Source organism: Loxodonta africana, chromosome X, assembly GCF_030014295.1.
Source record: "Loxodonta africana isolate mLoxAfr1 chromosome X, mLoxAfr1.hap2, whole genome shotgun sequence".
Lineage (NCBI taxonomy): Eukaryota > Metazoa > Chordata > Mammalia > Proboscidea > Elephantidae > Loxodonta > Loxodonta africana.
The window spans coordinates 142,439,660-142,511,748 of record NC_087369.1 but is presented as its reverse complement, the minus strand read 5'-3'; the positions used below and the strand labels follow the sequence as shown (position 1 = coordinate 142,511,748).

At 38.0% G+C, this 72,089-nt stretch overlaps 1 protein-coding gene across 8 annotated transcripts; it reads left to right on the top strand.

Moving 5' to 3' along the window:
* The first annotated feature begins 24,081 nt into the window (after positions 1–24,081).
* CUL4B (cullin 4B) lies at positions 24,082–64,802 on the top strand. Of its 8 annotated transcripts, none has more exons than XM_064277544.1 (21): positions 24,082–24,214; positions 34,435–34,980; positions 37,128–37,243; positions 45,620–45,723; positions 46,341–46,410; positions 47,404–47,477; positions 48,370–48,532; positions 48,680–48,769; positions 49,067–49,149; positions 51,441–51,508; positions 52,497–52,615; positions 54,133–54,325; positions 55,284–55,388; positions 55,859–55,969; positions 56,398–56,483; positions 57,557–57,664; positions 58,515–58,628; positions 59,354–59,459; positions 60,531–60,703; positions 62,281–62,433; positions 64,638–64,802. In XM_064277544.1, the coding sequence occupies exons 1-21, from the start codon at positions 24,097–24,099 to the stop codon at positions 64,731–64,733; spliced, it is 2,796 nt and encodes a 931-aa protein (XP_064133614.1). In that variant the 5' UTR covers positions 24,082–24,096; the 3' UTR covers positions 64,734–64,802. The 8 variants fall into 8 exon arrangements, with proteins under 8 accessions (XP_064133614.1, XP_064133613.1, XP_064133616.1 ...); XM_064277543.1 differs by having other exon boundaries at positions 56,398–56,489; XM_003414767.4 differs by lacking the exon at positions 24,082–24,214 and adding an exon at positions 33,628–33,705.
* The last annotated feature ends 7,287 nt before the right edge of the window (positions 64,803–72,089 follow it).

Below are 72,089 nucleotides of genomic sequence, written 5' to 3'. Positions count from 1 at the left end.
GTAATAACCATATACTCCACTTAAAAAAAAATTGCCTTCGAGTCGATTCCAACTCATAGCGACCCTGCAGGATAGAGTAGAACTGCCCCATAGAGTTTCCAAGGAGCACCTGGTGGATTCGAATTGCCGACATTTTGGTTAGCAGCCCTAGCTCTTAACCACTACTACACCTATATTCTACTAGCAATTAAAATTGACTTGGACCTAGAAATTAATAATACCTAGACGAATTTCCTAATTTCTTGAGCTTTTCGTTTGAGAAACCTACTAATTTTATACTTATTAAAAAGCATTATTCTGAAATTTTGCAATGGTATAAAATAATAAAAACCAAAACCAAACCGTTGCCGTCAAGTGGATTGTGACCCTACAGGACAGAGCAGAACTGGCCCCATCAAGTTTCCAAGGAGCGCCTGGTGGATTCGAACTGCTGGCCTTTTGGTTAGCAGCACTTAACCACTACACCACCAGGGTTTCCATAAAATAATAGCTAACTTTTAATTCTATAAAAATTACACATACTCTGAATTATGACAAATCTTACATGCGTGGAATGGATATGAAGTTACAAGTACATACATATTTTAATCTACTTTCACACATTCTGATAATTCCAGAAACCAAACCTGAATTATGACAAATGCCAAATTAGGTTATTAGTATTAATGAGATATTCAGTACCTTCACAAGCACCTTCATTCATAACTCACCTACACAGGTACAGAAGTAGAGTCTACTTTTCACTGCAATGCATTTCTGGATATTGTGTTGTAAATGGTTTTATCATAAAGTGGATTCTGTTTTTCCAAGGTTATGATTGAGGATTTGCACCTTACAAAGGATTCATCTTCACATAAATCACTGCTACAACAAACAGGATGTCATAAAAGAAAAAGTACCTCAAAATAAACCTCTTCAAAAATTAAAATAATAAACTCCATTTATTCTTGCAATAAAATATTTATTAAGGACCTTTGTTTTAGTCACACATGTTCTCTGTCCTATGATTTGTGCATAAATGTTCTGTGCAATTTATTTTACAAGAGTCTTCAATGTACATGCAGCACCTGACACAGAAAACCTATTTGACTAAAATAAGTAATCTAGCTATAATACGCATTAGAGGTTTATTTGAACAATTGTGGTTACCTTCTTAGAATGTTGAAAGGGTTTTTATAGAGTCATCTTGATATGGGGCTCTAACTAAAATGCCGCCCAAGGAAGTATGCAGTAAGACTTTCTTTTCTTCATAAACTTCTTTGAGCATGGCACCAAAACCCTTGAGAGCATCAAGGAAAGGAAAGGTTTCATTAAGAGCTAAGCCCTAGCTTTGAACACTGGAGGAGCTGCTTTCACTAAAAAAAAAAAAAAATTGGGCCACTGCCAGACACCTGCTGGGCCTCACATATCTCAGAATCCACAGTCTGTGAAGCCTTCCCTTAGGGTCACGTTTCCCACAAACTCCCTCTCAGCCTTGGACCTGATAGCCTGCTACAGCCTCGCCTTATTGTCTCCCACAAGGGCAAGACATACCTAAGACTTGCGCCCCCCACACCCACCACCAATCACTCTGCAGAGCACAGGTGAGAGAACGCATTGGCGCTGTGTTATGGATTGAATCCTAATACACAAAAAAATATGTGTTGGAATCCTACCTGTAGACGTAATCCTGTTTGGAAAAAAGGTTTTCTCTGTTAGGCTAACGAGGCCATGTCAGTGTAGAGTGTGTGCTATACCTAATCATTTTTGCGTTATTAAAAAGAGCAAATTAGACACAGATGGATGCATATACTGGGAAAGACAGATGCCACCTGAGGATTGCCAAGAATCAAGGAATTCCTGGGGCTACCAACAAGAAAGGAATCAACACAGCTGTCCCTGAAAAAACTAAAAACAGAACTACCATTATTGTTGTGTGCTGTCAAGTTGATTCCAAATTATAGCGACCCTATAGGACGGAGTAGAAGTGCCCCATGGGGTTTCCAAGGGCCAGCTGGTGGATTTGAACTGCCAGCCTTTGGGTGAGCAGCCTGAGCTCTTAACCACTTCACCACCAGGGCTCCAGAACTACCATTATGATCCAGCAATTCCACTCTTAGGTATATACCCAAAAGACTTGAAAGCAGAGACTCAAGAAGAGACTTGTACACCAGTGTTCACTGCAGCACTATTCACAATAGCCAAAAGATGGAAACAACCTAAATGCCCATCAACAGATGAATGGATAAACATAACGTGGCACATACACACAATGGAATACTACTCAGCCAGCAGGAGGAATGAAGTCTTGATACATGCTACAGTATGGATGGAGCTTGAAGACATTATGCTGAGTGAAATAAGCCAATCACAAAAGCACAACTATTGTATGACCTCACTTATATAAAAAGAAAAGTCAAATGTATAGAGACTAAAGTTTATTGGTGGTTACCAGGGGCAGGAGGGAGGGCGAAAGGGGGTAACAGTGATGGAAAAATCGCATTGTTCAAGGGTAGTTGCACAGCCGATTATTCTAATTGCTGTCAATAAGTAGTAAACCTGTAAAAAGTTCAATAGGCAAAAGTGCAATAGATATTGTCTCAGTTAACTAGTGCTGCTATTACAGAAATGCCACGAGTAGATTTAACAAATAGAAGTTTATTCTCTCAGAGTTTAAGAGGCTAGAAGTCTGAATTCAGGGTGCCAGCTCCAGGGGAAGGCTTTTTCTGTTGGCCCTGGGGTAAGGTCCTTGTCATCAATCTTCCCCTGGTCTAGAAGCTTCTCAGTGCAGGAACCCTGGGTCCAAAGGACATGCTCCACTCCCAGCGCTCCTTCCTTGGTGGCATGAGGCCCCACTCCTCTCTGCTCACTTCTCTCTTTTACATCTCAAAAAGAGATTGGCTTAAGATCCAACCTAATCTTATAGATTGAGGCCTGCCCTATTAATATAACTGCCTCTAATCCTGCCTCATTAACATCGTAGAGGTAGGATTTACAACACATAGGAAAATCACATCAGATGACAAAATGATGGACAATCACACAATACTGGGAATTATGGCCTAGCCAAGTTGACACATTTTTGGGGGACACAATCAATCCAGAACAGATATTTTTACAACAACGACAAAAAAAAAAAAAAAGAGTAGCTGCTGAAGCTGCTTATATACAACAAAACACCTCATGGGATTAGGTTTCTTGGTTTGGAGGTTTAGGGTCATGGTTTCATGGGACATCCCAGCTCATTGGCCTAATAACGTGTTTAGTGCTTCTGTTCTACCTCCCAGTTCATTGTGGAGTGCCAGAAGTCTTAAAAGTTTGCAAGTACCACCCAAGGCACAACAATTGCTCTCTATTCACCTGGAGCAACAAAGGAAGAAGGGCAGTCAGGAATAAGAGGAAGATGTGGAATGTGAGGCTAATTGCCTCCATGAACAACTACCTCCTCTGTCAGGAGACCAGAAGAACTAGATGTTGCTCAGGTACCATTACTGAACATTTCGATCAAAGGTTCCATAGAAGAATTGTGATCAAAAGATGGAAAATTCAAAACAGAATGTCAAAATGTCGTTGACTCCAGACTTCCTTTTGGATGAACCCCTGAGACTATTACCTTGAGATGTTCTTTAAAAGTTAAACCAAAAATCCCCTGAAGCCTTCTTTAAACCAAACAATGGTTTAGCTTCTTAATTAGTAAAGAATGTCTGCTTTAAGCATTTTACTCTTTTAAAGAACTTATCTATATGGGATAAAATTGACAACAGGAACTGGAAAGGATAGGAAGCTTAGGGGCAGTGAGTTTGTTAATGGGGGAGGAACAACTTGGAAAAGGAGGGTGAGGATGGTTGTACAACTTGAAGTATGTAATCAATGGCACTGAATTGTACATGTAGAAATTATTGGTGTATGTTTTGCTGTATATATTCTTAACAAAAAATAAAACATTAAAAATATTTGCAGAAATGTGAGACAATGACACTCTTCTTATTAGTTTTTTGTTTTGGAAATATTTTTCATAAAAATGTGTCAGGTTAACATGTAATAATTTCATTATTATTTTATAGTGAACAGATTTTTAATTTCTAATACAGTAAATGTTATTAGGTATAACCCACATAAACAAAAGCTCTTTGGGGGTTTCAGTAACTTTTAAGTGCTACTGAAGAGAAAGCCGAGATAAAAATGTTTGCAAACCATTGTTATAGATGAACCACTTGTGCTACTATCTAAAGCCTATGCTTCCACTTGTGGACCAGATCCCCTCCTACCTCAGCTACTTCAGGTCATGGCTTCACCACTTATCACCTATCTCACTAGCATTATACTTTTTTGTTGTTTTTTTTTTTCCTCTTCACTGAATCACTTCCATCAGCGTACAAAAGTGCTGTTACTTCTCCACCTTAACAAAACTCTTGATCCAACTTCCTTCTCGAGCTGCATTTACGTACTCCCATTGCATCGAAACTCCTGGAAAGACAAATGCTCACTGTTTCAAATGTCTCTTCTCCTATTCTCTCTTGAAGTCACTTCAGTTAGGCTTTTGCCCCAACCACTCCACCGAAACTGCTCTTGTCAAGGTCCTCAATGACTTTCAGATGGTGGCTAAGTTTTCTCTCCCATCAGGTGGGGTAGGAGTCATATAAGTTCTCATCTTCACCTGTCTGCAGCACTTTACATACTTGATCACTTCTTCCTGGAAACACTTTTTTGTATTCTCTTCTTTTGATGTTTCTCCTACCTCATTGGCTGCTCCTTCTCAGACTCCTTTGCTGATTCCTTCTTTTCTCCCAGAGTTCTATCCTTAGTCGTCTTTTCTGTCCACACTTCCCCCCACCTCTTGGTGATCTAGTCTCAGAGCTTAGAATACCATCTATGTGCAATGACACCCACATTTATATCTCCAGCCTGGACTTCTCAAACTGCAGATTTGTATATTCAACTGCCTACTTGACTTCTCTGCTTGGATATCTAAGAGACATCTCAAACTCAACATGTCCAAAACTATGCTTCTAGTCACTCCCCTACACACACAACAAAACCTATCTTACCCATTGTCTTCCGTTGCTGACAACTCCATCTTTTCACTTGCTCACTCCCCAAAACTTGGAGATTTCTTTTACTCTTTTTTTTTCTCTCACACTCCACATCCAAGCCATCAGCAAATCCTACTGAGTTTTTTCTTCAAAATATATCCAAAATTCGAACACTTCTCACCACACTCACAGCTCCTGTCTTGATTCAAGCCCTCATTATCTCTTGCCTGGATATTATTTGAATAGCCTCCTAGCTGGTCTTCTACCTATACCCCTTACCCCAATCTATTCTCAACACAAGCCAGATTTTCCTGTTAAAAATGTCAGTCTCTTCTCCACTCAAACCTCTCCAGTGACTCCCCATCTCATTCTCAGTAAAACAAATATTCATACAACTTACAAGGTTTTTAATTATCTGGATTCCTGTTACCTCTTTGACTTCACTTCCTACTTACTCTTCCCTGCTTTCTCTGACTCCTTCTCCAGCCACACTTACCTCCTTGCTATTTTTCCAACACCCCAGAAATGCTCACACCTTAGGGTATTTGCACTGGCTGCATCTTGACTCCAAACTGGCTTCCTAATTTGCCTCCTTGCTTCCACCCTTATCCCTGCCCCCCCCACCCTGTTACCATTGAGTCAATTCTGACTCACAGTGCCCCTATATGACAGAGGAGAACTGCCCCATATGGTTTCCAAGGCTGTAATCTTTAAGGAAGCAGACTGCCACATCATTCTACAGAGCAGCTGATGGGTTCTAACCTCCGACCTTTCAGTTAGCAGCTAAGCGCTTAACCCCTACACCACCAGGGCTCCTCTGCCCTCACTTACAGCCTATTTTTCACACAGCAGCTAGAGCGAACCTTTTAAAACATAAGTCAGATCACGTAACTCTCCTGCTCAAAACATCCAGTGGCTTCCTATCTCACTTATAATAAGATCCAAAGTCCTTACCACAGCCGAAAGGCCCTACGTGATCTTGGCCCTGCCCACCTCTCCACCTCATCCCCTACCATTCTCCCCTTCCCTCACTCTGTTGCAGCCACACTGCCTTCTTGTTATTCTACAAGCATGGGCCCTTGCTCATCTGAGCCTTATTATGTAGTTTTTGTTAGCCCTTAGGTGAATAGAATTAAATTAATCATCGTTGATTCACAGCACATTATCGTTATCAATCCAAGCATAGCTGGGATTTTTTTTTAGCAAAACATACCAATTCAACAATTTCTATATGTACAATTCAGTGACATTAGTTACATTCTTCACCTTTCCCAATATCCTCTTCCGAATTGTTTCACCACCATCAACACAAACTCACTGCCCCCTCTGCTGCTCATCTAACCTTTCCACTTGCTGTTGTCAAGTTGATCTCATACAGATAATTATTTAAAAGAACACAATGCTCGTGGACATTCTTTTCTAATTAAGCTAAACTACCGTTTGGTTTAAAGATGACTATAGGGTTGCTCTGAGTTGGAATCAACTCCACAGCAAGAGTTTGGGTTTTGTTTTTGTTTTTTAAGGGGAGAGTTTCGGTTTAAGGTTTAAAGATTTCCTCAGGGTAATAGATTCCGGGGTTATCCAGCCTCAATGACTCCAGGCATAGCTCATTTTTAGTTAATTGTTAATAATGTAACCAATAACCAAATCTAACTGTATGGTGCCCTGCCCCATTCCTCTGTCTCCCCCACCCAGGGGAACCATCATCCTGAATCCCGTGCTCATCATTCTGAGGCATTCCTTTTTATACAGTTTTATTGTGTGTGTGTATTTCCAAAAAATAATATACTTTCATTATAATTTATTTTAACTTTATAAAAAGGGTATCAGGCTATATGTACTCTTTTGGGATCCATTTTCCCCCTTAATATTTAATTTTTAAGACTTGCCCATATATATTTGCATGTTGCTATATTTTATAACATTTCAGGATCTTAACACTTTGTTCCCTCTGCCTAGAATGTGCTTCCTTTAGATAGTCACGTGACTCCCTCTCTCGCTTTACTCATGCTATAACTCAAATGTCATGTCCTCAGAGAGGTCTTTCCTAGTACTATCTGAAATAGTACTCTCTAGCCATTTACCTTCTTACATCTCACAACTATACTGAATATTCTCTCTTTGCCTTTTCAATCTATTCTACCCCTTTCCACCCTACTCTCTGTCCTGGCAGACCGCCCTTTATGGTCTGCAGCAATAGCTTCTTTGCCTTCTGGGTTCCCCATTGGATTTTGCCTATGAGAGATGCCGTTAAGAGATAGGAGGGCCTTGTGTGTTTTTATTGGCTTTATTCCTAAGTACAATATTGTTCTTGTTGCTATTATGAATGGGATCTTTTATGTATCACCTTTTAAATTTTGCTACTGCTGGCATATAAGAAATCTACTGATTTTTTAAGTTGTTGTAAAATAAATATAACAAAAAGTTTGCCATTTTAACCATAAAAATGGTAAAATTCAGTGACATTAATTACATTCACAATGTTGTGCTACCATCACCACTATCCACTTTCAAAATTTTACATCATCGCAAACGGAAACTCGGTACCCCTTCGGCAATAATTACTCCCATTCTGTCCTCCCCCCAGCTGCAGGTAACCATAATAAACTTTTGTCTCTATACATTTGCCTATTCTAGATATTTCGTATAAGTGAGATCACACAATGTTTGTCCTTTTGTATTTGACTCATTCAGAATAATGGTTTCAAGGTTCATTCATGTATCAGAATTTCATTTATTTTTATGGCTGAATAATATTCCTTTGTATATATATACCGAGGAGCCCTCGCGGTGCAGTGATTAAGTGCTTGGCTGCTAACTGAAAGGTCAGTTGTTGGAACCCACCAGCCACTCCGTGAGAGAAAGGTGTAGGGGTTTGTTTCAGTAAAGATTACAGCCTTAGAAACCCTATGGAACAGTTCTGCTCAGTCCTAGAGGGCCGTTATGACTCGGAATTGACTTGACAGCAACGTTTTTTGTTTGTTTTGTTTTTTAATGTATATACCACATTTTGTTTATCCACTCATCTGTTGACAGACACTTGGGTTGTTTCCACCCTTTGGCTATTGTTAATAATGCTGCAATGAACATTGGCGTACACATATTTGAGTCCTTTTTTTCAAGTCTCTTGGGAATATACCTAGGAGTGAAATTGCTGGGTCATATGATAATTCCATGTTTAACTTTTTAAGGAACTGCCAAGCTGTTTTCCATGGTAGTTGCTCCATTTTACATACCCCTCAGCAATGCACAAGGGTTCACGCAGCTCCACATCCTCACCAACACTTGTTAGCTTCCGTTTTTCTGATAATAGCCACCCTAGTGGCTGGGCACAGGACCCTGGGTGGCACAAACAGCTTGTGTTCAACTACTAACCTAAAGGTTGGAGGTTTGAACCCACCCAGCTGTGCCATGGAAAAAAGGCCTGGCAATCTGCTTCCATGAAGATAATAGCCAAGAAAATCCTATGGAGCACATGCACTCTGTAACACATGGGGTCAACATGATTTGGAATTGATTCAATGGCAACAGATTTGGTTGTGGTTTAGTGGCTGGGTGTGAGGAGTCCCTGAGTAGTACAAATGGTTAACGTGCTGGGCTGTTAACCAAAAGGTTTGAGTCCACCAGAGGCTCCTTGGAAGAAAGGCCTGACGATCTACTTGCAAAAAATCAGCCATCGAAAACATTATGGAGCACAGTTCTTTTCTGACACACAGGGGTTGCCATGAGTCAGAATTGACTCAAAGAGCAACTGGTGGCAGTGGGTGTGAGGTGGTATCTCATTGTGATTTTGATTTGTAATTTTTAATGACTAATGATGTTGAGCATATTTCATGTACTTATCGGCCATTTGTATACCTTCTTTTGAGAAATGTCTGTTCAAGTCTTTTACCCATTTTTTAATTGCATTGTCTTTTTTGTTATTGAATTGTAGAAGTTCTTTATATATTCTGGGTATTAAACACTTATCCAATATAGGGTTCCCAAATATTTTCACTCATTCTGTAGGTTGTCTCTTCACTATCTTGATAAAGTCCCTTGATGTAAAAATTTTTTCTTTTGTTGCTCATACTTTTGGTATTTAAGACCCCATTGTCAAAAACAAGGTCTTGAATTTTCACCCATTCATTTTCTTTTAAGAGTCTTTGGTTTTAGTTCTTATATTTAGGTCAAATATCCATTTTGAGCCAATTTTTTTATATGATGTGAGGTATGGGTCCAACTTCATTGCATATGGAGATTCAGTTGTCCCAGCATCATATGTTGAGGAGACTATTCTTTCCCCCATTGAATGGACTTGGCACCCTTGATGAAATCAGTTGGCCATAGATGTACAAGTTTATTTCTAAACTCTCAATTCTATCCTGTTGGTCTATGTCTATCCTTATACCAGTACCACACTGTTTTGATCACTGTAGCATAATATGTTTTGAAATTAGGAAGTGTGAGTCTTCCTACATCATTCTTTAGGAAACCTCTTGATTTTTGTATGCTTATCTTGTCCCCAGCGGCTTTATTGCATCTAATAGTTTTTCAGTAAATTTTCTTAATTTTCCCAGGTAAGTAATTATATATTCTGTGAATATAATCTTTGTTTCTTTGTTTGTAATCTTTTCTGGTGGGAATATAAAATGGTGCAACCTCCTTGGAAAAGTCTGACAGTTCCTCATCATGCTAAACATAGAGTTACCATAAGAACCCAAAACCAAACCCACTGCTGTCGAGTCAATTCCAACTCATAGCAACCCTACAGGACGGAGTAGAAATGCCCCATAGGGTTTCCAAGGAACCAGACTGCCACACCTTTCTCCCACAGAGTGGCTGCTGAGTTCGAACCACCCACCTTTTGGTTAGCAGCCGAGCGCTTTAACCACTGTGCCACCAAGGCTCCTGGAAGTTACTATATGACCTAGAAATTCCACTCCTAGGTGTATACCCAAGAGAATTGAAGACGTATGTCCATACAAAAACTTGAACACAAGTGTTAATAGCAGCATTACACAAAACCAACCCACTGCCGTCAGGTCGATTCCAACTCAGAGTGACCCTATACACATAATAGCCAAAAAAAATGTAAACAACCCTGTCTTCATTATTTAGTGCTGCTATAGCAGAACTACCACAAGTAGGTGGCTTTAACAAACAGAAGTTTATTCTCTCACAGTCTAGGAGGATAGAAGTCTGAATTCAGGGTGCTAGCTCCAGGGGAAGGCTTTCTGTCTCTGTTGGCTCTAGGGGAACGTCCTTGTCATCAGTCATCCCCAGTCAAGGAGATTCTCAGCTCAGGTACTGAGTCCAGTGCAGCTTTGTTTGCTGGTCTGAGACCCTACTCCTCTCTGCTCACTTCTTTTACATTTCAAAAGAAATTGACTCAAAATACAACCTAATCCTGTAAATTAAGTCCTGCCTCATTAATATAACTGACTGTAATCGTGCCTTATTAACATCATAGAGGTTAGAATTTACAACATATGGGAAAATCTCATCAGATCACAAAATGGTGGACAATGACACAATACTGGGAATCATGGCTTAGCTAAGTTGACACACATTTTGGGGGACACAATTCAATCCATACCAAACCCAAATGTCATTAACTGATGACTGGATCAACAACTGTGGAATATTATTCAGCCATAAAAGAATGAAGTACTCATACATGGCTACAATATGGATGAACCATGAAAACATTATGCTCAATGAAAGAAGCCCAACAGAAAAGGATACGTATCGTATGGTTCCATTTGTATGAACTGTCCAGGACAGGCAAATCCACAGAGGTAGAAAGTAGATTAGTAGTAGCCCAGGTTTGGGGGGAGGGGAAGATAGGGAGTGAGAGCTAATAGGTACGGTGTTTTTTTTTCAGTGATGAAAATGTTCTAAAATTAGAAAATGGTGATGGTTGCATAACTTTGTGAATATACTAAAACCATTTAATTTTATACTTTAAAGGGGTGAATTTTTTATCTCAACAAAGTTATTAAAAAAAAAAACTATCCTGTCTAAGGAATTTTAACCAAAAAAAAATCTAAATGTATTTTTTTTTTTTTTTTTTTGCTTTAACCACTTCAACTACCGCGCCACCAGGACTCCATGTACAGTGAAACCTGTGAGAGTGGGAACTAGACGGGAGTGCCTTGTTTTTCTTGGTCTTGAAAGTTTTTGCCTTTGACAGTGTGCAGTCTTAAACCACTTTTCTGTCACTCATTTTAGTGAAGAATTTTTTTTCCTTCTCTGACAGGTTTCTGCCTTTCACAGGTTTTATTGTATAATCAACCTTTTTAAACAGTGTTATGATTGTCCGTAAGTGTTATTTACATAATCTATTGTTCCTGGGGGAAACTCTGGTGGCGTAGTGGTTAAGTGCTAAGGCTGCTAACCAAAAGGTGGGCAGTTTGAATCTGCCAGGCGCTCCTTTGAAACCCTATGGGGCAGTTCTACTCTGTCCTATAGGGTCGCTATGAGTCAGAATCGACACAACGGCACTGGGTTTGGTTTTTTTTGGTTTATTGTTCCTGGGAGAAATATGTAACCTCAAATGGGCCTGAACGTCTGCCCAGCAATCCTAATACATATCTCTTGTCAAGTCATTCTTAACTGTTTCTCCACTTTTCTCAAACTTCTGCCAACTTACCACCACCACCACCACCACCACTGTGTTCAGCCAATGACTTCGCCTCCTACTTTATACATAAAATAGAAGGGAAGATGGGATTGCCCTCATAACTTGCAACACATTCACCCCCATCCCATCCCACTTCACTTTTCTCATTCTTATAGCAACAGAGGAACTGATCCTCCTTCTGAGATTAATATCTCCATCTGCCCTTTGGAAACCATAAATCCACTGCTGTTGAGTTGGTTCTGACTTATGGTAATTTTTAGTAGAACTGTGCTCCATAGGTTTTCAATGGTTGAACTTTTGGAAGTAGATCACTAGGCCTTTCTTCTGAGGCACCTCTGCGTGTGTTCGAACTACCATCATTTCAGGTAGCAGCTGGGGGCATTAAGCATTTGGAACACCCAGGAACTCCATACCCTTCCACTTTCTCAGATACCTTTACCTTATGAATGATCCCTTTTCTCTCTTGATTTTTCAGTCTCTTTCTCTCAAATCCTTTCCATTAACTTGCTAACATTCTTAAGTCTCTCAAAGCTCCCTCTAGCTATTTCTGTCCTCTGCTTCAAAGTGAAACTTCTCAAAGGCCTGCCTATACCTATCTTTCTTTCCTCACTTCTCAAGCCTCTCCAATCTTCCTTCTACCTCTGTCCCTCTAACAGCTTTTGCTATGGTCAATGTGGTAGGTTAAAGATGACCATAAACATTTTGCTATTTCTCCCATCTAGGTGAAGTCTCATTTCCCTTTCCTTCAATCTGGTCTGGTCTTAGTGATTTACTTAACAAAAGAAGGTAGTAGAAGTGACATTCTGGAGTTTAGAAGGCTAGGTCATAAGGAGATAGGCAGCTTCTACCTGGTTCTCTTGGATCCTTAAAGCATTATGTAAGTCTGACTACCCTGAGTCTGCCGTCCTGTGAGGAGACCCAAGTTAGCCACATAGAGAGGCTGTGTGGAGAAAGAGATGCCCAACCCACCCCCACTATTCCAGTCCCTAGCCATTCAAGGCATCCCAGCTGAAGTTCCAGACATCATGAACCAGAAATGAACCACACCCAATGTGCTCTGTCTGAATTCCTGACCCAAATAATTGTGAGATATGATAGTAATAAATTATTATTTTAAGCCATTAAGTTTTGGGATAGTGTATTATACAGAAATAGATAACTGAAACAGTAAAAAAAAATGACTTCCATGTTGTTAAATCCAATAGACATGTTTTCATCCTTATCCCGCTTGACCTGTCAGCAGCACTTGCCATAGGTAACCATTCCCTCTTTCCAAAACATTCTCCCCCTTGGCTTACCTGACACATCACTGTCCTTGCTTTCCTCATATCTCTCTGTCTGCTCCTTTATTCAGCTACTAGATGTTAACATTCAACTCAGTTATAGACGTCTTCTCACTTTATAGTTTCTCCTTAGGTGATCTCACCCATACCTTGGGCTTCAGTTACCACCTCTGCTCATATATTTCACAAAATTGTATCTCCAGGTTTTCTTGAGCTCTAAACATTTTTATTCAAATGCCTACTATACATCTCCTCTTAGATATTTCAGAAGCACCTCAAATTTAACATGTTCAAAACCAAACTCTTTTCTTCCTCACCCCGCATCCTCAAAACAAAAACCAAAACCTGGTCCTCTTGCAGTGTTTCCTATCTTAGTGAATGGCACACTCATTCATCCACTTGCACAAGCCAAAAATCAGGGAGTCATCTTTGCTACTTCCTCTCTCTCATCTCGATGTCCAACCCATCCTGAAGCTCTATCAACTTTACCTACTAATTATCTATTAAAACTCTTTTTTTTCTCTCAATCGCTACCACTCTCAATACCTCTGTCTAAGATAATTTTCTTTTCTCACCAGTAATAGCCTAGTTTATCTCCCTGATTTGACTGTTGCCCCCTCTGATAATTTTTTACAGTCAGAGTGATCTTTTTCAAAACCCAAATATGTTTGTTTAAACTTTTGATGGTTCCTTTTGTTCTTAGGATAGGGACATAAATCATTAATATAGCCTCAGGAGCCCTCATCTCTTAAAACTCTCCTTGTTTTCTGAGCTCCAGACACACTTTTGTCCCTCATATGCACTGGGCTTCCCCCTGCCACAGGGCCTTTGCACATGCTTTTACCTCTTCATCCAGTGCACTTTTCAGATCTCTGAGGGGGTTTTACCTCCTCAGGCGCCCTTCCTAACTCTTATAGTTCTGTGTGTGTTCCATATGTTTCTATAATGATTTCAAACCTCGTAAGGTGTAAGTCATTATTATGCTTTCAAAATACATATGTATAAGCACTCGTAATATGAACTTAGAAATAGAAATTTGTCTGCCTTTGTGAGGCTCTCTAACATTATAAGTCATTAGAAACCTGTAATTCATAAGAAAGTTATTTTGAAAATTTCTGAACTTAGAAATATGTGACATGTAAAGAACCTTTAAGTTCACTTTGACCTGACTTGCTGTGACACAAGAAAACATAACATAATCTCTAAACAACCTCTGAAATCTCTAACCTTAAAGAAAAGATGCATCATTCAGCTACTCTCTGACCCTGGAGAAAAGACATAAACACACCAGTCTCTGACGTTGCACTGGCCCTTGTCATGTGAAGCCAAGGTGACAGATTCACATATAAACCCTAAATTTCTGCTCACTCACTGAGAGAAGGCAGAGATGGAATTGAGATTCTGTCCACCACCGCCGACCTTGGACCCTAGCTACGAGGGACCTCCACCAAGTTCCAGCCATGGTTAAGCCTTCCTCCTAAAGGTAAAAGCCTGAACTCTAAAGATTTGGACTCTAACCATTGAACTAACATTGTAATTGTTATTTCTGATTCTCTGGTTCTAAATGAATGTTGTGAGGTCTTACTTGCGTACCTTGCGATGACTACCTTGAAATAAACAAAACGAGTTTATGCATGATAAACCTAAGTATCAATTAATTTTCTAAGATAAAATCCTATACAACAGTGTACCTGTCCTTCAGAGTACTCATCATAATCATAATTTTATATGTGTTTGAAAGAATATTTGAATAATATCTATCTACAAGAACGACTCGATGGCACTAGTTGTTTTTTTTTTTTTTACCTGACTAGACTGTAAGTTTCATGTGGCAGGCACCGAGTCTGATTTGCTCCACTCTGTGCCCACAGTGCCTGGCATGTGCTGGGTATTGAATATATATTTGATGGAGGAAGGGAGGGGAGAAGGCAGAAAAGGCTGAGGAGAGAAGGGAAAGGAAGAGAAGAGAATCTCTTACTGTGATTGATTATTTGTAAATTTTCTCCTAATATTCCTAAGAGTCTTCGCCTTATAGATCTAATTCATGCTGTTAATGTCCATAAAGGTCCATGACTGTCCCCTGTTCTTGGTGGCATGTACCTTTTATCAGTACGAAATATTCCTTTGTATTTTTTAATATTTTGGTTTTGAATTTTATTTTTGTCTGATTCAAATATTATTGCTGTTTGCTAGCATTTGGACAACTCAAAGTTCTACTGTTTCTTTGCTCACCACCACTTCTATTCACATATTTCTCTTTCTGGGATTCATTTTCCATTTTGCTGTAGTACATACTTGAGTAATTCAAAGAAGCTCTGAACATGTCTGAATTGTGTTCTGAATATATCTGAAAATTAAGATCAGAAAATTTGAATTCTATTCTTTGTATTATTCCACCCAGTCATCCCCACTGAGGGTCACTTGTTCTATTTATTCATCTTGGTCTCTTTTAGGCTGTAGATTTCCTCCAAATATTTCTGGTGATCCTTCGTTCTCTAAGGGATACAGATTGATTAGGAAGGATAACTTTCCTGGCTTTCCTCTGCATTTATATTAGTCTGTGTCCCTGACTGGCCTGTCTCCTGAGTAGGAAGGTTCTATGTAAGTAAATTGAGTGCGTTGACCTGGCAGGCTTCACTTTAAGGTGGGTGGGTACAGGGAACCCTGGTGGTACAGTAGTTAAGAGTGCACCTGGTAACTGAAAGGTCAGGGGTTTGAACTCACCAGCTGCTCTGTGGGAGAAAGATGTGGCAGTCTGCTTCCATAAAGATTACAGCCTTGGAAACCCTATGAGCAGTTCTGCTCTAACCTATAGGGTCACTATGAGCCAGAGTTGACTCCATGGCCATGGGTTTGGTTAACTGGGGGGGGGTTAAGGGGAGACAGAAGGGGTATCCTCTCTATCTCCCTGCAAATTGACAACATCATTTTACTCTTAGAGTGGAGAACTTTAGAGTATTTCTCTCCTAGTCAAAGCTGCCTTTCCTTTTTTGCTTTTCTCTATATTTTGTAGAATTTCAGATTATACCTAGGTCTGTTCTACTTTTTTCTAGGATTTTACACTGACACTAGCAAGCTTTTAGAAGTAAATAGCTCACTTTTTTTACTGTGAAATTCTAAGTTTTAGCCTTTGAATGTGTTGGGGGAAGGAGGAGCAGGGCCTTTCATGCAAATGTCCTCCTTTTCTGAATGCGATTTTTTAATTAACTGGAAGCTCCCCTCCTTTGCATTTATTAATTCTGAGATTTTCTTTTCTCTGAATTTGCTTCAGTAATTTTCTCTTGCATATTTTGGACTGGACTCTTCCTCATTTCTTATCAATATGATTCTATCTGATTTCTATCCTCAAGGGCTCTTCACAATTTCTGGACTTCTTATGGTACACCTTCCTTTAATCCTATCAGTCTTCTTGTTTTTTTAAAAAAAAATTTTTTTATTGTGTTTTCAGTGAAAGTTTACACAGCAAATTAGGCTCCTATTTATTGTTCCTTTTTAGCATTGCTATTCTGATGTTTTAAGGGATTTGGGGGTTGGGTGGGGTGCTGCCATCTTGATCTAATCTGACTAAAGTATCTTTCTTATGTCAATTTGCCTGGGCTCACTCTGAGAGGCAAGGGGAAAGGGCATTTACCAGTGCCAGCTTCTGACCACTCAGGACTTCTGATAAAGGCCCATTACAAACAAACAGAAAACCAAAGCCTGTTGCCATTGGGTCAATTCTGACTCGTGGCAATCCCATGTGTTACAGAGTAGAACTGCTCCTTAGGGTTTTCTTGGCTGTTTTTACAAAAGCAGATCACCAGGCCTTTCTTCCACAGCACCACTGGGTGGGTTCAAACTGCCAACCGTTCAATTAACAGCCAAGCGCAAACCATTTATGCCACCCAGGGACCTAAAGGCCCATTAAACCAAAAACTGGGTTTAAAAATCTGGTATCAGTGCATCTGAGAGAGCCAGGGCTGCAGCTAGCACATAAGGCCCCTTAGGGATAATTAGAAAACGGCAGTATGCTCAGAGCAAAAAAAAAAAAAATGGCAAAAAAAAAAATTTCCTTGGGGTGGATTAATCAGATAAAAAAAAAAAGCACCTCTTAAATAGACCGTTTTTACAAAGTTTGTGTTTCTCCACTGACAGTGGCATCCGTGGATTAAGGCACAAGGCTTGGTTGACTAGTGGAGTATGGGCTAGATTTCATCCTTTCACTCAGACCCCTTCAGTCGTGTACCCTTGTACAGGGCACATCCTGCAGAACCATACATAGCAAATGGTGCCAATGATAATGCCCAGAGACAAGGCCTCTGCCCTCTGGAGCATCTCCTAATTCCACACACAGGGCTGAGGGATCAGCGTTAAGCTCAGAGAGGCTTTGGTAAAGCAAGCCTCCAATGACAGTAGCCTTTGCTCCCTACCACCCAGGGCAACAAGAGACAGGCCATGCTGAGCCCTTGCAGAGCCAACATGGCACAGCAGCCCAGTTTTGAACAACCAGGAAACTCTGCTTTTGGAGACTAGGTTCTGCTAACAGAGCCACCCTTAATGTTAAGAGGAGAGGTCTTTAATAAAAATGCCACCAACAGTCCTCAGAGACCAGCAGTTGCCACAAAGCCTCTATCAACCATGCTAGAGCCCCACCACCCTCTCTCACCCACCCACCTGGCCCATGAGCACATTCACTAGAAGTAATTCTCTACTTCTGCTAGAATTAATCTTCTTGGAAACCCTGCAGGGACCTAGAGGTTCCTGGGTGGTACAAATGGTTTGCACTCATCTACTAACCTAAAGGGGGGTGGTTTGATCCCACCCAGTGGCACCATGGAAGAAAGGCTTGGCAATATGGTTCCATAAAGATTATAACCAAGAAAACCCTATGGAGCAGTTCTACTCTAACACATGGGGTCACCATGAATCAGAATCAACTCAACAGCAACAGGTTTGGTATATATATATATTTGACAGCATATATGAATACTCGACAACAATGGGTTCGGTATATATACATGTATACCAGAGCCATTGCTGTCGAGTATTTATATATATGTTGTGGAATATATATATATACCAAATCCATTGCCATCAAGTATTTATATATACTGTCGAGTATATATATATATATATGAAACCAAAGCCAAACCCATTGCCATCAAGTTGATTCCAACTCATAGCGACCCTATAGGGCAAAGTAGAACTGCTCCATAGCGTTTCCAAGGAGCAGCCAGTAGATTCAAATTGCTGACCTTTTGGTTAGCACCCTGAGTTCTTAACCACTGTGCCACCAGGGCCCCATACGTATATGTATATATATAGAGAGAGAGAGAGCCCTGGTGGCGTAGCAGATGAGAACTTGACTGCTAACCAGAAGGTCAGCTGTTCAAATGCACCAGTCGTTTTGGGAAACCCTATAGGGCAGTTCGACTGTCCTCTAGGGTTGCTATGAGTTGAAATTGACTCCATGGCAACGGGTGTTTACATATACATATTCATATACATATACATGAGTCTGAATCAACAGCACTGGGCTTTTTTTGGGTTATACATATACATTCACACACATATACATATACACATCTATATATATATAAAATAAATGAGAGTCCCCCGAATGCTTTTTTCCTAAGATCAGGAACAAGTCAAAGATGTCTACTCTCACTTTCTTATTTAACATAATGTTGAAAGTTCTAGGTAGTGTAATACGGTAAGAAAAGGAAATAAAAGTCATACAGATTGAAAACTAAGAAATAAAACTGTCCCTATTTGAAGATGACATAACATAATGCTGAAAGTTCTAGGTAGTGTAATACGGTAAGAAAAGGAAATAAAAGTCATGCAGATTGAAAAGTAAGAAATAAAACTGTCCCTATTTGAAGATGACATGATTGTCTATGCGGAAAATCCCACGCGGTGTACATGACTTGTATGCTGAAAACCCCAAAACACAGGTGAAAAAATTAAATATCTAAATAAATGAAGAAACATACCATATTTATGAACTGTAAGATTCACCACAGTAAAGATGTCAACATTCCCCAATTCCTGGCAAAGTCCCAGAAAGACTTTTTTTTTTTTTTTAGATATAAAGAAGATTTTTTATAAAATTTATATGGAAAGGCAAAGGAACTAGAATAGCTGAAACAATTTTGAAAAAGAAGAATAAAATGGAAGGAATCGGTCTACCCAATTTCAAAGCTTATTGTATAGCCACCTTAATCAAGACTGTGTGCTATTGGCAGAAAGATAGACAGGTAGGTCAAAAGAACAGATTACAGAACCCAGAAATAGACTGACAGAAATATACTCAATAGATTTTTGACAAAGCAATTCAGTGGGGGAAATATAATCTTTTCAACATATGGTGCTGGAGCAATTAAGCAAAAAAAATTGAACCTCAACCTAGGCCTCATATTCTATACAAAAATTAACTCAAAATGGATTAAGATTTTAAATGTAAAACTATAAAACATTTAGGAAAAAAATTAGGAGAAAATCTTTGGGCTTTAGGGCTTGGTGAGTAGTTCTTAGACTTGACACCAAAAGCATGATCTATAACAGGAAAAATTGATAAATTGGTGTCTTAATTTCTTAGAGCTGCTGTAACAGAAGTACCACAAGTAGGTAACTTTAAAGAACAAGAATTTCTTTTCTCGCAGTTTAGGAGGCTAGAAGTCTGAAATCAGGGCACTAGTTCTAGGGGAAACCTCTCTGCAGCTCTGGGAAAAGATATTTGTCTCAGCTTCTGTAATCCTGGCATTCCTTGGGTCCTTGTCTATCTCCCCTTGGTGCCTATCTTTCCCCCATTTGTGCTTTCTTTTTTGTCTAATCTGCTCTTTTTATATCTCAAAAGTGATTAGGTTTTTGAATTGTAAACTTTCACTTAAAGCACAATAAATAAAGGAAAAAAAAGTGATTAGGCTTAAGACACACCCTACAGGGATATGGCCTTATTAAGATAACAAAGAAAACCCTATTCCCAAATGGGATTACATCCCCCATAGGGGTTAGGATTCTCTAGGGAGTAAGGGAAGACACTGCCTCTATGTCTTCCATCCCAGCGGCCTAAACGGAGGCCTTGGGCCCGGAACATTCTCTGATAAAGAGGCTGGGAATTGGGTCTCTCTCACCCAGTCCCTTCTCCTTATCAGAAAAGCCTTCCTCCCTCTTCTGGGCACACAGTAACTTTCTCTGTCTCTTACTCATGTGCGGACACCATATGGCACCTGGCCAATGCCACTTCTATATCTGTTCTTGGCAGAGAGGGAACAGGGTCTCTCAGTCTGCAGTACAGGAGGGATGTGCACAGAGCAATGCCCTGTGAGGCAGTGAGGAGCAACTCGCTGACTGTGAGAGACCGGTGCCCACAACTGAAGCTGATCTCACTCTGTCTCTTCTTTTGTGAGTAAAACATTATCCCATGCACCCACAGAGCATGTGGTTTGTGTTTTTTGTTAGCAACCTCAAATTCTGCTACCACAGATTCCAACACATAGGGCTGGGGTGGGGGGAGGTGGGCACAATTCAACCCACAATAAGTGGACTACATCAAAACTTTAAAAAAATTTTTCTGTGGAAGACTTTGTTAAGAGGATGAAAAGACTAGCCACAGACTTTTTGTTGTTGTTAGGTGCCTTGAATCAGTTCTGACTCATAGTGACCCTATAGGACAGAGTAGAACTTCCCCATAGGGCTTCCAGGGTGGATTTGAACTGCTGACCTTTTGGTTAGCAGCCAAGCTCTTAACCACCACCAAGGCTAGGAGAAAATATTTCCAAACCATACATCTCACAAAGAACAAGTAAACAAAAAAAAGTAATCAATTCCATTAGAAAATGGGCAAAAGACATGAAGAGACATTTCACTGAAGAAGACATACAGAAGGCAAATAAGCACCTGAAAAGATGTTCAACATCGTCAGTCATTAGGGAAATGCAGATTAAAACCACAAGGAATTATCACTATATAGCAATCAGAATGGCTAAAATAAAAAAAGTAGTGGGAGCTCCAAATGCTGGCTAGGATGTAGACAAACTGGATCACTCATACACTAATGGTAGGAATGTAAAATGGTGTTACTTTGGAGAAGAGTATAACAAAAAAAAAAATAAAAACTAAACAAGCAAATTACCATTGTTGTTGTTAGTTGTCATTATGTTGATTCTGACTCATGGTGACCCCATGTGTGTCAGAGTAGAACTACTCCATAGAGTTTTCAAGGCTGTGACCTTTCAAAAGCAGATTGCCAGGCTTCCTCTGGGTAGGTTGGAACCGCCCGCCAACCTATTAGCTATACACAAAAACCTATAGTTGAGTGCTAAACTATTTTCACCATTGTTCTCCTGGGTGTTTATCCCAAAGAAATGAAAAGTTAGGTTCACACAAAGTCTGTACTTGAATGGTCAAAGAAAGCAGTTTTATTCGTAATAACCAAAAACTGGAATCAGCCTAGATCTTTTTCAACAGGTGGTTAAACTAATTGTACACCATCATGGAAGATGAGTTAGCAATAAAAAGGAACAAACTATTGACACATACGACCTCTTGGATGAATCTACAAAGAATTATGCTGAGTGAAAAAAGTCAATTCCCAAAAGTTACATACTGTATGATTCCATTTATATAACATTTTTAAATGATAAAATTATAGATAGGAAGAACAGATTAGTGGTTGCTAGAGGTTAAAGAAGACAGGGTCAGAAGGGAAGTGAGCATGGCTATAAAAGAGCAATATGAGAGATCCTTGCAGTGATGGAAGTGTTCTATATTTTGACTGCAGAAAAGTCAATATCCTGGTTGTGATATTATACTATAGCTTTGCAAGGTGTTACTAATGTGAGAAACTGGTTAAAAAAAAGGTTAAAGGGTACGGGAAATCTCTATTATTTCTTACAACTGCATGTGAATCTACAGTTCTCTCAAAATAAAAAATTAATTCAATTTTAAAAATTAAATAAAAACTTGTAAGTCAACTCAAGCCCATTCATAAAACTCCATTAATCTTGGGTCATATATTGCAATGAAAACTGAATTTGCCTCCTTAGATATGAATTGGGGACATCTATTTTTTTATTATGTTATTAATTGCAAGGCATTTTTATCATTTATCTACTGAGATTTTTTAAAAAGATGGCTACTACCTTGATTCATTTTTATGAGCGTAATTCCTCTTTATTATGATTATTTGTATGTTATCTTCCTATGCTGGGCCAAATGTATTTTTTTTTAATGTTCTGCCTTCTACGTGAGAATGCAACTTTTGATCGAACCATCCTGTTATTCTGGAAAAAACAAATTATTGACAAGCCATTTCATAATGTAAATGCAACACAATATCAGCGCCAACCCAATTGAATGCACTGAAGTAACTTGATTGCAAATATTTTAGACGGAGAATTTAAGTGGTCAGACGATAAGTTAAACTGCATGTGTGTGATTATCAGAGCCGTCTCAGACTCCTGTGTCAGTTTTTTTTTTTTTTTTTTGAAGAAATGGTTATTATTTTCCCAGTACCTGATTAGAAAGACCCGTATAGGGTCCCTGTGAGTCAGGATCAACTCAATGGGCAACGGGTTTGATTTTGTTTTTTCGGTGCCTGTATATTACTGTTTGTTCAAAATGGAGTTAAGTATGCTATCGTTCAAGCACACAGTTGCAGAAAATGAGGACAAACGAGAGGACTGCAGGAAGCACATGCTCACCCTCACCTCGAGGGCTGGGGAGAGTGTAGAAAGTAACTGGGCTAGTATTGTCACAGAACCACCTTGGTTGGCTGAACTGTCAATATATGAAATATTATATTTCATATATAGTATTATTAAAGTATTATTATTAAACAGCAAATAACCCGGACTTTGGGAAATGTATTGATACCGGATCTTCTTGAGATTTTGTTTTTGTTTTTGACTCCGATCAGGTCCTTGTTGGTCGTTGGGTTGTCCCTGAAGGGATTGGTCAGATCTGCTGTCAATCATCGTGGAACCCTTTAAATACACAGGAACTCAACCCTTGGCGGGCAGGACTTAGGTTGAAGAAGGTGAGAGCTGCTGGTCTGTTTGGAAAACGCCCTCTTCCGAGCCTTCGGAACCCTCTGCTTTTGTGAGATCAGACTTTACATAGAGCAACAACAGCAAACGTATCCAGTTGGTCCTCCTGTGATTGTGAGCTAAGCGTTCGCTTAGAGATTGTGAAAGGCGGAGAGGGTATTCTTTTTTTTTTTTTTTAATTTTTATTGTGCTTTAAGTGAAAGTTTACAAATCAAGTCAGACTCTCATACAAAAATTTATAAATACCTTGCCATATACTCCTAATTGCTCTCCCCCTAATGAGACAGCACACTCCTTCCCGGGGAGGGTATTCTTTGGGAACCTATCGTAGGTGGACCTAGTCTTGGCCCTAGAGACTAAACGAAGCCACGTCTTGAGGTTATTTTTAGTTATTCTTTGTTTTACTTCCTTTCGTTATTCCCAAACATTCAATAGAGATACGTTAAAAGTTATAACCTAAAAGTCTTTACTCACCTGGGATGTGGAAAATTGAGGGAAAAGCCTGCTACAGTCGTGGTCGTCTGAGGGGAAAGCTCAAGCCAGCAAAGCGGTGATCACACGAGGGTCTTCAGCAACTGAGACAATAGCATTGTAGGCTCATGAAGAGTCCAAAATAGAAGAATATTAGCGACCTGGTTTTGATCATCTGTGAGATAGTACTTGGGAAATAGCTGGAGTGTGCTTTGATGGAAGTCTCATTTTTGGTGTTTCTCCATTGGGGGCTCAAACCAATGTAATTTGGGGATTTAAAAGGAGATATCAGACTAACAGTTTAAGATGTTAGTTTGAACAAACATGTACCCCCACCCGTAGATTTAAATGAAAGAAGAGAAAAAAAAAGTAGAGCCATAACTACAAGGGATACCAGGGAAACATGTGACTTCTTGTTAGGTGCCGTCCAGTCGTTTCTGACTCATAGCGACCCTATAGGACAGAATAGAACTGCCCCATAGGGTTTTCAAGGAACGGCTGGTGGAGTCAAACTGCGGAGCTTTTGGTTAGCAGCAGAGCTCTTAATGGCCATGCTAACAGGGCTCCACAAACCTGTGACTCCAGTCAGACCAAAATTCTGAGGGATTTTCCTGAAGATATGAAACAAATAGGATAAAATTGGTTGAGAAACCAGTTAATGAGCCCATAACGCCATGCAGATATGGGAGATGACTGCTTTAAAAGAGAAATCTCTGTTTTCTAGACAGACGATGTCACAGTCATCTGACTCAGGGAGTGGGAGTGATGATGGGACAATCCCAGAAGACAATGGTGAGTAAACAAACTAGTGAAACTTAAGAGTTAAGTCTAAATAATTGCTAACAATGTGTCTGTGAAGCTTGAGGAAATTATTAAATTATTCCTAAGAAGATCAAGCATAATGAAGCAATAAAAAATTAATAACAAAGTGGAAATAAGTTCCCCTTGAGAGAATTGGGATCAGGAGATGGTGGTCAAGAGGGTACTTCTGCTTTTGCTTTGTTGTTGTTTTACAGTGAGAATGAATTCTCATAATATTTTGGCAAAAACGTTACAGTTTGATCATATTTAGTGTTGCTGAGGGTGTGGGACAATCAATGGTCATTCTGAAGGTGCAAGGGGATATTGGTACAGCATTTCTGAAGAGTAATATGGCAATTTATCAAAATTTTAGGTATACCTTCCCCTTGACCCAATTCTACTTCTTCAAATATATCCTCAGAAATATTTCACATGTGCACAAAGTTTTATGTTACAGTATGTTCATTGCAACATGTTTGTAGTAACAAAATAATAGAAATCACCCAATGTCCAAAAATAGGAGAATAGTTAAATAAAATGTGGTACATCTTTACTGTGAAATAGTAGGCAGCCCTTATAAAGGATCTGTGTACAACACTGTCATGAGTAGATCTTCAATGTATTAGGTGAAAAAAGCAAATTGTAGAACTATATGTATAGTATGATGCCATTTATGTTTAAAAATACCAAAGGTTCCTATTTGTATATGTACAAGTATATACAGTATAAATGTACATAAATGCTGAGGAAGAGTAGGCACCAAACTAAACAGTGAAGGGACACTTCCCCTTTTTTTATCCTAGATTCTTCTATATTGTTTATTATTTTCACAGGAAGAATGTATTTGAATCATTTCTATAAGTAAATAAAACGGAAAGATAACCGTTAATAGAAGCACACAATGTGTAGAACTTTCCAACCACTAAGAGTTGAAAAATGGAACAAAAGAAATTCAGTCAGTCCAGCAAAAGTAAGGGAAGGGGAAAAAGAAACAACAATGAAGTGTGATAATTACAATTTTTTTTAAAGTGACAGGAATGTGTACATTCACATATAGAGTAAAACCTATGAAAGCCAGAACCTTTGTGAGGCAGAAACCTGTAAGAGAAAGAAAACTAAAATATTTTCCACTGAAACAAGTGTTAGAAAAGTGGTAAGACTGCACCCTGTTAAAGGTGGAAAACTTAAAAGACTTGGAAAAACAAGGTAGTCTTGTCAAGTTCTAGCTCTCACAGGTTTCACTGCAGTATGCTGTGCTGCCTTGGAAAAACAGTGAGGTAGATTTATATATACTGACAGGAAGGATATCCAAAGGATAAATAAAATAGTCATGGAACAATTCATACAGTATGATCCTTTAAAAAAAAATCTGTTGGTAAATATATAGAAAAAGATCTTTAATCAGCAAACTGTTAACTAAGGTTACCTTTGGGGAGTGGGTTTAGTTTGGGGAGCAGGGAATGAGGGTAGATGTCACCTTTTCTTGTAGTCAAAGATCGTTGAGGCCCAGACATTAGAATCATATTTGAGTGGTCTTTCTAAATGGAAACTCTGTATACATCAGATCACATTACTCCCTCCCTTGCTTGAAGCCCTTTAGTGGTTACCCATGACCTGATGGATAAAATCCAAACTGGAGCATGGTATACAATGGATGTCATGACCTGAACTCTGCCTGCCTCTGTCTTCATCTTCCATCCTTCCCCCACAGGCTGACTGCACATCAGTCACGCAGCATGGTAATACTTGCATTTGCTTGAATGGGCCATGGTCTTTCTCGTACCTACCAAGTTAGTGGCAGGTCTCCAGATCTCAGCATCCTGATACTACAAATTAAGTTCAGATTTCCTGCAATATGCAAACTACAACAATCCTAAACCCCCATTTTAGGGACCATGGAAAGTGTATTCCACGAGGTCAGAGGGTAATTTCCTCCCACCGCCAAGTAGTTTCAGGGAATCCACAAGATAGGGTTAAATGTTCCAAAAATTGGCCCTAGTTCTCATTTGCCATCTCTGCCAGCTATTCTCTAAACTGCCGTGCTCTAGAGTTCTACAGGTCACCACCTTCCATCTTTAAACTTTTTATTATGTAATGTTTAATACATACAAAAGAATATGTGTGACATGTAATTTATGGAGCATAAAAATAAAACAAACTTCCGTGAACCTAACATCCACCTTTAGAACTAAAACATTACCAGTGCATTTGAATCTACCTATTCTTCTTTCCTAAACTTTTATCCTCTCTCCCCCGCAGAGCAAACCCCTATTCTGAATTTTGTGTTTATTATTTCCGTTCTATATATTTTAATAGTTTTACATTATATATCCTTAAGTTTTCCTTATTTTTAAACTTTAAAATATACCACAATTTATTTAGCCATTCCCCTCTGAAAGAATGTTCTCTTAACATCATTTACAGGCTACAGGCTGTAGACTAGGAACAGAAAATCGTTAGCATGTTTTAAATCACTTCCTTCTTTGAGCCACCACTAAAATATTCTCCATATCTCTGGTTTTAACACTTAGTATATTCTAGTGCAAGGATCAGTGATTTTTTTTTTTTTCTGTAAAGGACTAGATAGGAAATATTTTAGGCTTTATGGGCTATGTAGTCTTTGTTGAATCCACTGAACTACTGTTTTTGCCCAAAAGCAGCCATAGAAAATATGTAAAGGAATGAACATGGTAGTGTTATAATAAAACTTATTTACAAAAACAGACAGGTGGCTGAATTTGGTTCACGGGCTGTAGTTTGCCCATCCCTGTTCTTCAAGCCCTGGTGGCACAGTGGTTAAGAGTTACGGATGGGCTGCTAACCAAAAGGTCGGCAATTTGAATCCACCAGCTGCTCCTCGGAAACCCTATGCTGCAGCTCTTCTCTGTCCTATAGGGTCGTGATCTGAATTCCTTTTGCCCAGTATTGCGGTTGTATATGTATCTGTATTCTCTCTTCAGCCCATGGCTTATTTCCCATGCCTCATTCCCCCACCCCTTTTGTGGTTCTCAGCTCTTACATTTAAGGATGAGCCCAACCTGTAGGATCAATTCCCGAACCAGTCTGGCCCAAGAAGTGTTATCAGTAGCCACAGCTCCAGTCACAAGTAGGGTATAAGAGTAAGGTTTGGTTCTAAGAGGCCTCAGAGATGCTGTGCCAGATTTGAGCCTGGGATTCCGCCTTGATTTCCGAGAGCTTAGCTCTCCGGAGTTTCTGATTAGAACTGTTGTTATGCTCTGGAAATTAGTTTCCTTACAACTTCCCAAATATGTCCCATTCTCTCTCACTTTCAGATTTAAAAGTCTTCCTTCTTTGTCCCCCCTGCTCCCTCCCACTCCCCTTGTCTGGCTTATTCCCACTCACCCTTCATGTTTAGATTGAATTACTTTCTGTGGAAGCTATTCTTAGCTCCTTACCCCCATTCTTTCTCCACTCCCCTCACTTTCTTATGCTGGGCCAGGTGTCCTTCCTCTGTGTTCCCATTGCAGTCGTCTCTATCATGCTGTCCTATAATTGTCTGACTCACCCACTAGGCCAATTCAGAACTTTTTGCGGGCAAGGGTTGTCTTTGTACTCAGTGACTGGATCATAATGGATCCTCAGGCAAGGTTTGTTTAGTATTTTCCTGGATTTGGCCAGGAGAAGGAACCGGTTTCTACTTCCTGTATAGATAAGCCACTGGTTGAGGGTCCAGCCTGGGAGTGGACAGATTCTCTAAAACCAAATTACCAGTGTCTCCTTGAACATACATTGCTTGCTACTGTGTCCTACCTGCTTGATGATAGCCTGAATGGCATCCAAACCTGGTCTCCTTTTGGGCACTGCGATTTAGCTTGTCTCAATAAAGGAGTTTGTTTTTTTTTCTCCTGGTGAGTGTGGCTCTGACTGCCTCTTCCTCACTTGCCTACTACTTGAGACTATTTTATGGCATGTCTCCTTACTAAATCGTATACCATTTTGTAGTACTGTATTTATAGTTGGGGAAACCCTGGTGGTGTAGTGGTTAAGAGCTATGGCTGCCAACCTAAGGGTCCGGGTGCTCCTTGAAAACCCTATGGGGCAGTTCTACTCTGTACTGTAGGGTCACTATGAGTCAGAATCCACTCGATGGCAGTGGGTTTTTTTTTTTTTTGTAGCTGGAGAAGAACTGGGTTTAAGTTCAGTGTACTATTGACTTTGGCAAGGCATTTAAACCTTCCCTGAGCCAGTTTCTCATCTGTAAAATGGGGATGGCCCCTGACCTACTTCGCAGTGTGGTTATGAGGATAAAATAAGATTCTGTGTGAAAGTGCTTTGCAAAACTGTAAAATTAACTGCAAATGGAAGTTTATACATTTTATTAGTTCCATATTCCCTTATGACATCTAGCACCATGCTTTGCCCAAAGTATTTGCTCAATATATTTTTGTTGAATGACTAAAAGAAATAGTAATTGGTAGGAAGAAAGGACATTTAATAGAATCAAGAAAAATCGATGATTTGGCAATAGAAACATCCCTATGGTGAGTGATAATTCCTAAGTTGGGCATTTATGGATAGTTCAAAACCTACATTCTCAATGTCTGCTCTTTGATTTGCTTATAAAAAAATATTTAAATTTTAACATGATTTTGGCATCTGGGGTAAACCATCAAAATTGACTAGATCTTAAATAGGCAATTTTCACAAAGAAGCATTGGCCCGAGGCAGTACAGTGAGGTCAGCAAATTGTACTCAGAATTCTTTCTTTTGTTGGGAACTTTTTTTTTTTTTTTACCTTCCCCCATGCAGTGCTTTCATCTAAATGTTTACCCCCAGGCACTTAAGACTTTTGTGTTATACTACCCGCCCTCCCCGCCCCCCAAGCATTCACCTTAAAGGATTAGGAACTAAGTTTTCTCCGGCTAGTTTACATTTGAAAAAAATTCCCTAGGGAGTGAAGCAATGTTTATTCAAAGGAGTGAGTAAATAATTGTGAAATTTCAGGCATCAAAGGGCTTAGAAGGAATAGCAGCCCAATTCAAATGATAATACATGCATACCTCACTTACAAACTGTGGTCTCTCAACCTTGTATGTATATAGGACCTGGGGGACTTCTTAAAAATAGTAACTAAGGCCTTACAGAGCTTCTGATTTACAGTTGGACTAGCTTTGGACCTGGGCGAAGGTTTTTTTTTTTTTTTTTTTTTTAACTCCTCAGATGATTCTAATGTCCAGTCAGAGTTGGGAACAGCTAATTTAAATCTAAGCTGGCCCTGTTGTTGCGAAAAAGAAAAGCTGAATGACCTTAGAAGATTAAACATTAAGGAGGGCTAGGGTGGGAGGGGGACTGTGAGACCAAAACCAAACGAAACCCAGTGCTGTCGGGTCGATTCCAACTCACAGCAGCCCTGTAGGACAGAGTAGAACTTCCCCATGTGGTTTCCAAAGGGGTGGCTGGTGGATTCTTACTGTGGACCTTTTGGTTAGCAGCCAGACACTTAACCACTAGCACCACCAGGGCTCCAATAAAGTAAACCAAACCAAACCTGTTGCCCTCAAGTCGATTCTGACTCATAGTGACCCTATAGGACAAAGTAGAACTGCCCCATATGGTTTCCAAGTAGCACCTGGTGGATTCGAACTGTGGACCTTTTGGTTAGCAGCCTTAGCTCTTAACCATTGGCCACCAGGTTTCCCGATAAAGTAAACAGAAGGTTAAAATAGTCCCAGTAACTCCATAGTAAGCAAGTGCTATGCCAGCACCAAAGGAACCCTGGTGGCGCAGTGGTTAAGCGCTCAGCTGCTAACCTAAAGGTTGGTGGTTTGAACCCACCAGCCACTCCCTGGGAGAAAGATGTGGATTACAGCCTTGGAAACCCTATGGGGCAGTTCTACTCTGACCTATAGGGTTGATATGAGTCCTTTGATTCTGATTAGGCAACAAGGTTTTTTGTTCTGTGTTTTTTGTAATGCCGGTGCACCAAAGAGAGATGTAATCAGTGGCTGGTCCTACTGCCATTCCCCAAACCCCAGGGAAAACAACTTGCCCCTAACTTCTAGTCCTTAAATCTGTCTTCCAGATGGTTCACAGCTATGACACTAGACAAAATCTCTGAGCTAAGGGACAGAGTCCTCAAATGGCTGATGTACCCGAGTCAGTCAGTCTTCAGTTTGAGATAATTTTACATAGAAGATAAATGATTTTGTTATGTATTTACATTTTCCTTAGCACCTTAAACACCTAGGTTCAGCATTTATTAAGTTCTTTGCTTTTATAAATCAACTCCAGGATGGGAAAATGATGAATTCACATCATGTAGTTGGTTCCTCTTTGCTTGAGCTTTTGCCTCCTGTGTCATCCCATAGCAACCTGTTGCTATTGATTGCATAACAAAGCCCTTATTATGATAGAATCTTTATTTTACTATCTCAGCACTGCCTGGCTTGCCTTTTCTGTATTTCCTTGCTTCAAAGACAGTCCTTCAAAAAAGTGCATAGAGAAAATGGACTGCCTTTTGTCCAGTGGTTCTCTTTTCTTGATACATTTTTAAACAATGCTTGTTTCGGAAGCATCTTCAGTATTCTCCTGAGCAAGCAATCTCTTCTTTTTAAGGAAAATCCTATCCATTGGATAACAAGGATTTCAGGAATGTTTATCTACTAGCAAGCCCCTGCTATGTCTGGAGAGGACCTAAAACCAAGCCCCTGGGGGAGTCCCTGTGATCAGAAAAGGAAAACAGGTCACACTCTGCCTTTTTAGGGATATTCCTACAGAAATAGGGGGATGGACGTTGGAAATTAGTCCCCTGTCTTTGTTTCTATTTATTCCTTTATACATTTACCTTCATAAATAGCTAGATTGATTTATTTACTTGGTTAAAATAAGGCCAATAATAACTGCATGTCATCTGGCATCATTGTAAAGTTTAATTAATGTTTCTAAGGTATGAGTTGAACTCACAAGATGAAAGATCTATATATGGAATATGTGTTAAGTGCCCAATCTAGTTTAGTCTGAGGATGGCTATAATTGTATGGTGCCCTATATCACACGTCTTGATTATTGTGGCTGCAGTGAGTTCAACCTCAAAAAATGTATTTTAATGCTGAGAATGTTTAACATTGGTTGGAAAATGTTTGGGTGTATGATACAAGTGTATAGGATATATGTTTATGTTTTAGCTAGGCCCAATTGATTCTTGATGTAACAGATGTTTTACAAAGCAACTTATTTTTAAATTGGCCCAAGGGTCCAAGAAGAAATAAAGGTCTGGTTCTCACACATCATATAGTAATATCTAAGCTGGTTTTTGCCACAAAATGTAAATGTTGAGTAAAGAAGCATTATTAAAATTAGGAAACCATGGTGGCATAGTGGTTAAGTGCTATGGCTGCTAACCAAAAGGTCAGCAGTTCGAATCCACCAGGCGCTCCTTGGAAACCCTGTGGGGCAGTTCTACTCCGTCCTGTAGGGTTGCTATGAGTCAGAATCGACTCAAAGGCAATGGGTTTGGGTTTGGATTTTTTTTAATTAAAATTACATATCCACATTAAGATACGCTAAATATGTGAGGATTGACCTGGCACAACATAAAATGTGGTTGTAAAAGGAAGATGATTATTGACCATTTAAAAACAAGAAACTTAAACAACGGATTACTGGGTCATTAAAAGTGAGCCAGGATTTAAGAACCAAGGGTCTGTGCTTTTAGCTTTAAGATGTAACTCGGAAGATTGAAGGCCTTGGATAACCTTGTCAGATTGGAAGTTATTACTAGAATGTAGTTGAATGTTAATTAACAGGTCTCAGCTATCCTTTAGGTTGGTATAAAAACTTATCTTTGTATGGCAAAAAACACCTTTTATCTTTGTCTTTCAGTTGCATTAACATTTGCATTTTTTAAAAAACAGCTAGCACTTCCATAGATCTTCTAAGGAAAATGAATTAGAATAACCTTGTTAATTAAATCCTGAAAATTTGTCAGTTAATCCTCCCTTATAAAGAAAGTGACAAAGTCACGGCATTATTTTAGTCTCATTCAATGAGAATACATAGCCTACAGGGTAGACTCCAAAATTCTTGATTGATGTACCAGGCACTCTTGAGCCTTATCTTCCTTACTCCCAACCAGATACCCTCCTTTTCAGCCTGTCTGCACATTCCATGTTTCTATAAACAGGCCAGGCCCTTTCACAACTCCCTGTTTTGCCCACGTTGTTTCCATTGCCTAGAAAGCCTTTCACCCTCTCCCCTCTTGTCTTTTTGGCATCTTCCACTTAAAAGAGACCCAGCATAAATGTTCTCTACTATTTGAAACACGTCCTGACTGCTCCAAATTTCCCCCATTTGTCTTGCTTCAGTCTTTCTGTTCCCACAGTATTTTGTTTATATCTTGAAGTTCTGTTACAGAAATTTGTTTTGAAACTGTCTTCCCCCACTGGCTTGTCAAGGGCAGGGACCTGGCATAGTGTCTGGCATGTAAGTCTTTCAGTACATACTCATTGAGTGTTTCTGCAATTAGGATGATCAACAGGTTGGCAAATTTAGTTTTATTTGACATTATATTCTTTCCCCTGAGAATGCCCTTGGGTTAAGTAAAAACTCCCAACAGGAAATTTATTATTGTGGCTCTCTTAACCAAATTTAGAGGGGTTTTTTTTTTCTTATTAGTAAATTTAAAACTTGGGCTCATTGAACGCATTTACTTTAACCAATTTTCTCCTAAAATGTCTTCTTTGAGACAAAATGTACGAGCTGAAATTTGGTAAAAGAAGGAACTGGGTGTTCGGCTTTGTGTGTCTATAAATATCTAGGTTAAGGACTGACAGGGTGGGGGTTAGGAGGTGGTCCTGGGAATTGTGCTGGAGAGGGTTAGTTACCTTCCTGTTTCTTGGCCTAAGATGGCTTAACTCTGGCCATTTTAGAAACTGCTCCTTGTAGGAAGGTAAAAGATTTTGCAGTTACATTACTCGGAAAGGTATCAAAACCCCAGCCCAATTCAGTAGTTGGCCAGTGGTGTCCTTGGTATAAAAGAGAAACAATTTTGTAGCTTCACTGAATCAGAACTCCTTTTCTTTCCTATCTTAACATCGTGACATTCCTCTCTAGCAACATGTGTAATGGCATCATTCTTCTTTCCTCTATTTCGGGTTACTCCCCTTGCCTTGCAGCCTCTCCTTGTCCCTTTATCTCTTTCAAAGTTTCCATTCTCCTGTTCACTTACTTCTTACTCCATCCCTCCTCTTCCTTTTTTTTCCAGCTAGCTCACCCCGCCCCTCGCCGTCACCACCTTCCCTCCCCTGCAGGCTCCTTCCCGCTCCTTCTCCCGCCACCCACCCGCTCCCCGCCCGCCCCGCGTTCAGAAAGCTCCAATCAGGAGCATCGAAGGTGTCTCGCAGGCCCGCCCCCTCCGCCCTTTCCCCGTCTCCCTCCCCCCCCGCCCCCCCCCAACTCAAGTCTGCGGACCCGGGGGCTTCGGGATCTGGGCGCTATGAAAAGTGTCTGCCCAGTCACTTCCGGTAAGGGCGCTGCGGCGCGAAGCTTCCCGCGGGACCGTTAAGGACAGGGTGGGAGTTCTTGGTGTGCGAGGGGGGAGGGGGGAGAAGAGTGCTGCAGGGAAGGAGCGAAAGAGCAGGGAGTGTCTGGGGCTCCTAGCCGCCCCTTTCCCGCCGCCTCCCTGCTCGCCAGCTCCCCTGCTCCCCCGCCCCCCGGGCGACTGCAGTGCTCCTCTCCACCCCCCACTCCCGGTGAGACGCCGCCCCTCCCACGACGCCGCGTGACAGGAAGTGTCGCCATCTTTAGCCTCTTGTGCTATTGACAATAACAAGCCCCGGGTTTCTCCCCCTCCCCCCAGTCACAGCATCTCTCCTCCCAGGGAGAGGGAAAAAAGGAGGAGGAGCTGCAGCCTCAGACACTCACTGAGTCGCTCCTGCAGAAAGGGGGGAGAGAGAGATTGAAAAGCAGGGGAGGGGGACGGCAGGGCCGTTTACCTGTCTCCCTCCTCATTCGCCGTCCCCCTGGTTCTGCTCACTCCTGGTGTCAGCCTCTCCGCCTTCCCAAACCCTCCCATTCCCCCGGTGTAGCCCCCCCCTTCACTTTCCTTCTCGTCCTCTGTGTTTCTCCTCTCTTCTTTCTTCCCTTCCCCCTCTAGCATTGCCACCTTCTCCCCTACACGCACGCAGACATATAAACCTAGGTTTTTGATGCTCCTCTGCCTGTTGACCCCGCTATTTTCATGTTTCCAACAGGTTTTTCTTCCCCCAATCCCTCAGCTGCTGCTGCTGCTCAGGAGGTCAGATCTGCCACTGATGGTAATACCAGCACCACTCCGCCCACCTCTGCCAAGAAGAGAAAGTTAAACAGCAGTAGCAGCAGCAGCAGTAACAGTAGTAACGAGAGAGAAGACTTTGATTCCACCTCTTCTTCCTCTTCCACTCCTCCTTTACAACCCAGGGATTCGGCATCCCCTTCAACCTCGTCCTTCTGCTTGGGGGTTTCAGTGGCTGCTTCCAGCCACGTTCCAATACAGAAGAAGCTGCGTTTTGAAGACACCCTGGAGTTTGTAGGGTTTGATGCTAAGATGGCTGAGGAATCCTCCTCCTCCTCCTCCTCCTCATCTTCACCAACCGCTGCAACATCTCAGCAGCAACAACTTAAACATAAGAGTATATTAATCTCTTCCGTGGCTTCGGTGCATCATGCAAACGGCCTAGCCAAATCTTCTACCACCGTCTCTAGCTTTGCTAACAGCAAGCCTGGCTCTGCTAAGAAGTTAGTGATCAAGAACTTTAAAGGTAACCAAGGCCAAAATCCCTAATCACCTACTAAGGATTTGACACTTGAGCGGTCACGTGCTCTATTTGTGTTAATATGTTAAACAGTATAGAGGTGGCCTAATTTATGCATAGTCAATGAGGTGGAGGGAGGTCCTTTTTTTGGTGGAGGGTTCATTTTCCGGGGGCGGTTAGTATCCCTGTGCAGAAGCTTACACTGGGTGTTTCCGTGCAGTATTTTGAGGTCTTTCTCAACCCATTGTATTTAATTTGCTATTTTTTATAACATCAACAGCCAGTATGATTGATCCGGATTTTACAGGTGAGAAACTTGTGTTCTGAAGAGGTTTATTTATTTTAGGTTCATAGTGAGGCTTGACACTGCTGGGATTTTTATTTTTATGCTTCAGTAGGCCACATCCTCCAATCCTAGAAATAAATGCAGGTAGCAGTGGTGATCCTTGAGTTAAGATGCTCAGATAAGATTTATAATTAGATTTATATTGTTGAAAACTACGTTCTTGAAATTCATTGTGGAAGCAATATTTGGAGAAAAATATTTATGATCTCTGCACTGCTTTCCAAAAGGTAAGATTTGGAAGTGAAAAATACTGTGTATACACAGTAGTAACTCTGTGAACCAGTAATCTAAAGATGGGAACAATTACTACATTTATTTTTTCATCCCTAAAATAAGTTTAAAGTACTGACCTGCAGCTTTTAGGAAAAATTGTTGATACTGTGTTTGAGATATGTGGTTGAGAATATTATGAATATGTTGTTGCAAATATAAAATCAGCAATTTTTTAAAATGTAACTGAGCTGAATTAATTTTTATTTGTTGAATGTGTTTCTGCTTTTCTGACTGACTTTTTCAACACTCTTTAACAACTTACAGGTAGGACATGCTAAAATGTCTACTGAATGGAGAAGTAAATGAATGAACTTAAGTAATATTTATCACATGAGTGCCTGTGGCTAAATATTCGTACTGAGAAAATTAGGTTCTCCTTGTTTGTGTTTCCAACATTAGTGTAGAAATCAGAAATGTGCTTTATTTTATCTCAAGCAAGGGGATATAGTGTTGTGTTTTTAACCTTTTCTTTTTTGTATCACTTCCCTCCTATCCCAGGCTCTCAAGAGTGTTGTAATCTTTCTGATTTAATAGTAGAGCTTTCTGTAGTGAATATGGATTGTAATTGGCTAATGTGTTCAGTATTTCAATTAAAACATGTATCAGTTTAATAGCCAAGGATTTTTTTTTTAAAGAAATGAGCTATGATCCTCACTGCATTTGCAAATTGGTTTCAGAGATTTTGTTGTATTTTTTTTCCTCCTCCCTAAAGTAAAAATACATTATTAAGGCATTTGGGTGTTTTAAAATTTTATTTTAATCGTTGATTGCTCGTCAGTGAAATTTAAATTAAAGCCTGGATTAAGATGTTCTTTCCCATTTCTGAAAATGCTACATAGGTTTTGGAGTCATTTGGATGTTTTAGTTTTTTAATGTTTCTCTCTGCTTGTAAATATAGTTTAAATTAAAACCTGAGTTAAGATGTTTCTTTCCGTTTCTGTAGATGCTGCATATAAATTTGGGGGTCATCAGACCTGAATTAGAATCCCAGCTTTGCCAATGATTAGCTATGGTGACCTTGGGCAAGCCCTACTAAATGAGTCTTTGAGCCTCAGTTTCTTCAGTTGTAAGATAGGGATAATACCTTCCTCGGGGTGTTTTTGGAAAGATGAAGATGTTTATAAAATGCCTTTCAGTAGTAGGCACTTGACATTTTAAATCTCAAGTACAAAATTCATGTTGACTTAACGTTTCATATGTGATGGAATAAGATCAACATTCCTGTTTTCTATATGTCATTCTTGAATTTTTATGTTTTGAAGCAATAAAATCAATAAGTGAAAGAAAAAAAAAAAAAGCCCTCACCTTCAATTTTAATAGTGAGTCAAAATGACTTAAACAGTATTCTGGAATTTCAAATTTTATTTTTTGTACTGAGCTTAAACCCAGTGGTTAGTTAGTATTTAGGTTTAATAAAGTTATAAAGATCACAATTTCCCCTGGAAAAAAATAGTAATGCTGTTGTATTTTGTGGACCCTTCAGTTAACATATCGTGTATATTATTCTGATGTCAATCTTTTATGTGTTACCTAGATAAGCCTAAATTACCAGAAAACTACACAGATGAAACATGGCAGAAACTGAAAGAAGCAGTGGAAGCTATCCAGAATAGCACTTCGATTAAGTACAATTTAGAAGAACTCTACCAGGTATGTATTAATGTGATAATCAAATTTAATTGGTATAGCTTGAGGTGGGATGTAGGGATTTTACTTTCTGAGACAGGCCATAAGTAGACTTGGTTGCCTTCTAATCTAGAATTTCTCGGTTAATTTATGTACTCCTATTTTTTTTTTATTTATAATCAGACCATGCATTTTTACATAAACTATGAAGGTAGTTGTGTTAATAAAAGTTGGGCTTATTTTGGACCCTTCCGATTAGGGTTTATAGTTAGAAGTACTTTGGTATAATAGAGTTTTTTTAACCTGTAATGGAATCCTCTGGCATGGCTCCCAAAGGTGATTTCTGGTGACATGTCATTGTATTGTGACAATTTTTGCTTGTATATAGGAAAGGCCTCAAGAAATGCAGAAATTCTCCATATCCTTTATTCAGCCTCCTGCCTATTAGTAGCCTTTTGATGTTTCTTTTCTTGTTCTTTATATTTGTCTTATCTCCTGGGCTACAAGATATATCTTACCCCAGAAATGAGGAGCAGGCTGTAGCCCAGCAGCTTGGTCTGAGGCTCAAATTTGTTTCTTAACAAATGAGTCTTGTAGTGTTTAATTTAAATATAATGTCAAAGGCAAGTAACTGATTTAGATTTCTGGCTACCAAGATATTTTGCCCCTACTGTGTTTTTGACACAACCAAGGCAAGAAGTTACTTTTCCTTATAGTGTTGGTGATTTCATATTTAAAAACAAAATACTTCAGGTTATGAAATAGCCTGAATTTTGTACTGGTGAGGGCCTTGTAAGAAATTATGTTGGTTCAATTGATCAGTCTTCATAGTTTTCGTCTAGGAGTCCCTGGGTGGCTCAAATGATTAATCACCCAGCTCCTAGCTGAAAGGTTGGTGGTTCAAACCCACCCAGATTGCTGGGCAGGCAGGCCTAGCAATCTGCTTCTTAAAGGTCACAACCTTGAGAACTCTATGGAGTAGTTCTATTCTGCATACATGGGGTTGCCACAAGCTGGAATCGACTCCGTGGTAACCAAAAACAGCAGTTTTTACCTGTTCATTTTCGTGGCTGAGGAAATATGGTAATGGATGAACCTTGGATTAAGATCAGAAGGCAGAGGTTTTGGATTTAGTTTTGGCTCTGTTATTATGCTTGTGATCCTAAGCAAGGTACTAAACCTTGCTTAGCTTTAGTTTTCTCCTCTGTAAAATAGGGAAAAGAACACCTGCCCTGTCTACCTCACAGAGTTGCTTATAAGAATCAAATTAGATGTTTGTAAAGAAGCACTTCGAAGTACTATTATTTCTAAGTATAAGGTGATATCACTAGTCAGACTTTTTCATAAACCACAGTGTGGCTTTTTCACTTGGAATATGTCACTTGAGATCACCAGTTTCTGTTACTGTGAGAATTAAATGAGTTAATGCATTCAAAACACTCAGAACAATACTCAACACATAGTAATGGTGCCATGTATTGTTAATAAGTATAATAATGATATGTAAATCTCAGCCAGTAGGAGGAGTAAAAGTACTACGTTATTACTTAAAGAAATGCCCACCACATCCGGCTCTGTTGGTTGATTGCATATGTGGCTCATGAATTACACAACAGTGAAAGTAGAATTCTGGAATTATAGTTGGAAAGGCCTTAAGACATCATGTGTTCAATATCTTTGTACAGTGTTTGTGACAGCCTTCAAATCAGGTTTATTTTACATTATCTCATTTAAGCATCACAGAAACCCTTTGTGAAGTACATAGGGCACTTTATTGATGAGGAAACTGAGTCTCAGAGAAGTTAAATAATCTGCGCAGGCAATATATTGTCAGAGCAGAGGGACTCAGACTGAGATGTTCTAATTCCTAGTCCAGTGTACTTTCCCTGTCATGTGGCCGGACTGATACGCCACAGTGCTTTTACTATCACTGTAGTTCAGAGTTTGAAGCAAATAGCTTTACTTTAGGAAAAAGAAATTGTTTATCCTCAAAGCAGGTATTTTCATCCGTGTGTCTGTATGATGTTTATCTGGACTTGCTGTTGTACGGCATATTTCAGTGTGTTACTTAAAATCTTTTGCCTTTATAACAGATGTTGATTGTAGTTGTTCATGAACTCTACTTTACCTTGAATATTTTTTCCTAGAGATTTTGATTTGAAAATATTTTCCCTGATATATTGGTTCCGTTAGGTCTTAAGTTTGAAGAGCTCATAGCTTACGTTTTTTTTGTGTTTTTCCTTTCTTGTACTTCAGAAGTATCACCTGCTGTTGTCCAGTTGCATTTCGTTAGCCTAAAATTATGAATATTTTTTCAGTTGTTTGTTTTTCATAGTACCTTCCTACTTCTATTATAATAAATATGGAAGCATTTGCTTCTAGCTCTTTTATTGTTTTTGACCATAATTTTATAAATGCTCCCTTGGAATGTTCTCAGAAAGATTACTTTGAGATGTTCAAGAAAAAGAGGATAAAAGGATAAAGAGGGTACAGTTATTTTATACTATCGGGGCTTCAGGTGTTTGATTTTGACTCATTGAAATGCATTTAAAAGTATTCTCCTAAAATTGAAAAATACAGAAGCCCATAGAAGACAGAACAAAAATCCTCCAAACTCCTCACATATCCCCCCCGTCCTGAAAAAAAAATCCTGAAGTAAACACTTATTTGGCATATGACTGTCTAGACCTTTTTTCTCTGCATGAAAAACTGTTTTGCATTAGAGCTTAAGCATGGAAATCGTCCCTAGTGTGGGCTGCATGTACTGCCTACTAAGTTTTTAATTTCTAGGAAAGAACATGCTGTTCTGAGTACATTTCAGTAGCAGACATTGTCTTTAAATTTTTTTTTCTTTTTCAAGTAAATTAGAATTGTACCAGGATTTAAAAAATCACCTTACCTCGGTAACCTTAAAATCCTATTAAGAGTGAGGCAGTGGGTAATGTTTTGGTTCGTTTGTTTATTTTCAATTGATTAAAAGCACTGACATTTGAGTTTATCAACCTGCCTTAGATTAGGATTCTTCCACTTATTTATCATAACTTTGGGTGGGTAATTTCTCTAATACTTGGTTTTCTCATTTGTAAAATCATGAGACTACCACTAACTCTATTGCAGGGTTGTTGAGGTGTAAATGAGATACTGCAAAAAAGTATAGTAGAGGGCCTGCTATGTATTGTTGTCTTGAGTGAAAATAATAAATATTTGTGTCTTTAAAAATCATATTTTCATTTTTTAATTACATTTTGTCATACAGCTCTAGAGCCACATATGTTTTTAAATTGTAAATCTGCACTAGGCCAGAACAGCTGGCTGATAAGCAGATTACATTCCAAATATGCTTCAGTAGAGACCATTAGCCAAATTGAAAATAATAGAAAAAGAGAGGAACTCTCTAGGAACAGCGTCCCTCCACACTTTTCAAGAATGTATCTTGTTTTCGCATGTGGTATCTTAAAAAAAAAAAAAAATTAACACATGTAAAATTTTGGATTCGGTGTGAGAGTTTTTTTCTAACTTATATTTTAAATTATGGGATTATTTTCCTCATCTTTTAAGCCTTTGTATGAGTGTTTTAAAATCAGGTACCTTTTTTGGAGCTGGCCAGTAGTGTATATGTGAGAGTTTATTCTTAATATAAATGTCTAGGTCTTATCTTTTAAGGCAAGCCTAGTCCATAAAGTCTGATGAAAATAATTTTATCTTCATTTATAACTGGAACTCTTGTTTGGTTAGCTCTCTGTGAAATAAATCTTAAGTAATGAACCTTTCTGTTAGTGATTCATTTGTAGAGTAGGTGACCACACGACTGGAATAGTGCATCCACCTTAGTATAGGTTATTATCCTTTGTGAAATCTGGTTGCTTAAGTAGTCAATGGTTAAAGGCTTGCAATTTGATTCTTAGTGTTGATGACTGGCTCTTTGATTCTCTGTACATTTGATTAGCTGTTGCTGTTGGTATTTTTAAGCTTAGTCTGTTACATGTTATGAATGTCTCCTTTTACTGAATTGTTAATACTGTCTGCAGTTAAAAAAAAAAACTGTACAACTGCCAATTGTCCTTGATAATTTTCACTGTGTTATTTAAGCCTTTATTACTAGATATAAAAAAGGAAAGTGATTTAGATCTCATTGTTTGGTTTTCTTTCGTCTGTAAATTCATAGTTTTTGATATATTTTCAGTATCTTATTGTAGATATTTTCCTAGATGTAAAAAGAGGGATAGTTTAGACTTTATTGCTATATCAGTTGTTAAAAAGTTTTGTGGTATACGTTCCTTTCTTTCTTTAAACATAGAATTTGAAAAGTAAAACCCAACCCATTAGGCTGATCATCAGAGTTCAGCACTGTGATGGTTAATTCATTATCTTTCTTAGTGTCATTGCTAAATCAGAAAAATTTCCAGATTCCCCTTCACCATGTATCTTTGCACTATTTGTATTTTTCCCTTTTTTTTTTAAATGTTTTATTCTGCTTTAGGTGAAGGTTTACAGAGCAAAGTAGTTTTCCATTCAGCAGCTTGTACTTAGAATGTTCCAAGATATTGGTCACAGCCCCCTCGATGTGTTAGCACTCTCCCCATTTCTGCCCTGGGTTCCCAGTTATCTTTCCTCAGGTTTTCCTGCCTTTTCCTGCCTTCTTGTCTTTGCTTTTGGGCAGATTTTGCCATTTTGGTCTCATGTAATTAACTGTTCTAAGGAGCTTCTTCCTCTCAGGGGTTGCTGTTTATTTTGTAGGCCTGTCTGTTGTTTGGCTGAAAGGGGGTCTCTGGGAATGGCTTCAGTTCCATGTTAGAAGGGGTCTTAGGGCCAGTCTCAAGGGTGACTCTTTATATTTTTATCCTCTTCATTTTCTCTTCTAGTCTTAGTTCTCATCCCCATTTCCACTCTGCTCCTTGCCCAAAATACAGTATTATGTTCCTTTTTCTGTTTCTTGACTCCTGTATTCCCCAGAGCATCAAATTTCGTGAACTGTAGTTTTGCATTTCATTTGCTACACGTTTGTATTTTCTTTGGAGTATTTTTTTTTTCCAGACAGATAAGATTTTGGTGTGACATATATGGATTTCGGAGGGGAGAGACTAGGCTTTGGAGAATAAAGGTTAAAAACTTGCTAGAATGTTTTATGCCCAACTACCTTCAGAAAGGATTTAAGGCAGCAAATTTACCAGTAATGATTAAGAGCTTAAGAAAAAAGATAGTTTTATTTAGAGACCTGTACAACTATCTAGAGTCTGTTTAATAGAAATAGTTGCTTGTGAGACTAGAGGTTATTTTAGTGATAATTATACTAGATCAAATTTCCAGGAATTTTCAAAGTATATTATTTAGTCAAATGTAAGATAATGAATACAATTTTAAAAATGCATTTCAAAGATACAAGGTCTAGATTAAAATAGAGCTGATCCCAAACTCGTAAGTAGTGATGTGGCACTTTCTTATTCATGTTTCTATCCTAGCACTTAACAGGATGCAGAGTACTTAGTAAACACTCAGTCCTTTTTGAGTCATGAGTCATGACTGCTTACTGTGTGCAAAGCTGGACAGACAGCATGAGGATAGAGAGATACTCAGTCCTTGCCCCCAAGGTGCTTACGGTTTAGGAAATTTCTGTCAGTGGGTCATGAAATTAGTAATTTGTGACCAGCATGTTTTTTTAAAGAAATAAAAGAGAAAATACCAGGGTGCATCACACATAGTAACGATGAGTGTAGTTTCACGAAGATTCTGTTTCAATTACATAAGTATATTTTATATACAATGGATTGTGATGTAAAATGTGTTCTGTACTGTGGCTTGTGGTCAAACAATTTTAAAGCTCACTGTTTTAGGCACACATGGCTGCTGCAAACAAACACAGAGAAGTGAGTAGAGTTCTTAGATCACTGGGTGTGTGGAAAGGTATAGCGAGAAGTGAGACTAAAATGGCAAGATCAGGCCTTGAATGCCATGCTTAAAAGTGTGGGTGGTGGAAAGATAGAAAGGCTTTTTTGGGGGGGAGGGGCCAGGTTTTTTTTTTTATTCCTAATATATTCACCTGGTTCAAAGCTCAAAAAGTATTACAGAACATGTAGTGAAAAATGAAAAGCCTCACTCTCAACTTGTCCTCCAGCCCCCCAGCAAGTTTCCTCTCGACAGTGATAGCAGTTTATTGGGTATCTTTCCAGAGATGTTTTATGTACGTAAAACCAACCCAAACCAATGGAGAAAGTGAATAAATACACACACAGTAAAACCAACTGTGTGTGTATTTATTCACTTTCTCCATTTTTTACCTAAATGGTTTAATACCATGCACCACACTGGTCTCTCCTTCGCATTTTTCATACTTACGAGATTTCTCTATAGCAGTACATGAAGAACTTAATGAAAGGTTGTTAAGGAAGGGAAATTACTGGATCTAGTCTGTATGTTAAGAGGCAGTCAAGGCTAAATTAGAGAAGCATAGTGCGCTCTTGCAACTTGAACTTCAAAACTCACCTTAGACGCTCCTGCCTTTTCTTGCCTCTAACACCTTAAACCACCCTCCAGCTAAGCACAGGTGAGGCTTATGCAGCTCAATTCTGTATTTCTCACTATTCCCACCAACCCTTTGTCTACTTCCCTCTGAGTCTTTGGGACTCAACCTCTTTACTTGTATCCAGGAAGCCTTTCTTGACTTGCCCTCCCCTAAAGGCTAGGTTAGAGGCCTCACCTGTATGTTCACTTGGGAGCATAGCACCTAGCACACTGTATTGTAACTACACGTTTTTTGGCTAGTTTTCCCATTAGACCATAATGTCTAGGACACATTGCCAGCTGTTGTAGATAAGTAAGTCAGTTTTCTGAATACTTAATGTACTTAACCTGCTTCAAAGCCCAAAAAGTATTAAAAGACATATAGATTCATGACTAGATACATGGTATCTAGGAGAGTTGGGGAGACAGGGTATGCACATCAAAAGATAAATAGTATAGACTCAGTGACATGTCAGTGTGATATGATCAGTGAGAGTGCCTTGTGAGTCATTGGTAGCTGAGGCAATTAAGGAAAGCTTATTGGAAGAAGTGGAACCTGAGCTGGATAATAAAGGGAAAATGGTATCTTGTCTAAGAAGATAAATAAGTTGAAAACTCCTTTATGGAAAATGCTAATTGCTGAGAAAATGAGGTTCACTCAAAAGGAACACAGATAGAATGAAGGGAATACTAAAAGAGGCAGAGGGACACTCTGTAGAGGGCCATTGTGAACAGAGAGGCACATGAAATAAGCATAGGTACATCTTCAAGCATTTGTGGTCTAACTCAAAGATCCATGGAACGTGGATCGTGGCCAGCAGAGACTCAGCCATAGCTGTTGTGTTTAATTGGCCTGCTGTTTCCTGGTGAGGTGTGGTAACTTCCCTCTGGCATAAGGCTTTCGGATAAGCTTTCATATGTTCATCTGCTAATTTATTTACTGGACCTGCGTATTGGGGATGTGACTTCCAACTACATATTTATAAAATTCCACTCCAACCATCAGAAGTTGGATAGTGCCTTAGAGTCCATTTTAATGGAATTTTTGCCGTCTGTTGTGGTGAGAAAGGAATCCTGGTGTTATATTTAAGCCATTACTAGTTGGAATTGTAGATTATATCAGAGTTCATCCAAAGAGTTTTTTACCATGCCTCTTGTTTTAAATTTGAAAGTCTTTTTATACACATAACAAGAAACTCACTGAAATTTGAAGCTTGTCCTTTTGAGATCTGAGTAAAAAAGAAAGACCAACATTCAGAAAGAAGTAAAAATATACTAGTAATTTCTTTTGTAATGTTTATTGAGGTGTGCAAAATTTTAAACCTCTATATTTAATTAAATATATCCTTAAAGTGAAATATTGTAGAAAATTCTTTGGTACTTAATTATATCATACTCAATTATAACACTGTTAGCAATTTTTATGCTTTGTTCTGTTCAAGAAAACCCAAGAAAGTGTAAATAAATTTTAGTTCAATTGTAGTAGAACCATTCAACCCATCTAATAAATAATTGGTAAAATTATTTTTTAAACTCAAAATGGAGTACTGCTCATGAAAATGATTAACATTTTAAAGAACAAGACAGCTTTTATATGTAGCAGTTGCTATAAATTTGATGTCTTTGCGGGGAAGAACTTGGCATGATTTTGTCCATCCTTAACCTGCACAGCCGTAATAAATATATTAACTTGTTCTTTTTTGATGCAGTACATTGGTTATGAAAAAGTTCATCACCCACGCTGATATATTTTGTTATTTTACCTTTTATCTTAAACGGATGAGTAACCCTTTTTAATAAGCTCACATGGTAAGAATATCAAAACAAGAGTTCGATATAAATAATTGAGAAATCTTTTTTCCTCCTAATTCTCTCCTTAAGAAAGTATGTTTAATCTTCCAGGCTGTAGAAAATCTCTGTTCTTACAAGATTTCTGCAAACTTGTACAAACAGCTAAGACAGATTTGTGAAGATCACATCAAAGCTCAGATTCATCAGTTCAGAGAATATCCTTTTAAAAGCAAAAAATCTTGTATTCTTCTCTGTCCCCACCCCTCACTACTCAACACAGCTTGAAGTGGCATGCCTATGTCTTGTAGATTTGTTATTTGTGTTATTTTTTCTCTTTAGAGAAAGAAGAAACAAATTTTTGGCTTTTTAGTTTTAATTAGGGTCCAAATCTACATGCGGTATTAGTGTAAATGAGATGTCCTTACATCTTTACCTTTTTTATCCTAACAGATTCCATTTGAGGAAAAATAATCGTCTAAGGGAAATCATAAACCAAAAACGTGATGGTCAGTTATGTCTAAGCTTTGTTTTTAGAGCGATCTTCATTTTTTTATGGTTTAAATCAATAGCATTTTGTTCTATAAGTGCTATTTAGTTTTATTAGCCAACGAAAACCCAGTGGGTCACAGCGGTTTGATCTGCAACGGAACATGAGGACGGCCAGGACCCAGCAGTGTTGCGTTCCATCGTGCATGGGGTCACCATGAGTTGGAGGCCTACTCAACAGCAGTTAACAACAATAACGTATTCCATATTTAAGATAAATGTGCTTTTACATTGCATATATTACCTTGTAATCAACACTTTTAAATATCCTTAACATGTATCTCATGGGTTCATTGGATAGTGTTCTTTTTCTAAAGAAGATCGATAAATGCTGGCAGAATCATTGCAGACAAATGGTAAGCTGGAAAAAGTATTACAGTTCAACTAAATATTGGAGTAAAAAATCAAATTTCTTTAAATTCAGGAGTGTTAGTTTTATAAGCTTTCCCATAGGAGGGCTGCCTTGATATATGCTCTTGTTCTGAATTAGAAACTAACTTCAGTTGAGCTTTATGTTTTAAAATTTATAGGTAAACCAACATTTCAAAATGACTGGCACCTTAGGATCATTTTTATTTTGTCACACTTAATCAAAAAAAAAGTATTTATCTTGTTAAAAAATTTACATTTTGTCTCAGTCTTGATGAATTTCCTGTTTATCAGATGGCTCGCTATTTGATTCCTTGAGAAGATGCCTCATGGTCTTAGATTTTTAGCCTATTCAGATCATAGACATTTCTATTCTTCCTAGTCTGGTGTTAGTTTATACCTTGTGTGCTGTAAAAATAAAGTCCTAAAATCCACCTCCCCCAAAAACCCCATGTGTCCGATTTAAGGCAGCTTTCAGGAGCCCTGGTGGCGCAGTGATTAAGAGCTCCGGCTGCTAACCAAAAGGTTGGCAGTTTGAATCTACCAGCCGCTCTTTGGTAACCCTATGGTGCAGCTCTGCTCTGTCCTATAGGGTCACTCTGAGTAGGAATCGACTGTATGGCACTGGCTTGGGCTTTTGGTTCCACCCACTAGTACCGTTGCTGAAGAACATTTGCTGCATCAGTGTTGCCTTGATTCTGTTTTTACTTTCTCTTACTTTTTAAGTAGCAGAGAAGTCAGAGAACCATTTTAAGGCTCTTTTCCAGAAACCACAGCAAGTGTTAAGACAATAGGATAGTTTAATGAAAATGGTCTGGGCATACGCTCAGGTAGATGTTCATCTGCATGTTTGATCCTAGTAGTCTGGAGTATATGTAAATGAACTCTGCGATCCAGTTCTTACTTTATCAAGAGCAAATATTTTAGCCTTCACAAAATAGAAACATCGTTTGATTTCTTCATTTTTTTTCCCTTGGCAGATCATGATCAGGAGCATTTTTTTGTTCCTGGATAGAACTTACGTTCTTCAGAATTCCATGCTACCCTCCATTTGGTAAGGATGCCAGATAAATATTATGCAAAGATTTGCTACAAATCACTGTCAGATCTAATTCACTGATGGAAGAGAGCAAGCAATACTGTGAATATTTCTGTAAAAGTTCACATTTGGCTTCTAGACTTTTATTTATAGCAGTTTACCTTCTTAATTACATTTTGTGCTAATACTGAAAATAGGTAACATTTCTCAAGCATTTATTAATTTATGAAGAAATTTTTTGTTAGCTAGGAGTTCAAAAGTTTGCCCTGGAACATCTATGTGCGTGAATCATTTGCTGCTGACCATCAAGAGCTCACTTGCTTTCTCTTACTCTTATAATGGAGAAGTTCACATCTGCAGAAACATAGAAATAGTATGATGTACTGTTGCCCCCACCATGTGCCTGTGAAGGTACCTACAACGATTATCAGAGTTCACCGATTTTTAAGTACTGAAGCCAGTTGATAAATAACCAGTTAAGCCTTCCCTACTAGTGCAGTGAAAAAACATTTTACGTCTTTGACTGTTTAGCATTTAAACTTTATAGACTAATTCTGTCTCTTGACTTGAGCAAGGAAGAAATCCACCAAAGGAAATAATCCAACAAAATTTAGTCACGGAGGAAAGTAGGAATTTAGCTTCAGGTCTCGTTAAAGACAATATGAGTTTCCTGTATGCTTTAAATCTAATAATGTTATTTAAAATCAAGTGGGTGAAATATGAAAGTTGTGTCAGCGAATGTTTCGGTGTGTATGTTTTCACCACAGTAAAAAAATGTGTGTATCTGATCCCTCTACAATAGCCGCTTCAAAGCCTGGAGCTCTGATTAACGTAGGGTAATAAGTCCCACCTCCTCAGAGGTGGTACTGTCAATTAATTTAGATTATATATGTTTTCTTTATTTTAGGGACATGGGCCTGGAGTTGTTTAGAGCTCATATTATAAGTGATCAGAAAGTCCAGAATAAGACTATTGATGGCATTCTTCTCTTGATTGAGAGGGAAAGGAATGGTGAAGCAATTGATAGAAGTTTACTCCGAAGTCTTTTAAGCATGCTGTCTGATTTGCAAGTAAGTTTACTACTTCACTCACTACAGAACTGATTGCTGTCCCTAGCCTGATGTTTTAAAAACCAAATTCATCATGCTGTTCACATAGCAGACATTCAGTAACTATTTATTAAATAAATGACCTCCTTTATTTTTTCCCCCTCCCAGATTTATCAAGATTCTTTTGAACAACGATTTTTGGAAGAAACTAACCGACTCTATGCAGCTGAAGGCCAAAAATTAATGCAAGAAAGAGAGGTATTTAAACATAATGATTAATAAATCCACTGTCTCTCAAGTAAACCTTACTTTATAAAACCTAAGCTGCCCTTTGCAGTTATCTTCCTGACATTGTGATGCTCTTCTCTCACTTAGGTGCCCCTTTCTTTTCTCTCTTCTTAAAGGCCAGCATTCTGGATCATAAACTCTACCTGTAATTTTACCAGTGATTCAACCCTGTCACATTTGACAGGGCTGCTCCCAGGATCTTTTGGACTTGAAATTTTCTGAATGATTTATGGGGAGGAAAACAATAACAAAAAACTATCTTTGTAGGTTCCTGAATATCTTCATCATGTTAACAAACGTCTAGAAGAAGAAGCAGACAGACTTATTACTTACTTAGATCAGACCACTCAGTAAGTATTACATGCTCAGACTAATAGCCTTAACCTGTGTTGTTGAATCACTTAATTAAAGCACTTTCCAACCCGAAGCCAAACCCACTGCTATCGAGTCGAATTCCTACTCATAGGAATGAGTAGTAGAACTGCCCCGTAGGGTTTTCAAGGCTGTGAATCTGTAAGGAAGCAGACTGCCCGTCTTTCTCCCAAGGAGCAGGTCGTTAGTTCGAGCTGCCGATCTTTCGGTTATCAGCTCAGTGCTAAACCACTGCACCACCAGGGCTCCTTAAGGCACTTTAGCCATCCCAAAACATGTTAGTAACTATTTTCAGGTGTGATTTGAGATTTTAACAGTAGTTTTCATAATCAGACTTCAAGTTGCTATTTTCTCTAGTTCATTAGAGTTAATCAGAGGTTTGATTATTGTGTCTCTTTTTTTATAGGGTATAGCTAAAAATTAGTATTAGAGGCTGATGTGATCTTTTAAACTTTTAAAAAAAATTTTATTGTACTTTAGATGAAGGTTTACAGAGCAAACTAGCTTCTCATTAAACAATACACATATTGTTTTGTGACACTGGTTGCCAACTCCACGACTTGTCAACACTCTCCCCTTTTCTACCTTGGGTTCCCCATTACCAGCTTTCTTGTCCCCTCCTGCCTTCTTGTCCTTGCCCCTGGGCTGGTGTGTCTGTTTATTATCATTTTGACTTATGAGCCTGTCTGATCTTTGGCTGAAGGGTGTACCTTAAGAGTGACTTCATTTCTGAGCTAAAAGGGTATCCGGGGGCCATACTCTCGGGGTTTCTCCAGCCTCTGTCAAGCCAGTAAGTGTGGTCTCTTTTTTTGTGTGTGAGTTAGAATTTTGTTCTACATTTTTCTCCAACTGTGTCTGGGACCCTCTATTGTGATCCCTGTCACAGTAGTTGATGGTGGTAGCTGGGCATCATCTAGTTGTGCTGGACTCAGTCTGCTGGAGGCTGTGGTAGTTGTGGTCCATTAGTCCTTTGGACTAATCTTTCCCTTGTGTCTTTGGTTTTCTTCATTCTCCCTTGCTGCAGATGGGGTGAGACCAGCGGAGTATCTTAGGTAGCCGCTCACAAGCTTTTAAGACCCTAGACGCTACTCATCAAAGTAGAATGTAGAACACTTCCTTTATAAACTGTGTTACGCTAGATGCTAGTTGAGCTAGGTGTTCCCTGAGACCATGGTCCCCACAGTCTTCAGCCCAGTAATTTGGTCCTCAGGGAGTTTGGATGCATCTATGGAGCTGCCATGACCTTGCCTCGTACAGGTTGTGCTGGCTTCCTCATTATTGTATACTGTTTTACCATTCACCAAAGTTGTACCTATCTATTGTCTGTTTAATGTTTTGCTGTATTCTATTTGTTTGAGTTGGGTAGCTAATGTTTTGATTCTGTCCCTTTCTTTTTTGATGTGCGCATCTATTGCTATAAACTGACCTCTGAGCACTGCCTTTGCTGTGTCTCAAAAGTTTTGGTATGATGTGTTTTCATTCTTGTTTGATTCTAGGAATTTTTGATTCCATCTTTGATTTCTTCTATTACCCAGTGGTTTTTAAGCAGGGTGTTATTCAATTTCCGTGTGTTTGATTTTTTTTCCTTGCTCTTCCTGTTATTAATTTCTATTTTGATGGTAGTGTGCTCAGAGAAGATACTTTGTATTGTCTCAGTGTTTTGGATTTTGTTGAGGGTTGCTTTGTGGCCTAAGATGTGGTCTATTCCGGAGAACGTTCCATGTGCGTTGGAAAAGAGTGTATACTTTGCAGTGTGGAAGGTTCTATCTGTGTCTATCAGGTCAAGTTGATTGTGCCCTTTAGATCTTCTGTATCTTTGTTGAGTTTTTTCGTAGATGTTCGGTCCTTTTCTGAGAGTGGTGTGTTCAAGTCTCCTACTATTGTTGTGGAATTGTCAGTTTCTCTTTTCAGTGTTGTTAGAGGACCTTTTAAATCTTAAAACTGATGAAAATTCAGCGAGCGTTCATAGAAGAAACCCTGTTTTGGGGCTTTCCTAAATATTAACAGCTAAAAGCAGAGAAACGTGGAAAAAAGCATTTAGACCGAACCATAGAAATATTTATTTCATGATGTAAATCGAATTATGAAATATGTAGTGTTTTCCTTCTCCTAGGCATAAAGTAGAGTAACTGAGCACCAGTAAATTTATACATAGTGTAGAAATATTGAAAGAAACCTAAAGTGAACTGTTTTGGTTTTTTTTCCCCAGGGGAGGCTTTGAATCTCCTGGAAAGTCAAATGTCACTAATTCTAATTTTTTTTCTCATAGGAAGTCATTAATTGCTACTGTAGAAAAACAACTTCTAGGTGAACACTTAACGGCAATTCTTCAAAAAGGTAATTGGCAATTTGTAAATAAGAGATTCTTTTTAAAATGGTAGCAGTAAACAAGCAGAAAATTTGTTAGAAATTTTGTTAAAAGATTGCCCTTTTAAAAGCCTGCTTCCATGGGGCTGCAGTTTTGAGGATGGAGACCACCCTTTCTCCCTATTTATAACAGTAAACTTTCAGAAAGGTGCCTATTGCTCACCTGACAGATAAAGCAATTGAACTGAGAGAGGTACACGAACACCCGTAAAGAAAGAGTGGGAACTCTTGACTCAGTATATGTAGGACTACAGCATGGAAAGGCATTCGTTTTGCACTAAAGTGTGTGTTTGTTCATAGCATGTAAAAAAACTAAGCACTTCTGTTAATCCCAAGTGATTATAGAATATACTCGGAGTTTTACTTTAACGGTGCCACAAGTAGCAAGAGTCTTACTTTGTTTCTAACCATCTTTTCTTTTGTATGAAATGGATGTATTTTAGAATTTTAATGTAATCACACAATATTATTTCATTTTGAAAATCACATTCATTAGAACCTCATTTTAACTTGACCTAAATAAAAAAAATTTTTTTTTATTTATGCATGGCTTTTGATATACCACAGGCCATATACCCAGTATTCTGAAATATGGTTATATACACTAATGTCAGAGGTAATACAACTACTGTTTATATGAGGTATTTATACTGTATATTTATGTAATCCAGTTTTTATAAAGGTAGAACATCTGATCTTCCATGCTAAATGGTATAAGCCATTATTACATGGTCAATTAGTATTATTTTCTGTAGTGATCAAAGTAACTATATTTAATTTTTATGCATAAAAGTGATTGTTTATTTGTTTAATTCAAAGCAAATTTCTACATTACAACTCACATAGAGACTAGTCATAGTTCGGACCAGTATCACAGTAATAATTTAACTTAAATTTCATTAAAATAGCTGACACTTTTGTTCATTATTTTTTGATGCCAAAATGTTTAAAAATTCAGGTTTGAATAACCTCCTCGATGAAAACCGAATCCAGGATTTATCTCTCCTGTATCAGCTCTTCAGTAGAGTTCGAGGTGGAGTTCAGGTTCTCTTGCAACAGTGGATTGAATACATCAAGGTATTAACACTTTACCTGAGGTTTTTATCTTTCATGGCTTATAATCTGTGCACCCAGAGTGCATATCAGCAAGCATTTCTTACTTGTTTGATCTCAGTAAAAAATAATAATGGAATTTTGAGAATAGTCAACCTGGGAATGATAACCGTGTGGCAGATCAGAAGTAAAACAGTTGCCTTCTTGATGTCTGATGTAGTTTCTAGCTCTTAATGCTTACAGCACTGGATGTGGGAAAAGAAGGAAGTTTTTTTTGGATCCCTGATTTTTTTTTTCTTCACTCTTACACTGAAGCCAGGTTGCCATTGATTAAGGGTAGGGTTGCAGAGCGATTAATATAATTGATGTCAATAAGTTGTACACCTGTAAAAAGTTGAATTGGCAAATGTTGTGTGATAGGTGTATTTACAACAGCAACAAAAAAAGAGCAGCTACTGAGGCTCTTTATGCACAACCAAAAACCCCATGGGATTTGGTTCCTTGGTTTGGAGATTTAGGGTCATGGTTTCATGGGACATCCCAGTTAATTGGCCTGATGATGTGTTAGTGCTTTTGTCGCACCTCCTAGTTCCTTGCATGGTGTCTGGGGTCTTAAAAGCTTGCAAATGGCCGTTGAAGGCACGATTGACCTCTCTTCACCTGGAGCAACAGCAGAAGGAGGAGAAGCAGGGTTAAGAGGAGGAAATAAATGTGTGGCTAATTGCCTCTATAAACAACTGCCTCCTTTGCCATGAGGCCAGAACTGGATGGTGCTCGGCAACCATTACTGAACGTTTTGTTGATCAAAGATTCCATAGAAGAATCCTGATCAAAAGGGGGGAAAATCAGAACAGAATTTCAAATTCTAATGGACTCCAGACTTTCTGGAGCCATTGAAACTGGATGAACCCCTGAAACTATTGCCCTGAGGTATTCTTTAAACCTTAAACCAAAAGTATCCCCTGAAGTCTTCTTAAAACCAAAGAATAGTTTAGCTCAATTAAGAAACAGTGTCTGCCTTGAGCATTGCGCTCTTTTTAAGAATTATATCAAATTGACAAGAGCTACTCGAAGATTAGATAGGAACCCCAGGAGGTAATGGGTTTATGTTAATGGGGGAGGAACAACCCAGAAAAGGAGGATGAGAATGGTTGCACAACTTGAAGAATGTAATCAATGTCACTGAATTGTACAGGTAGAAATTGCTGAACTAGTGTATGTTCTGCTGTGTATATGCTCAAAAAAACAAACTAAAAAAAAAAAATCAAAGCTGACTTCTTTAAAAAGAAGGAAAAGAATCTAGAAGCTTATATAATAAATACCCTGTTATGATATTGTATACCCAGTGGTCATTCCTTGTTATTTTTGTGATTATAAATGAATGGCATCAGTCTGGATATTTTATTTATTTTTCTTGCTCTCACTGCAAAAACAGCTTTATTTTATTTTTAAGACCCTAAGTATGTGTGCCAACTTAAAATATGATTTTGGAATTGTTCTTATGGTAAGTCCAGTAAAAAGTGATAACTTTTGTTTTTTAGGCATTTGGCAGCACTATTGTAATTAATCCTGAAAAAGATAAAACCATGGTTCAGGAATTGCTGGATTTTAAAGATAAGGTTGACCATATAATTGATATCTGCTTTCTGAAAAATGAAAAATTTATTAATGCCATGAAAGAAGCATTTGAAACATTCATTAACAAAAGACCGAACAAACCTGCTGAACTTATAGGTATTTTTCGAGTCCATTTTTTCATCTCTTTAAATGTTTTTCTTTTATTCATAGAATCTGAGTTAATCTGAAATTTTGACAAGGTTATAGTATACTAATGCTTCATTTATTTGGGATTACTTTAACTGGTAATGTCAAGTCTGAAAAATGTTTTTAAGAACCTGGATATAAGGAGTAAAGTTCTTTAAGCTAAAGAACATCTCAAAGCCTACATTTCAAACGTGATGTTTTTTCTTTGTAAGACAGTACATTGGATCCTTTTTACTTTTAGTTAAAATAAGCATGTGTGTTTTCTAAGTCTACAACAATTTAAAGGTGAGGCAGGGTGTTATTTCTAGAAGTAAACACTTAGGGATACAAAAAAGGACAGCAAGAAATTACAGTTGTCAACTAGAAAGATAAAAATTCAGGAGGAAAATAAACCTAATAGTCTGGGCACATTTATTGTAACAGTGTGGTATACTGCAGTGCTTCTCAGGTTTACCCACCAAAGGCACCCCTTAATGTCAGTTCTTACTAACTTTGCATTCTACCGTATAATGTATTTGTTTTATTTTAATAGCAAAGTAATGTTTAAGATTGCTTACCATTGGTGTGAAATGGACACTCCAGGAAGATGCACCATGTTTTTCGGTGGCATTGAATATTTCAGAGCAGGGCTGTATGCCCCCTTCTCACTCCCCGAGGGTATTCATTCTCAATTTATGAGACGCATCAGTATACAGTGGAAAGTATATTAGATCTGGAGTCAGAAGACATGGTTTTGAGTTCAGGCTCTGGTATTTATTAGCTCTGTGGCGTTGAACAAGTCACTTAATCTCCGAGTTTGGAGACTTTAGAAAATGCATATATACCTCTTAAGCATTGAAAAACTGAATATATTATACTCCTGTTTGGGTATGTGTAGTACATCATGTATACCCATGATCATTAAACAACAAATTTTCCCCCATTTTAGCTAAGTATGTAGATTCAAAGCTTCGTGCAGGCAACAAAGAAGCTACAGATGAAGAACTTGAAAAAATGTTGGATAAAATTATGATCATATTTAGATTTATCTATGGTAAGTATTTGTTACTGTTTTAATATTTTTCCTTTAAAATAAAACACTCAGCAGGAAACTAGCAAGTATATTCAACCTGAAAGGAATATTTATTTGAAGGTGAGAGATTTAAAACTCTATTTTATTCCTTGCATTTAATTCATTGGGGATACTTGAGAGGATTGTTACTTAATTGCCTTGTGCCTTGTCTTTTCTACTATAAAGAGGCTCGATTTTTGTTACTTGATTTAATCTCTATAGTGTTGGTGCTAAAGCTACCAGTCAACTAAAGCTTTTCTAAAGAAAAGTTAATGCAGTTCTAATTCTTCACAATAAAGAACTTTTGAAGTGTCTGGCCCAAAAATCTACCTCTTATGTTTTCTTGGGTTTAACAAACTTGGATAAAATGCATAAAGTAGAATAACTTGGAGTAACGGTGCAGTTTATTAAGCACTTCCTGTTGGAATATTATGTTTTATTATTTAACGTAGGCAAGGATGTTTTTGAGGCCTTTTATAAGAAAGATTTAGCCAAGCGCCTGCTAGTTGGGAAGAGTGCTTCTGTAGATGCTGAAAAATCGATGCTGTCCAAGCTTAAACATGGTATGTTTCTCATTCTTTCTGTTCCTTTTCTTAGATTTCTAAGGGAAAATGTTTGCTTAATTTTTACTCTCAACTGATTGCCCTTTTTGTCAATCATTGTATGATGAAAATGTAGAGCAAGCTCATGAGGTTTCCAACCTATTGTACATATCCAGAGCTGTTGTGTGCTTCATATTGTTCTTTTTTTCTCTTTGGATAAAAGTTTCCCGTTTATCTTATGCCTAAATAGTAAATAAAGTTACTACACAATTAAAGAATTTGACTCAATTAGTGGGGCATACACTTTGGGGTGAGGATCTCTTTTAATTCTTGTGAATAGTTACAGATCATATTTTATACTAAAGTAAGTTTAACTTTTCATATTTTCAATTTTAAATTCTTTTTCTTACCACTTGAAAATATTATAAATATGCAATCATCTTTAATAGAATGCGGAGCTGCTTTCACCAGCAAACTTGAAGGAATGTTTAAAGACATGGAACTTTCTAAAGACATCATGATTCAGTTCAAACAGGTAAAAGTGAGTTAAACTCTTACTTAATTCCTTGAACTTACGTATATTTAGTTAACTTCTTACTGTGGTTTGTACTGAAGAGGATAAATAGAAACATGTATTTCTTGTAAATACTTCATAGTAATGTAGATGATACTCACAGTAGAGAAAAAAATGACTACTGGAATGTAAATATATTTGATTTACTTTAGGATTAATTCTTAATGAACACTGAAAATAAAAATAAGATGCATTGAACTGAAGTCAGTACTAGTAAAGCTGTAGCTGGGTAGTGGGAACAGGGCTTTCCCCAGCACCTGATCACTGTTGGTGATTTGTGTGTTCAAAGGTAGCCGTGAGGGAGGGAGGAGAGATGATAAAGTGGTTGTATAAGGCTTTCTGGGACACTGAGAATGAAAAGCTAGAGCCACAGGTTTGAAGATGTAGATAGAAAGTGGTTTTAAAATATTTAAGAACATAGGTAATAGTGGTAGCAAGTTAGATTTTCTTTTTTTTTTGAGCTTCTGGTGACTTACCACTGTATTACTGAGGTGAGAAATGAGAGTGGAAGGCTTGAGAAAGATCACAGTAGTAGGATCATGGGTCCTATAGTAGCTACAGAATAGGATTTATCTGCTTTGCCCTTTCCCCTCTTCCTTCTCCACTTCAGGTTATCCCCTGCAAACAGGCAGTGGAGCAAATGAAAAACCGGAGAGTTGGGCTGGCTGGTGGGGTGAGGAATGGGGGTTGCTACAAGGTGTTCCAAGCCATATAAAAAAAAGGGGGGGTCTCCAAATAGTAGAGAAGAGATCCCATAACAGCCCAGCTGTATGTAAGAAATTATTTAAGTAGATAACTATAATTAGGTCGTGTGATCCTTTTGTGCCATCGTAACAAAGTGTTACTCTATATACGTCTTTAGTGCATTTAATATAGACTTCGTTTATAATCGTCTTAATAGTTAACCTTTTGTTTTAAGGATGGCCTGTACTTGCATGTAATTTTTATGAGGAACTTCTTAAATGGGCCATTGTTAACGACAAACACCATGCACTTTTATTATAAGATCTCAGTGTGTGTTGATTTTCTTATAGTATATGCAGAACCAGAATGTACCTGGGAATATTGAATTAACTGTGAATATCCTAACAATGGGTTATTGGCCGACATATGTGCCTATGGAAGTCCATTTACCACCAGAGGTAAGGGTTACTGATTAGGGGTTGAGTTATAGGCGTGACATTTTATTTTGCCTGTCATTGAAAAACAGTAGATGTCTTTTAAAAGTTTGTGTCAGTAAACGCATCAACAAACGCATCAACACCTGGTGCCAACTATTTTAATATTTTACTCTCATTCTTTATTTCCGTGTCTAGTTTAGAGCATAGCTAATGACACCAAGTTTCTGGATTCAGGGCCAGCTTCCCTGACACTTCTTTCATCTCCCCAGATTCTACCCATCATTCTGCCCAGCTCTCAAAAATTCCTGCCCATGAGTCACCTGGGAGTGGAATTTCTGAATGATGGGTGTCTGAGCAAACCTATATCCTAACTCCTGGGAAAATACCTAGCACAGGATTGAAACCTAGAAAAGAGGGTAAGGCTAGAGAGGTAGGTGCTGAGAGCCCTCTGTGGAGAAGTCCAGCTAGTAGATGAGCTAATTGAGGGAGAATATAGAGAATAGGAAGAAAAAAGGGTTTAGACAGAACTTTAGAAAAGGCTCACATTTAGCAGGAAGAGGGCCATGTGAAAGAAACCAATGCAGAAGCAATGGCGAGATACGGGAACCAGCATAGTGCAGAGGGGCAGACGCCACTGGAGGTGAAATGTTTCAAAAGCGGATGATGAAATGTTGCAGAGAGATCAAAAAGTATTAGGAGCTGATAAACACCATTAGATTTGGTGGTTGGGAGATCATTACCTTACATTGAAGTGATCAGTGGACCATTGGATATAGTTTTAAAAGTTTCCAGAAATTAGTACACATGAGGTAATTTAAAGAGCAGCATTGGGGTACAGAACTTAAATAAAGCTTTGTTTCATTTACTTTAGATGGTAAAACTTCAGGAGATTTTCAAGACGTTTTACCTAGGCAAACATAGTGGCCGGAAACTTCAGTGGCAATCAACTCTAGGGCATTGTGTGCTAAAAGCAGAATTTAAAGAGGTAAGTAGATAGTCCCAAACTTCGTTTTCATCATCTTCATCTTTAATATTGAGCTCATCTCTCTTAACTTGAAGGTTTAAGCTGCTGTTTTTGTAAATTTATCCTAAATATCTGCATGATAATAGTCACAGCTTTGTGTGTGTTTTAAGTATCTGGTGTTTTCCACAGTTTATTTGACCCTGTTGCAGAACCAAAAACAATAACCCTTTTCCCCACCTGTGGATGCTGAGTTCCCGTTGCCACGTCTTGACAGGAAACTTCTTTTCTTGTTGCTGGGAGAGAGAGAATAGAGTGGGAGTTAAGGGGAACAGTGCCCATATCTAATTTCAAAAAACTCCTGCAGCACTTCATGACTAATCCGCATCAAAGAAGTTGAAAATGCATTTGAAATAATGATTTCTTGCCGCTTGTGATAAATATCTGTAATGACACATAAGGCTGAGTTATTAATTTTCATTACTTTGTTGTTCTGCTTTAATTACAAGGCTTAAAAAAGGACCTGTGAAAAGGTCACCTAATCCTTCCCCCTATTTTAGGTAGGATCACACTGAAACCCTGCGCTGAACATAATGTATTACCACCTCAGGTGGCTTTTCTGGATAATGTTAATCCCTGTTTCTAAATCCACTAATTGAAAAATGCTTTCCCTATAAGAGATTAGTCATTTGAGTTATTTTTCATGTGTTTTTTTAAAAAATGATGGCTAAACACTATTTCTCCAACAGGGTAAAAAAGAACTCCAGGTCTCTCTTTTTCAAACACTGGTGCTGCTAATGTTTAATGAGGGAGAGGAGTTCAGTTTAGAAGAGATCAAGCACGCTACCGGAATAGGTTTGTGTTGAATCAGCCGATTAGAAAGCATTATTAAATGTCCACTGTGTGCACACCACTATCTTAGGAGCTCTAGGGGGTACAGAGGAATAATCTCTCTCCTCAGGACTCTTAATGTATGCATGGGGAAAGAGGGAAATAACATTTGGAATAATTTCAAAACCATTAAACACCAATCTGTGGTACTGACTAGAAGTGTTAGGAGTTGGACAAAACGAGATCACTGTAGACTGGCACAATGGGAGAAGGCTTCATGAATGGTTATGGAGGAGGCATATGTTGCAAGGAGAAAGACTGGGAGAGAAGACTTGGATGTAGGAATCATGAGAATTTAACTGCAGCATAGAATAATGAGAAATGAAGTTAGATAAGTAAGATGGGTGGAGCCTGATCATGGAGTCTTGAAAAATCTAGCGAATGAAACCTACCTTGTAAGGTCTCAGTTGTGTCATATAATGGAAGTGATTTATTTGGACAATTTACCTGGAATCAATATGCAGGGCAGCTTGGAGGTTGGAGAAATTCCAGCCCAGAAACGATTAGGGTAATTCAGGCGTAAAGTGATAGGGATTTAGACTAGGATGAGGCTATTGAGGATGGAGAAGAGCCATCTCTAAAGAAGCAGCTACTAGATAGATGGGAGATGAAGGAGCAGGAAGAGTTAAAAAGAAGATTCCAGGGTTTCTCACCCAGAGTAGGTTGGTAGTATCACCACTAACAATTGAAGAGGACAGAGTTTTATGGGAAAGATGACGAATAAAAATTTGGACATACTGGAGTTGATGGTAAAACAGCCAGGTGTAGAGTTGGTCTTTAAATGTTGGATTGGAAATAAGTGAAAGGTCATTTCTAAAGATTTGGTAGTTGTCCACATAAAATGATAATTGAATCTTTTAGAGGACAACTAGGAAAAAACCAATTGGATAGGACAAAGAAGACGTCATTGATAACCTTGGGAAAAAAAGAAACAGTTTTAGTAGAGGGGTAGGGGTGGAAGTTAGATTGGGGTTGAACATAGCTGTTCACGTTGATGAGCTAGTAGTAACAACTAAACTGCTATTCCTTCTTCAGAGGATGGAGAGTTAAGGAGAACTCTGCAGTCATTGGCTTGTGGCAAAGCTAGAGTTCTGGCAAAAAATCCAAAGGGCAAAGATATTGAAGATGGTGACAAGTTCATTTGTAATGATGATTTCAAACACAAACTTTTCAGAATAAAGATCAATCAAATCCAGATGAAAGAAACGGTATTTCTTTTGCTTTTCTCCCAGTCCTAATACACTGGAATTATATGTGTTCATAATAAAAACTTAATCTTTTTTTTATGCATAATATTATCACTACCATTAACATTTTCTGTGCATATGTTAGGCTTAATTATTTCAGTATTTAATTTTGGGATTTTTTTGGGGGAGGTGGTTATCAAATTGAGCTGATAATCAACACCGTTTTATATCCTGCTTTTTCATTTTTCTGTGCCAGTAAATATTTTCAAAAAATAACAAATGGCTGTATAATATTCTTTTATATATATGGCTGTGTTATAACTTATTCAACCACTGTCCAGTGTTGGGCAATTCATAATTTTTTAGTTTTAGTATTGTAAATAACACTGCAAGAAACATCTTTGTACCGAAATCTTAATCTTTCTGATCCCCCCCTTATGGTAAATTCATGGAAGTGGATTTTTTGGGTCAGTGGTGTGAACATCTTAAGAGTCTTAATACATAATGCCATATTGTGTTCCAGAAGGGTTGAACCAATGTAAACCCTGTCCAGTAGCATGTGAATGCCTGTCTTACTACACCCTAACCAGCACTAAAGATTGTCTTTTTTTAAATCTTTGCAAACTTGCTTGGTGAAAAATCTGAATGATTTAGTTAGTATCTTTTTTTGATTAATGATGAAGGTGAATATTTTGTTCATTTTTGCCATTTCAATTTGTAACATACTTTTATTACGGAAACCAACAACTGCAGAAATTTCTGAAACCACTTGCTTCAATTCCAACAAAGTTTAATACAGATTTACTTGAGAAAAAGTTTTAATGTGGGACCGTATTTTCATACAAGTTCCTGTGCTTTTCACTTACACACTGAAAGCATTATACTCCCTTAAAAAATACTGTGTATTTTACTTTTACAACATTTATGCTGTACCAGAAAGAAGCTGGCTACAAAAAACTGAAACTGTTCTTTTAATTTAGTTAATAAAGATTTAGCATTTTTACTTTAGTGTCAAGATTGGTAAACTAATTCCCAAATAGCTAAATTTCTATAAGTCTTGAACAAATGTAATAAGCTTTTCTAATGGATATTTATAAAATCAATATTTTCAAAATCAGAGTTAATTTTTGAAAGACTTTGACTCTAACAAATGAGCTTAACTAGTTAGTGCTACATTTTGAGTTAGTCACTTTAATATAGTTAGAGTCAATCACTTTATAGATCAGCTAATGTCATACAGAAATCTGGCAGACAATCTCTTGTGACTGACACACACATTTAGAAGATTTTGAGGACAGAGTAAAAGAAAATGGTAAATTCCATATTGACCATCTCTATTTCTAGAAAAGCAACTCAAACATTGTGTTTCTCTGTTAACTAATATTGTCATCATCTTCGTCAGCACAGGACAGTGTAATTAGACAAGAAAAGTTGTTTGTAGGGTTTTTTTCTGTCACCATATTTATAAAGTTCCATTTAGAGAATTTCATATATTTAAAGCATTTAGTAGTGTCATGTCCCTAAAACACACAATTTTTGTAAATAGAACCAAGTTTAAACTTCAGGTACAATTGTTAATTTTAAAACTTTTTTTTTAGGTTGAGGAACAAGCAAGTACTACAGAAAGAGTATTTCAAGACAGACAGTATCAAATTGATGCTGCGATTGTTCGAATTATGAAAATGAGAAAGACGCTTAGCCACAATCTTCTTGTTTCAGAAGTGTACAACCAGTTGAAATTTCCTGTAAAGGTAGGTACTTCTTTGTTTACATATTGAGTTTATGAATAAAAGAGAATACATTCGATTTTCAGAAACAAAGCTTACAAACATAGATTAAACCCTCAAGACCATTTGAAGGGACAAAAGTTTTAATTTTCTATGCTCACGTGCGTAATTCCAAGAAGAAACTTTGTTGGCATCTGCAGGTGGCCATGACAAAAAGAGAAAACAATTTATAAAAGCTCTTATTATACCTAGAAGTAGCTGCTAAAATCAGTTTTTGAAATTTTTCAAGTGTATTCACTATATATTTTTTGACTTTTTTTCTCCTTGACATACCTTGGTATTTTAACGAATTTGGTTATTTTAGATTGAGCAAAAACTTCTGTTTAGTTAGCTTATGTAAGTTATATATATAGTTATGTATTAATTACATAACTAATATGTATTATAATGTGTAACTATATACGTATTACTTATATGTATGTAGTATATGGAGCCTTGGTGGTTCAGTGGTTAAAAGAGCTTGGCTGCTGACCAAAAGGTTAGCAGTTTGAATTCACGAGCTGCTCCTTGAAAACCCTACGAGTCAGTTCTACTCTTTCCTATAGGGTCACTATGAGTCGGCACCAACTTGATGGCAACGGGTAATGGGTATATGTTGTGTGTGTGTGTGTGTGTCCCGTTAAAAACTATACAGATAGCTAACCATCATCAGACATCTTTTTGAAAGGTTCAGTGACTGAAAAGGTCCAGTAAACTGAAATTGGTTGTTAATAGACATGTCCCAGTGTACTGTTCAATGATAAAGAAATTTAATGTGATATTGCACTGGCCTGTTTTCCAAGTTTAGAAGATACCCAAACCCTTGTGATGATAGACACTTGGTAGAAAGTATGGATAGACCCCTGGCTGTTAGGTTCTTATTAGCTTTCGACTTAGGTAAATTTCTTTACCTTGCTGAACTTGTTTCCTCTTTGGCAAAATGAGGTAAAATAATAGTATATACCTCATAGGATTGTGAAGCTTAAATAAGATCATGCATGCAAAAAACAGCATTAGCCCTGGTGCATAGTAAGTCCTCAATAGCTATTAATTATACAAGGTAGACTCTCTCTAAAACTTCATATGGTTTGGATTTCTCCAAACCTAGTACTGCCTCATTGCCGCGCTCTCACCCACCTCATACTCCGCCTGACGACTGTTTTACCTCCAGCCTGAGAGAGATCACTGACGTTAGGGAAGCTAGGAGGTTACTGTAATAAATATTGTGCTGATAGTCTAGATCTTTCACTATAATTAATAGAATGTTATTTGATTTTCAAGGCTCAGGATTATTGGATAAAATTATGGCTGAAATTTTGAGTGTCCCATCAAACTACTTTCCACCTTTCGAAACCCTCTTGATCAAGTGGCCATTTTACATATTCTGAAAAACTTTATTGACAAGCAAGCTTGTTTTATTTTTATAAGCTAGATAGTGGGCGTATAGTAAAATCGTGATATTTCACATCCAAAAATGAGATCATGAAGATAATCTACAAGCTTTCTTGATCATCTTTAAACCACAAGTAGGATGTAGAAATCCAGATCACTTACAGTAGGGAACAGTTAAATCTTACTTTAAACCTGTAATATGAAGATCCGAACTTGAGATGATACTGCTGTATTTAAAAGAATACTACAAACATTTGTTGTAGTGTTTCTTTTAAATCATGATTGCCCCAGTGCACTTTTTATTGAACTTACAAAATTGCAACCTAACTTTGAGAACTTTTGCCTGAAGTAAAGATCTTTTTATCTTCTCAAACTGTCTTGTCAAAACTAAATAGCATTCTGTTTCCCTAGACTATATTATGTTCCCCCTGTGAAATTATAAATTAGTCTTTTGTGTTGAATTCTGGAAAGAGTACCTGGTACTGAGAAGATCCCTTTAAGTATTATATAACAACACGACAAAGATGGTATAGTGTAAGTTTTGTATACAGTATAAAAGCCTTTATTAACTTGGTTTATTTTCATTACACTTTTCTCTTTAAAAAATTTAGAATTTAATGCATTAAATCTAATACGGTTTCTGATCTTATAATATATTTATTTTTTAAGCAAGCTGAAGTTAACTGGAAAATATTCAGTGAGCCAAAACTGTTTTTTCTTGTTTTTAATGGGATGTTGTCAAATGAGATTGACCAACGATTATGAGCTTTGCACTGAAAGTTTGTCTTCTTTTACAGCCTGCTGATCTGAAGAAGAGAATAGAATCCTTAATTGACAGGGACTACATGGAAAGAGATAAAGAAAATCCAAACCAGTACAACTATATTGCATAAAATGTTGGCCGTGGAGCATTTGATGTCATATGCATTAGCCAATTGGATAAACTAACCTGTTGAATCCTATATTATTTGACTTCTTTTATACTACCGATGACCAAATGAAACAGTGTAATGGAAATAGTTGAGTGGACTTTTTCAGTGGTTAACATGCCCATTTAAAGAGTAATACTTACCTTTAAAAAGAATGTTGTCGAACTCTTTGCATGTTATTTAGTATGATGTGCAGAAAACTCTTTTAAGAAAGTACCTGGTCTTCATGATTCCTCTTTGGAACTGAGGAAGAGGTCCCTATGACTATTAAAAAAAAAGAGGGGGGATTCTTATACACCATTAACTATGAAGCAAAAGATTTATTTGCTTAAAATGTCATTTAAAGATACTTAAACTGCATGCAAACTTTATTTACTGTACAGAGTTCTGGATGTATTTATCAAATAGAAAAACCACCCTGGACTTGGTTGTTCACCTGTTTTGTGATTTCCCTTGAAAAGAAAAATAAGTTGTCATAGCTATTGATATTTTACTAGGTAATGTTCTGTTACATTGAAAGGGATGTTTGAAAAAAACTTACTTGGAAACAAGTTTTCAAGTAGGGGGCTGTTGCTTACATACTATCTTGTAAAACGCATCCTAAAATTTTCCACTTAAGAGTATGGGATGTGTGTATATGGCTTAGACCTGAGTTTACTGTGCTGATTAACAGGTACTTATAAAAATAGCTGAAATATAAGATTGCTGATCAGTTGTACTAGAGGAACGTCATAGGAGAGAAATCCAACTCTCTTTTTTCATATTAAAAATGAATACAATATGAAAATTGCAAAAGAGACCAAAATCAACACGTTTTGTAAACTATTACAGGAGCAAAAATCCATCAGCTGCTTTTCAGCTTACCTTAGGCTCTAAATGTTGTCTAGACAGTTTTCTCTTAACTTGGACCAATTACAGATTGTTACAGGCTTCCTAGGATTTAGCATTCCTATTTTCTCTACCAAAGTTTTTTTGGAAGCATCCCAACTCTCCTTTGTTGGTAAATAAGCCCTAGATATACAAGTCTTCCCTTGTTTTCCCCACACGCCCTCTGGTTGGGGATTTCAAATTCTGTGTCATAATGGCCCTCTTCCATTGAAAATTGCTTGAAGAGTTCTCATAGCCGGTGCACACCTACTTTTCAGGAGAATGTCCCAGGATTGTTCATACTTTAACAATAGCAAAAGTATTGTTCTTCCAATTGATAATTGGTGTAAAAGGCTTCTTTCCACCATCAGTGTTTTTTATTGTTTGTTGTTGTTTGGGAGGGGGAGGGGTTGGTTGGTTGTTTTTCCCTGAAGCTTTGGAGGGAATTCATCTTGGAGGAGAAGCAGAAAATGTTTGATTGGTTGTTCTGTAAATCAGAACTACTTAAATGCCTTTTTCGACAGTGTATTTTTTGTCTATTTGGAGCCATTAAGAAAAATACGCAGGTCCTAACCTTCAGCTAAGGAGACTTTTGACTGTATGTCTACCATTGTTTCCTTACTTCCTGTGGCCAGCTATTTAAAAAAATGTTGTCTGTTCCTCTCTAATTGCATATACTTGTACACTGTTGTCTAGCTATATGTAGTATTTAGAAATTTCTTCCAAATTCTTTTTGAGCAGCCAGTGTCTGTATTTGCTCAGCTGCTCCCTGTCAGAACTCATCTGACAAGGAAATGCAGCTGTTTTCTTTTTTCTTCCATCATACTGGACCATCTACATCAGTGTTCTAACTCATCCCTGATGGTCTCTGAGATGTGTAGACTATTATGCCAGACTCAGTAGTTAGTAGGAGACCCTTGATGTCACCTTCATTATCTTGAAAGCAGGTCCCTTCCCATAGGCTCTTAATTTTTTTGAAAACTTGAGGCTGTTACAGTTGAAAATTGGCAAGACTATTAAACAAGTTGAGGGGAGCTCTTTAAGAAATTGAGAAGTAATTGCAAGCAATATTGGTTAATCGTGACTTTCAGTTCTGTATCAGTTGAATTTTTGTGATCTTTTTCTCTGTGTACGTGGTGGTTCTATTTTTCTCCAATAAAACTTTTATTTAAAAAAAGTTTCTGAAGAAGATCTTTAAAATTCAAATATTATATGAAAGTTATAAAGCCACGGGATTTAAAATCTTCCTAAAGATTTCATGAATTCACATTTGCCAATTTTGTTATCTTTAAAATTTCCCTTTTGTTTTTGTGGCGGTTTGGTGATGAGGTAGGAGTGTGGGGGGAGAGTATGGGAAAGAGTAAAAAAAAGTTCCCACAAATACTGAAGGTATTTATTCTTAAAGGTCATTTTTTTTTCCTTGTTTGTTTTTTAAATTTTTATTGTGCTTTAAGTGAAAGTTTACAAATCAAGTTGGACTCTCATATAAAAATTTATAAATACCTTGCTATATACTCCTAATTGCTCTCCCCCTAATGAGACAGTACACTCCTTCCCTCCATTCTGTCTTTTCATATCCATTCAGACAGCTTCTGACCCCTTCTGCCCTCTCCATCTCCCCTCCAGGTAGGAGATGCCAGCATAGTCTTATGTGTCTACTTGATACAAGAAGCTCATTCTTCACCAGTATCATTTTCTACCCCATTGTCCAGTCCAGTCCATGTCTGGAGAGTTGACTTTGGGAATGTTTCCTGTCCTGGGCTAACAGAAGGTCTGGGGACCATGACCACCAGGGTCCTTCTAGCCTTAGTCATACCATTAAGTCTGGTCTTTTTAAGAGAATTTGGAGTCTGCATCCCACTGCTCTCCTGCTCCCTCAGGGGTTCTCTGTTGTGTTCCCTGTCAGGGCAGTCATCGGTTGTAGCCAGGCACCATCTAGTTCTTCTGGTCCCAGGCTGATGTAGTCTCTGGTTTATATGGCCCTTTCTCTTGGGCTCACAGTTACCTTGTGTCTTTGGTGTTCTTCATGGTCCTTTGCTCCAGGTGGGTTGAGACCAATTGATGCATCTTAGATGGCCGCTTGCTAGCATTTTAAGACTCTGGGTGCCACTCTTCGAAGTGGGATGCAGAATGTTTTCTTAATAGATTTTATTATGCCAGTTGACTTCGATGTCCCCTGAGACCATGGTCCCCAAACCCTTGCCTATGCTACGCTGGCCTTCGAAGCATTCAGTTTATTCAGGAAACTTCTTTGCTTTTGGTTTAATCCAGTTGTGCTGACCTCTCCTGTATTGTGTGTGATCTTTCCCTTCACCTAAAATAGTTTTTATCTACTGTCTAATTAGTATCCTTCCCACCCTCCCCCCTCTTGTACCCATCAAAGAATATTTTCTTCTCTGTTTAAACTATTTCTTGAGTTCTTATAATAGTGGTCTTACACAATATTTGTTGTTTTTGCAACTGATTTCACGCAGCATAATGCCTTCCAAGATTCCTCCATGTTATGCAATGTTTCACAGATTCATCACTTCTTTATTGATGCGTAGTATTCCATTGTGTGAATATACCATAATTTATCCATTCATCCATTGATGGGTACCTTGGTTGCTTCCATCTTTTTGCTATTGTAAACAGTGCTGCAGTGAACGTGCGTGTGCATATATCGGTTCACGTAAAGGCTCTTATTTCTCTAGGATATATTCCAAGGAGTGGGATTGCTGGATCATATGGTAGTTCTATTTCTAGCTTTTTAAGGAAGCGCCAAATCGATTTCCAAAGTGGTTGTACCATTTTACATTCCCACCAGCAGCGTATAAGTGTTCCGGTATCTCCAAAGCCTCTCCAACATTTATTGTTTTGAGTTTTTTGGATTGATGCCAGCTGTGTTGGAGTGAGATGGAATCTCATTGTAGTTTTGAGTTGCATTTCTCTAATGGCTAATGATCAAGCATTTCCTCAGGTATCTGTTAGCTACGTGAATGTCTTCTTTAGTGAAGTGCCTATTCATATCTTTTGCCCATTTTTTAATTGGGTTATTTGTCTTTTTGTAGTTGAGTTTTTGCAGTATCGTATAGATTTTAGAGATCAGGCGCTGATCGGAAATGTCATAGCTAACAACTTTTTCCCAGTCTGTAGGTAATCTTTTTACTGTTTTCAGTGAAGTCTTTGGATGGGCATAGGTGTTTGATTTTTAGGAGCTCCCAGTTATCTAGCTTTTCTTGTGCATTATTAATAATGTTTTGTATACTGTTTATGCCATGTATTAGGGCTCCTAGCGTTGTCCCTCTATTTTCTTCCATGATCTTTATCGTTTTAGATTTTATATTTAGGTCTTTGATCCATTTTGAGTTAGTTTTTGTGCATGCAGTGAGGTATGCGTCTTGTTCCATTTGTTTGCAGATGGAGATCCAGTTATGCCAGCATCGTTTGTTAAAAAGAATGTCTTTTTCCCGTTTAACTGTTTTGGGGCCTTTGTCAAATATCAGCTGCTCATACGTGGATGGATTTATGTCTGGATTCTCATTTCTGTTCCATTGGTCCATGTATCTGTTGTTGTACCAGTACCAGGCTGTTTTGACTGCTGTGGCAGTATAATGTGTTCTAAAATCAGGTAGAGTGAGGCCTCCCACTTTGTTCTTCTTTTTCAGTAATGCTTTACTTATCTGGGGCCTCTTTCCAAAGGTCATATTTTTAAAAAGTCAAACCAAACATGGTATAAACATTGTTTCACTTATATTTTCAGAATTGAATAGTTTCAGAAAGTCATTATGAAACAAATCTAGATTTAAGGTGAGGGGATAATAAAAGATTAAATGCTCTTTTTTTTTTAATGGCACTTGATATGTCCTTTCTTTCTGTTAACACTTTAAATTCTGGGCCAAATAATCTCTCAGTAAATGCTCCTCGAGAACCTTATATTATTTATCAAACCAGAATTTAAGCTTTTTTGAAGCCAGTTCCTGAGTCTGCTGAATGAATGGTCTTTAATATGTTGTGTCGCTACCATACTCTCGAAATTCTTACCTTTTATGTGTGTGTACAATTTAGTAAATTAGTTTATTGTTCTTAGGCCTTTGTGTCAGTAAGTTGAGAGGTTTGTTTACTTTTTTATTCTTAGTATTTGTAAATCTTTTTTTACATTGGCTTTTTCTAGTTTGTTTTAATGACCACTTTAATGCTGTGAATCACAGGAGTGTTATAAACATGTTCTCTTCTCATTTACATAAAATTGCCAAAACAAATTGTTCATTAAAAAGGAAAGAGCAGTACTAATGGGAATTTGCATAACTAATGCTTTATATAGTGTCCTTGCTAATGCTTCATTAATGGTTTTTTTTTTTCAATTTTCTAAACAAAGCCTTGCTTTACATTTGAATGGTGAACAGATTACACTTGGAAACACTTCTTTCAAATTTAACACTTTGTTCATTTGTTTTCATTTTTTCTTGCTGTAAGAAAAAGGGCTGGTTTTTTTCCAACAGATTAAGTTACAGAAATACAGCAGCATTTGCACATGTTGTTAGGTGCTGTCGAGTCAGTTCCAACTCATAGGGACCCTGTGTACAACAGAACAAAACGCTGTCCAGTCCTGCATCATTCTCACAGTCACTGTTAGGCTTGAGCCCATTGTTTGAGCCATCTTGTCAATCCATCTCATCAAGGGCCTTCCTCTTTTTCATTGACTTTACCAAACATGATGTCCTTCTCCAGGGACTGGTCCTTCTGATAACATGTCCAAAGTATGTGAGACGAAGTTTCACCATCCTCATTTCTAAGGAGCATTCTGGCTGTATTTCCTCTAAGACAGATTTATTCATTCTGCTGGCAGACCATAGTATATTCTTCACCAACACCAAATTCAAAGACATCGATTCTGCAAAAAGTATTTGCACATGGTATACTTTTATATTTAACAGTCCTTAGAAGTTATGTCTAGTGTAGTAGAAAAAACACTAACCTTTCTTTTGTAGAACCTTTTTTATTTGATGTAGAATATAAGAATGCACTTGCTAATGTGCTGGGTTGACAAATTAAAACTTAATAGTTTTGAAAGCTATAAAAGCAACAGATCCCCTTTGTTTTGCTTTCTTCGTGTATGATGTCCTTGATGTCATTCCACAACTTGTCTGGTCTTTGGTCATTAGTGTTCAATGTGTCAAATCTGTTCTTGAGGTGGTCTCTGAATTCAGGTGGGATATATTCAAGGTCGTACTTTGGCTCTTATTTTAATTTTCTTCAGCTTCAACTTGGACTTGCATATGAACAATTCATGGTCTGTTCTCACTGTTGGCCCTGGCCTTGTTCTGAATGATATTGAGCTTTTCCATAGTCTCTTTGCACAGCTGTAGTCAATTTGATTCCTCTGTATTCCATCTGGTGAGGTCCACGTATATAGCTATCGTTTATGTTGTTGAAAGAAGGTATTGGCAATGAAGAAGTCGTTGGTCTTGCAAAATTCTATCATGTGATCTCTGACCTCGTTTCAATCACAAAAACCATATTTTCCAACTGTTTTGTTTCTGACTTTCTCACTCCAATCACCAGTGCTTATCAATGCATCTTGATTGTATGTTTGATCAATTTCAGATGCAGAAGTTGGTAGAAATCTTCAGCCCCTAGCAACCACTCATCTGTTTTCTGTCTCTATGTGACTTAACTATTTTGAATATTTAATATAAATGGAGTTATACATATGTGGCCTTTTGTATCTGGCTTCTTTTACTTAGCATATTTTTTTTTAAGGTTCATCTATGTTTTAGCATGTATCAGTACTTTGTTCCTTTTTATGGCTGAATAATAATTCCATTGTATGGTTATATACCACATTTTGTTTATCCATTCATCCATTGATAGACATTGCATTATTTCTGCCTTTTGGCTACTGTGAATAGTGCTGCATTCATGTACAAGTTTTTGTTAGAATACTTGTTTTTAATTCTTTGGGGTATATATCCAGAAGTGGTATTTTTATGGGGATTGCATTGAATATATAGGTCCACACCTTAACAACATTAAGTCATCCTATCCATGAACCATAAATGTCTTTCCATTTATTTATGTCTTTTTTCATTTATTTCAACAATGTTTTGTAATTTTCAGGAGTGAAACTGCAGGTTCATATGGTAATTCTATGTTTAATTTTTTGAAGAACCAGCAGACTTTTTTTTTCTAATTTATGTTTTTCATTGTCAAGAATATACACAGCAAAACATGCACCGATTCAACAGTTTCTACATGCACAACTTAATGACACCGATTACAGTCTTCAAGTTGTACAACAATTCTCATCCTCTTTTTCTGAGTTGTACCTTCCCCATTAATATAAACTCACTTCCTCCTAGGTTCCTATCTAATCTTTCAAGTTCCTGTTGTCAGTTTGATCCGCTATAGATAGATCTTAAAAGAGCATAATGAGCAAGGCTGACATTCTTTTCTAGTTAAGCTAAATTATTA

Bases quoted from the DNA above. Each gene is read 5' to 3' on its own strand.
- CUL4B (XM_064277543.1), top strand. From the start codon at position 24,097: ATGCAGATATGGGAGATGACTGCTTTAAAAGAGAAATCTCTGTTTTCT. The intron at 24,215-34,434 runs GTGAGTAAACAA...TGTTTCCAACAG, and splicing joins GACAATCCCAGAAGACAATG to GTTTTTCTTCCCCCAATCCC. The intron at 56,490-57,556 runs GTGAGTTAAACT...ATTTTCTTATAG, and splicing joins TTCAGTTCAAACAGGTAAAA to TATATGCAGAACCAGAATGT.